Here is a 72,089-nt window from a genome sequence, read left to right as displayed (position 1 = left end):
TAATGTTTCTTATGAAGAGGTTTTGCAATTACATACTTCAATCTGTATCGAAAAATTACCTATGCCAGTGACGCAGAAGATACACCACTAACGACATACTTCTTAAGTTAGGACAGCTTTTCGAAATTCTGTTTGACATTTCATTAACACCACATGAGCTTTTGTTTTTCGAAATTTTATAATTTTGTTACTTTAGTACAGTATGTTGATGTTACTTCTAGTTTCTTCAAGTTTTATGGAATGAGGTTTGAAATATACCTATATTCTTTTCCTTCTTTCGCTGACCTACTTAATTCTTTTTTCCTGCTAAATTAGAAAGCGATTGTTAATAGCATTCACAACTTGTAAATTATCAGCCAAAGCATTGTCCTTTACTTTACTTGTAATACTCTAATTGTATCTTGTACTGACTGTCCTATATATATATATATATATATATATATATATATATATATATATATATATATAGTGTGATACAGGGTGTTACAAAAAGGTACGGCCAAAATTTCAGGAACCATTCCTCACACACAAATAAAGAAAAGATGTTATGTGGACATGTGTCCGGAAGCGCTTAATTTCCATGTTAGAGCTCATTTTAGTTTCGTCAGTATGTACTGTACTTCCTCGATTCACCGCCAGTTGGCCCAATTGAAGGAAGGTAATGTTGACTTCGGTGCTTGTGTTGACATGCGACTCATTGCTCTACAACACTAGCATCAAGCACATCAGTACGTAGCATCAACAGGTTAGTGTTCATCACGAACGTGGTTTTGCAGTCAGTACAATGTTTACAAATACGGAGTTGGCAGATGCCCATTTGATGTATGGATTAGCACGGGGCAATAGCCGTGGCGCGGTACGTTTGTATCGAGACAGATTTACAGAACGAAGGTGTCCCAACAGGAAGACGTTCGAAGCAATTGATCGGCGTCTTAGAGAGCACGGAACATTCCAGCCTATGACTCGCGACTGGGGAAGACCTAGAACGACGAGGACACCTGCAATGGACGAGGTAATTCTTCGTGCAGTTGACGATAACCCTAATGTCAGCGTCAGAGAAGTAGCTGCTGTACAAGGTAACGTTGACCACGTCACTGTATGGAGAGCGCTACGGGAGAAGCAGTTGTTTCCGTACCATGTACAGCGTGTGCAGGCACTATCAGCAGCTGATTGGCCTCCACGGGTACACTTCTGCGAATGGTTCATCCGACAATGTGTCAATCCTCATTTCGGTTCAAATGTTCTCTTTACGGATGAGGCTTCATTCCAACGTGATCAAATTGTAAATTTTCACAATCAACATGTGTGGGCTGACGAGAATCCGCACGCAATTGTGCAATCACGTCAACAACGCAGATTTTCTGTGAACGTTTGGGCAGACATTGTTGGTGATGTCTTGATTGGCCCCATGTTGTTCCACCTACGCTCAATGGAACACGTTATCATGATTTCATACGAGATACTCTACCTGTGCTGCTAGAACATGTGCCTTTACAAGTACGACACAACATGTGGTTCATGCACGATGGAGCTCCTGCACATTTCAGTCGAAGTGTTCGTACGCTTCTCAACAACAGATTCGGTGACCGATGGATTGGTAGAGGCGGACCAATTCCATGGCCTCCACGCTCTCCTGACCTCAACCCTCTTGACTTTCATTTATGGGGGCATTTGAAAGCTCTTGTCTACGCAACCGCGGTACCAAACGCAGAGGCTCTTCGTGCTCGTATTGTGGACGGCTGTGATACAATACGCCATTCTCCAGAGCTGCATCAGCGCATCAGGGATTCCATGGGAAGGAGGGTGGATGCATATATCCTCGCTAACGGAGGACATTTTGAACATTCCCTGTAACAAAGTGTTTGAAGTCACGCTGGTACGTTCTGTTGCTGTGTGTTTCCATTCTATGATTAATGTTATTTGAAGAGAAGTAATAAAATGAGCTCTAACATGGAAAGTAAGCATTTCCGGACACATGTCCACATAACATATTTTCTTTCTTTGTGTGTGAGGAATGTTTCCTGAAAGTTTGGCCGTACCTTTATGTAACACCCTGTATATATATATATATATATATATATATATATATATATATATATATATATATATATATAATTTTGGAGAGTCCCTGTTATGTTATACAGCTTCATGTGGTTGTTCCGTATCCCATATTCTCACATTATGACAGTTCACCTTTCCATTTAAATGGAATGTTGCCTCGTCACTAAACACTAAGTGTGGAAGAAAATCGTCATTCTCCATCCTGCCAAGAACGAAATTACAGAACTCCACTCGTTATTATTTGTCACCTTCACGAGGAGCTTGCAATAGCTGAATTTTGTATGGTTTGATGTGTAAGTGTCAACGCAACACACGCCAGACGGACATCGGGGGGCATGTTGAGCTGTCGAGCTGCGCGGCGAACGGATTTCTGTGGACTCCTTGTGAAACTATGGCGGATGCGTTCGACGTCTGTGTCAGACACTCGGGGACAGCCAGGCGATGTGCCTCTGCACAAACAACATGTTTCTCGGAGTTGTTCAAGCCATCGTCTAATGCTCTGTGCTGTAGGAGGATCCGCACCACACCTAGTACAAAAGTCACGCTGAGCAGTTTTACCGACCCGCACTGTCCAAAACGTAGAACACAAAACGCTTTCTGTTGTCCCGACACCATTTTTACTAGAACTGCAGTCGGCACACACTGCTGCTATCCTGCGGAAACCATGTGAAACTCGAGAGTTTGCTCTTTCCAACGGTACCCTGTTCAGGCATATATCTCAAATAATATAATGGGCATCATTTTTAAAAACTAGATGATTCTTTTTGGTGCACCCTGTATTTATCATACACTACTAGCCACTAAAATTGCTACACCAAGAAGAAATGCAGATGATAAACGGGTATTCATTGGACAAATATAATATACTACAACTGACATGTGATTACATTTTCGCGCAATTTGGGTGCATAGATCCTGAGAAAAAAATGGTGCAAATGGCTCTGAGCACTATGGGACTCAACTGCTGAGGTCATTAGTCCCCTAGAACTTAGAACTAGTTAAACCTAACTAGCCTAAGGACATCACAAACATCCATGCCCGAGGCAGGATTCGAACCTGCGACCGTAGCGGTCTTGCGATTCCAGACTGCAGCGCCTTTAACCGCACGGCCACTTCGGCCGGCGTATAGATCCTGAGAAATCAGTACCCAGAACAACAACCTCTGGCCGTAATAACGGCCTTGATACGCCTGGGCATTGAGTGAAACAAGGCTTGGATGGTATGTACAGGTACAGCTGTCCATGTAGCTTCAATACGATACCACAGTTCATCAAGAGTAGTGACTGGCGTACTGTGACGAGCCAGTTGCTCGGCTACCATTGACCAGTCGTTTTCAATTGGTGTGAGATCTGGAGAATGTGCTAGCCAGGGCAGCAGGCGAACATTTTCTGTATCCAGCAAGGCTCGTACAGGAACTGCAACTTGCGGTCGTGCATTATCCTGCTGAACTGTAGGGTTTCGCAGGAATCGAATGAAGGGTAGAGCCACGGGTCGTAACACATCTGCCTTGATACGCCTGGGCAGTGAGTCAATGTGCGTTCATTGCGATGTCGCCAAACACGGATGCGACCATCATGATGCTGTAAACAGAACCTGGATTCATCCGAAAAAGTGACTTTTGCCATTCGTGCACCCAGGTTCGTCGTTGAGTACACCATCGCAGTCGCTCCTGTCTGTGATACAGCGTCAAGGGTAACCGCAGCCATGGTCTCCGAGCTGATAGTCCGTGCTGCTGCAAATGTCGTCGAACTGTTCGTGCAAATCGTTATTGTCTTGCAAAGGTCCCATCTGTTGACTCAGGGATCGAGACGGGGCTGCACGATCCGTTACAGCCATGCGGAAAAGATGCCTGTCATCTCGACTGCTAGTGATACGAGGCCGTTTGGATACAGCACGGCGTTCCGTATTACCCTCCTCAACCCACCGACTCCATATTCTGCCAACAGTCATTGGATCTCGACCAACGCGAGCAGGAATGTCGCGGTACAATAAACCGCATTCGCGATAGGCTACAATCCGACCTTTATCATGATGGTACGCATTTCTGCTCCTTACACGAGGCATCATAACAACGTTTCACCAGGCAACGCAGGTCAACTGCTGTTTGTGTATGAGAAATCGGTTGGAAACTTTCCTCATGTCAGCACGTTGTAGATGTCGCCACCGGCGCCAACCTTGTGTGAATGCTCTGAAAAGCTAATCATATGGAGATCACAGAATCTTCTTCCTGTCGGTTAAATGTCGCGTCTGTAGCACGTCATCTTAGTGGCGTAGCAATTTTAAGGACCAGTAGTGTAGTATTCAAGTAATGTTGGATCGTGAGAGCTACGTGAAAATATTATATGGTCTGAAGACTACACAACGACAATAAATAAAACGTAATGACTATCGTCTACGTAGTTATGGACCAGTCGTAAAGTCGTAATCAGTTCATTACCAACAATGACTCATTCTGAAAAACGGATACATCTAAAGTAATGAGAGATGTGTGTCAGAGGTCAGCGCCCTAGGCTGCATAGGCTGACCTCGTGCCTTACATTCTGGTGGTGTGAGGGGACGTTTGGTCACATGGAGTAGAGCCCCCTCCTATCTGGGAACGTATACAGAACGAGTAGCAGATAGCCGAGTGGTAATTACGAACAGGCAGGCAGGATCTGTGAGCTCCCCCCTCCAGCACCCTCGCCGTTGCCCTCTGGAGCCCCCGGGCTGTCGTCGCGACGTCACGTCGCCATATTTAACCGCTGCCGTGCTCCCCGGCGCAGCTCACCCCAGGGGACGCATCAAGTTTTCACTAGGCGCACCATCTCGGCCGGCGTCTCCTTTCTGACGGGGATTTATCACTCTCGCAGAAGAAGAGAGGCGCCGCTTTTACGACCTCTTTCCTATTTTTGGCAGGGCAGGGCGGGTTTTTGGCGGCGCACAAGCGCAGCTGCGGTCTGCAGTGGTTTCTTCATCTCCCCCGCGGGCCCGCCCGCCAGCTCCATCACGCGGGACGGCGCGAGCCGCACGCAATACCGTGCGTACGTGCGCGGCTGCATGCGTCCGCGGGCCGCCGCTCTCTGAATAAAGAATGCGGCCGCGCCCGTCTCATTTCACACTGGCCGCGGGTCTGGCCGGACGAGGCCCGTTCCTGCTTACAGCGGGGCCTGCTCCTCGGGGCTGCGTGCACGCACTCGTGCTGTTGCAGATCCTTCTGGGTCAGTTGTTGTAAACCACTGGCGGATATAAATGATCTCATGGCGTAGAGGTAAACCAGTACCCATCTAATATGGTACAGGGCATCCTCTGCAATCCAAGGCCTTTAGAAATCTTCGAAATCGATGTCTACAGGGTGGTCCATTGACCGTGACCGGACCAAATATCTCACGAAATAAGCGTCAAACGAAAAAACTACAAAGAATGAAACTTGTCTAGCTTGAAGGGGGAAACCAGATGGCGCTATAGTTGGCCCGCTACATGGCGCTGCCATAGGTCAAACGGATATCAACTGCGTTTTTTGAAATAGGGGCCTCCATTTTTATTACATATTAGTGTAGTACGGAAAGAAATATGAATGTTTTAGTTGGACCACTTTTTTCGCTTTGTGACAGATGGCACTGTAATAGTCACAAACATATGGCTCACAATTTTAGACGAACAGTTGGTAACAGGTAGGTTTTCTAAATTAAAATACAGAACGTAGGTACAATTGAACATTTTATTTCGCTTGTTCCAATGTGATAGATGAACCTTTGTGAACTTATTTCTGAGAACGCATGCTGTTACAGCGTGATTATCTGTAAATACCAGATTAATGCAATAAATGCTCAAAATGATGTCCGTCATCCTCAATGCATTTGGCAATACGTGTAACGACATTCCTCTCAACAACGAGTAGTTCGTCTTCCGTAATGTTCGGACATGCATTGACAATGGGCTGACGCATGTTGTCAGGCGTTGTCGGTGGATCACGATAGCAAATATCCGTCAACTTTCCCCACAGAAAGAAATCCGGGGACGTCAGATCCGGTGAACGTGCGGGCCATGGTATGGTGCTTCGACGACCCACCCACCTGTCATGAAATATGCTATTCAATACCGCTTCAACCGCACGCGATCTATATGCCGGACATCCATCATGTTGGAAGTACATCGCTATTCTGTCATGCAGTGAAACATCTTGTAGTAACATTGGTAGAACATTACGTAGGAAATCAACATACATTGCACCATTTAGATTGCCATTGATAAAATGGAGGCCAATTATCCTTCCTCCCATAATGCCGCGCCATACATTAACCCGCCAAGGTCGATGATGTTCCACTTGTCGCAGCCACAGTGTATTTTCCGTTGCCCAATAGTGCATATTATGCCGGTTTACGTTACCACTGTTGGTGAATGACGCTTCGTCGCTGAATAGAACGCGTGCAAAAAATCTGTCATCGTCCCGTAATTTCTCTTGTGCCCAGTGGTAGAACTGTACACGACCTTCAAAGTCGTCGCCATGCAATTCCTAGTGCATAGAAATATGGTACGGGTGCAATCGATGTTGATGTAGCATTTTCAACACCGACGTTTTTGAGATTGCCGATTCTCGCGCAATTTGTCTGCTACAGATGTGCGGATTAGCTGTGCGCGAACGGTCCGGACACTTGAATGATGCCTTCCAGGATACCGAGCAGCTTACATAGCACACGCCCGTTGGTCATTTTGATCACGATAGCCATACATCAACACGATATCGGCGTTTTCCGCAATTGGTAAACGGTCCATTTTAACACGGGTAATGTATCACGAAGCAGATACCGTCCGCACTGGCGGAATGTTACGTGATACCACGTACTTATGCGTTTGTGACTATTACGGCGCCATCTATCGAAAATCGAAAAAAGTAGTCCAACTAAAACATTCGTATTTCTTTACGTACTACACGGATATGTGATAAAAATGGGGGTTCCTATTTTAAAAAACGCAGTTGATATCCATTTGACCTATGGCAGCGACATGTAGCGGGCCAACCAAAGCGCCATCTGGTTTCCCCCTTCAACCTTGAAAGGTGACTACACAGCGCCAGAGATCGCGCCAAAGAGTTTTATTCCTCCGCCTCCACTTCAGCGCTTGTTCAGAAGTTGTGGTGGTTAGTGCTTTGCTGAGAGGATGTTGATAGCTGTACTATTTGAGGCCATGTCGTGTGCAGTTGTTTTGATGGGCTAGACAGCAGATGTTGTTCGAATGGAGATGTTGTAATGATCAGAGTGTACGTTTAGTCAATATATATGAAGGTAAAAAACATTTTTTTATTTTTTTTTAATTTCCTAACTAACAATGCCTCTTGGTCACAGGTTCAGTTAACACAGCATCTGGCTTGTGTTCATGTATTAGACTGTAATTCGGGTTTCTATGTGCAATTATAGTATTTCAGTTTTATTTAATTAATTCAGTGTAAATGGTATTTAAAATATCTTGTCTTATTGAGGAAGAATCATGCCAGATGTGTACGTTGAATCACACTTCCACACACAGAACAGTTACACTTGTGCTTTGTTGTTCCGTAGTTTTTGTTTCGTAGCTTTTATAGTTGCTGGGGACTTAATTAATTAATTGTGGTAACGGAAATTTCCTTTTATTCTTTGTTGTTATTCTATGCAGTCAGATTGCGTACTAATACTAGTCAGGGCCAACCGGTTACGAGACAGCGTAACCGAACAGACAGCTACTAAATCTAAAAAATTAAAATTATTTGCATTATATTTATTTAAGCCCCCATGCAATCTAGACGAGTTTCGTTCTTTGTAGTTTTTTCGTTTGATGCTTATTTCGTGAGATATTTGGCCCCGTTGCTTTCAATGGACCACCCTGTATAAATGTCAAGTTCCTGTCACGTGCATCTAATACTCTTCGCTGCTGACAAATTGCTCCATTTACTTCTGCATATACGTCAAAAGGCGCCGGTCAAAACATTAGTCACCTACTACGTAACATTTGTTTTTGTGGGCCTACTGCCAGTCCCTGCACCATCTGTGGATACTCTCTACGTCTTCCAGCATTTCGCTTCAACATTATTGCCATGGGACTTTCACATCTACAACATCATCGTCCACGAGCAGCATCTCGCCGTGACCTATAGGAATGTCGCTGTAGCACTCCCTTGTGATGCTCCCGATGCTACTTTTACGTATTGTGTGGCGGCGGGTGGAAATAAATTATTTCTGTTATTTGTTTCTTTTGTATTGCCGTTCTCAACACAGGCTCTCCAACTACAATGTTGGCAACCAGAAAGTGATTAGCAAAAACGTGATGCCTGCAATTAAAGTTCACTGTGCCCACTCTGATGGAGAATAAAAGTTATTGATTATTGAAGTTCATTACTCTGAGGATTTAGGGTGAAGTTCATTACTCTGAGGATTTAGGATGATGTCTGGGATTCACAGAAAATGCAGTTTACTGTAACAATTATCACTATATTCTGAAAGCTACAAAGCGTAAAATTCCAGACCAATGATTACCCATATCAGCTGTTGTACTATCAGAGCTGTTAAGAGTCTATTGTGTGGATCCTATTATCCCTAGATAAGGTAGCTGTTCAATAATCATTATCGATGTAAATGTTCAAAGTGAATGCTCACCAAAATTTGATGGTAATACTCATCAAACGCCACGCTAGTAATGGTAGAAAGTCTGCCCTGCGGCGACACGTGAAAATACGGCATACGCAAACTGAGAATAAATCACTTAAGTCGTTCTGCAATTAATACTTTACCCCAATGCGACTCATTGTTAAGTGCATATCGAGTTACGTAATACGGCATCCAAGGCTGTTCCTTGCAAGTGCACAGCCGCGACGCGGGTTCCGACACGGAGTGCACGCTGATACGAATCTAGAAGAGAACTGGGGCCTTATTCAAGCTCGCACGCTCTTATATATATTCGCTGAAGGTAAATGAAGTTATAGATTTAATTGTGCAATCAGTACACAGGTAAATATGTATAATAAAATTCTAATGTGGCTAGGTTAAATACTTTTGGCGAGATAATTATTTTAGTAGTACTGCACGCAATAGATGAGCTCTGAACTTGCCCTTTGGAGAGACGCTACAGCTATAGTTTTATAGCTACCTTTTGGAAACTTCTCACATCTTTGTTTTATAGCGTATTTCCATTCTACCTGAATCTAAACATCCTAGCTTTATCTAATCACTTACTTAATCTATCTTGCTTCTGTACATTTAGGACACAAAAACAGAAAATCATGAATTTCAACCAAAATATTACTTTATGAGATCCAGCATGCTGTTTCCATTAAATACAATGAAAAAGGAATCCAAATATAAATTTTGAAGTTTCTAGCTCCTTCCTGTTGCACCCATGATTTTTACGTGAAACGTCCGAATTTCGAAAAGCTGTTAATGTTACCAAACTGAAACTTAACACATTATAATTTTAGCATCATTTCTGACATGCTATGAACTTTTCAGATTATTTAGTTTATTTTTAAGGTATTGCGCAACATTCGTGACGTCATAGCTAGTTACAGCGGACTAGACTGGCACACAATGGAAAGCATATGAATTTTATATGGCGTGAGTTGGCTGCTTCCCTACAATGTGGCGGTTTAGCTCCGTCGATGTGTAGAAAAATGGCTCTGAGCACCATGGGACTCAACTGCTGAGGTCATTAGTCCCCTAGAACTTAGAACTAGTTAAACCTAACTAACCTAAGGACATCACAAACATCCATGCCCGAGGCAGGATTCGAACCTGCGACCGTAGCGGTCTTGCGGTTCCAGACTGCAGCGCCTTTAACCGCACGGCCACTTCGGCCAGCTCGATGTGTAGAGTTTTATCTGTCAGGAAGTCCTGAATTTTGTCACAAAGCAGTCCCGAAACCCGTAACTTGAATCTGGACTGGCGGAAGGAAATCTAAACCAACATCCTCCAGAATGTGAGTTCTGCGTCTTACCACCGCTCTTCCTCCCTTGGTAAAAAGATGTAGAAAGATTTTGGGCAGAGATTCTTCCGGAATATCTACGGCTGGTGACAAATGGTTCAAATGGCTCTGAGCACTATGGGACTTAACATCTATGGTCCGGGTTCCCGGGTTCGATTCCCGGCGGGGTCAGGGATTTTCTCTGCCTCGTGATGGCTGGGTGTTGTGTGATGTCCTTAGGTTAGTTAGGTTTAATTAGTTCTAAGTTCTAGGCGACTGATGACCTCAGCAGTTGAGTCGCATAGTGCTCAGAGCCATTTGAACCATTTGCCATCTATGGTCATCAGTCCCCTAGAACTTAGAACTACTTCAACCTAACTAACCTAAGGACATCACACAACACCCAGCCATCACGAGGCAGAGAAAATCCCTGACCCCGCCGGGAATCGAACCCGGGAACCCGGGCGTGGGAAGTGAGAACGCTACCACACGACCACGAGCTGCGGGCAGCTGGTGACGCTTCTGCGGTTCGGTCCCCCTCTTCTTCTGTCTTGACTGACCTCAGTGATCATAGTCATTGCTTCCATTGTCTCTGCCACACAATTTTGCGTCGGTGAGCGGTCCCTTTTCTTTCGTCGGGATGGTATCTACATTAGTTTGGGTTTGGGGTTGTTTTGGGGGAAGAGACCAAACAACGAGGTCATCGGTCTCATCGGATTAGGGAAGGAATTCGGCCGTGCCCTTTGAAAGGAACCATCCCAGCATTTGCCTGGAGCGATTTAGGGAAATCACGGAAAACCTAAATCAGGATGGCCGGACGCGGGATTGAACCGTCGTCCTCCCGAATGCGAGTCCAGTGTGCTACCACTGCGCCACCTCACTCGGTATCTATATTAGTATCCCATCTGATATCCTGTCTTCATTCATCTTACTCATATGAACAAACCACACCAGTGGATTTTGTTGTACATTGTCACAGATATCCCTATCCATTTTCATCCTTTGTCGGACTGTGTGACTTTTTATCTTATCCATTCTAGCACAGCTTATGCATAGTCTTATGTAATTCATCTCAGTGGGAAGCAGTTTATTTATATATTTTGTTCTAACCTCTCAGGCTTCTGCTCCGTACAAAACTACGCTCTGCTCTATGGTCTTACGCAGCCTCTTCTTCGTTTTTCTTCTTATATTTTTGTTTCACATAACAAAATCCACGGCTGTTGTTACAGCTCGATCTTTATTAATCGTACAAGTAATTGATTGTTCCCTGTTTATTAAACAATACGCAAGGTATTTTACTTTTGCCACACCTACGATTACTTTTCCAGGTACTTCCAAATTATTTGTTTTTCCCGTTCCAACAGCCACGTACTCAGTCTTTCATATTTTATCCCTCTCTTTAGGCTTTCTTATCGTTTATCGTTTAAACCATCTTCATCTTTTGCTAATAAAATCTGGTTTTCAGCAAAATACAGGCTGAACATCTTGCTCTCCTCTACTGTTACTCCCACAAACTGGCATTTTCTATGCCATGTCTACAGCATTTCTGCCAAATACAGGTTAAGCCCTCATGCCTGCTGCAGATCCTTATTCAGCTCGAATTCGTCTGTCCAATTGTTCCCAATACTTGTTCTCGCTTTGTTATTTTCATATAATTTCATAACAGCCCTTAGAAATCTTTTATCCAAATCTATCTCCTTCGAATTTTCCCATAGTTTCTTCATGGGTACGTTATCATATGCTTTTCCTATTTTCGTAGCATCTCGAACAACTTCAGTGTCCCAAATTTCATCAGCTTGAGAGATATTGATGCAAAGCCCGGTGGCTTGTGAATCTTGCAGTTCCTCACAGCCCGTTGAAGAACTTTTATATCTAAACGCCATAGCTCCTCCTGTTGTGTTCTCGCCTCACATTGTGGGGCTGCGGGTAAATAATAAATCTGATCTTTACTTTCGTTTCGTTGTTATGTACGACACTTTTAAATAGTTTGCGTGTGCTTTCCACTTACCCTTGCTGTTTACAAGAGCCTGAAATCTATTTTTGCGGTGAGCCAGAAAATCATAGAGAACGTACTGACTATAATTTCCAGTCGGCAAATCCACACTACTCATTGTGCTCACTGAAAGAAAATGTATTTACTTGTTATTTATTCACTGCGACCAGTAACAACTACTATAAATAAAAGTTTTGAATTTTAACTCAGAAATATATTCAGAAAAATTTCACATGGGTAAAATATAATAATATTCCTGCTACTAATAATATTGTCCCTGTCCGAAACTGCACAGTTCAAAAGTGTGTGAATTCATATGGGACGAAACTGCCGAGGTCATCGGTCCCTAGACTTACACACTACTTAAACTGACTTGTGCGAAGAACAACACACACACCCATTCCCGAGGGAGGACTCGAACCTCCGACGGAAACTGCACTATTAGCAGTTCAGAGGTGACATCTAGAGGAAGTATCAGGTAAAATGGTCTATCGCCCTAACTTCTAATCACCGTATGTTAATTGCTCGCCTTGAAAGTAGAAAATAATTTCGCCACTTACCGTGTGGTTTTGTCAACATTACGGGCGGCACACAAACAGCTACGTCCATGAAATCTAAGCGGTCCAGGACGGTGTTCAGTTCTCGTGATTTCACTTCGTACTTTTACCGAAAACGCTCTTGGGAGGTGCTTAGTTCCGACGCCATCTGAGGCACAGCTCAAGCTGGCGTTTGACTGACGAGGACAGATTGATATCTTGTTGCGAAGTGCCTCTTCTTACTGCCTCGCTGGCTGTATTAATAAATAGCCTATATAGGCGCAGCGGACCGCCGAACGGAACATCTGCTATCAACCGCTCAAGGCACAGGTAGCACATCTAAATTGTCTCTTTCTCAGACACACATTAATTAATATTTCTGTCGTTTAAGAGTTTACACTCATCTTAATTTTTAGATAATTAGAGTTAATTTTGCTCTAGTTACTGAAAAAGTTTTAGTTCTACTACATTTAAACTTTGTCATGTAGAATTTGTAGAATGAAACTGACAGTAGAACATGACCTCTGAACTGCCTGTTGAGGATTACTTGTAATGATTGTTATTCATAATAATGTCCTGAAACTTGGTACAGCTGTATTATTTCATCAGTGTAATCAAGGGCTGTAATTAGAATTTTCCATAAAAAATACAAATGATACTTAATCTATTATGAACAAGGAATCTTACAGTCCAAATTTGGTTTTTAGTAAATAACTTGAAAACCAATACAGGTAGCTTATTTGTGTCACAAATGTTAGGGTATTACATGTAACGGAGGTTACGTACGGTTTTCATCTTTCTGAGTCTAATATTTAGTGCCTTCAATTTTTCATTGAAACGCCGATTTTGACCAAAATACTGCTCTGCTCAAGTTGACTCGCAACTTTAAATTTTGACAGAAATTTGCACATTCTGAACATTTTTAGATATCTTGCTTCATTATCTAGGGTCACTTACTTTTTCTTAAATGATTGTATTTAGTAAAACATATTAATTTGATCATACAGACACATCACAATGTTGACATTAATATACTGAATCACACACTGACAAAGTTTGGAAGAGTTATTTCAATATTTAATTTCATTCTTAGATTATGATGCAGTCATTTGTATGTTAAGCACAGGCATGCTATGACAATGTGGCGCTAGTAGTTGGGAACAGTGGTAGACCACGGCACACTCGCTCGCCTCTGTGCCTTTTACAACGATATGTTTCGCTATATCACTCCCAATTTACTTTTGTGACAAAAAATATTTTTGAACGAAATTTAATTCTGTTCAGAAAACATAAAACAGTCGATTTTTACAAATCATGAACATAAAATAACATAGGAAATGAAATGCAATTTTCAGTTATTACAAAATTAATTTTGTGATTTAGAATTTTCAGTCTTTACCTGAAAAGAGAAACATACAAAAATATTTCGCTTTTCAGTACTCTCTCATTTAATCACAATCGAAAGTACTGTGGTGCGTCCCCTTGCGAACCACTTTCGCTGAAACGTTTAATGTAGAGGGTAGTGAGTCACTATATATGGCGTCCTTCACGATACTCTGTTACAAAAAGGAAAAGGGAAGGAGGCACTGTCATTGGTGTCCATCTAGCTTTGTCCTCCAATACAGCTTGTAGCTGCCTTTCATGCAGCCTCCATGCCCCTGAGAAACAGATAGCATAGCCTAAGCTTGTCTTCTCAACGTACATCTAAGGGAGAACAAAACACGTTCTGTATTCTATTTTCCTTCTCTAATTGAAGTAACTCATTGAGAAGCTATCAGAAAGAATTTTTCTTTTTTTAAATTTATTTTTTGGCAAAATATTATTAACTTTTTCCAAATGATTATTGGCAATATGTCACTTCACAAAATCGTGACGCTACTCTGATTCATTTTTACAAGTTACATAATTATTAAGCTTGGGTCACTAACTTTGCAATTTCTTTTTATCTGTAAATCATAGCTGTGATTCTGTGTAAGTCAACGTAGGTTCTTAAATAGTCACATTTTGGGCTAGTCTGGAATTTGCTTCAATACTTTACATGTTGCTTTACTTAGAAAACCCAGTAACCTTTGTAAGTTCTATCTTCATATGGCTCAGTTATCGTATAGATTAGTATGCTAAAGAAGTCCTTTGTGCGACGGCAGTTATTTTGCTTTGTTACACACACCATTAAAAACCACTTTTTATTGTAACATACCAATACTCTACAAACTGCACTTCCTAACGCATTCAAAAAAGTGGTTCAAATGGCTCTGAGTACTATGGGACTCAACTGCTGAGGTCATTAGTCCCCTAGAACTTAGAACTAGTTAAACCTAACTAACCTAAGGACATCACAAACATCCATGCCCGAGGCAGGATTCGAACCTGCGACCGTAGCGGTCTTGCGGTTCCAGACTGCAGCGCCTTTAACCGCACGGCCACTTCGGCCGGCTTTAACACATTCATTTATCTTTATTGTTGTTTGTATGTGTCAATATTTATCTGTTAAATGACCGTCTGCCTTAAGCAAAATAACTCGTTTCTCAACCGTTTTACGAGACGTGAGGGAATCACACACCAATTTTCCACCGTTTTGTCACATATACATTAGCCTACTGATTTCATTTCTCCAATTTCTCCCTATTTTCATTTATCCACATATTTAACTTTCCTAAATATTTCGACGCTTCTTTCTGCCTTTTACCTTCGTCAGCCACCGGCCTCATTATTTACATTTATTTTTAGTGTGATCGTCACACCACTTCCACACATCTCCTTTAATTAATAATAAAACGTTTAGGATTGCCTCTGTTGCCTCCAATTTATGTCTCTCACTTACCTTCAGACAACCTTACTCCCAATATGAAAATTATTAATTTATGCAAAGTTTACTCTTTCAGATTTTAGGAATTTTCAGCTTCAGTTACTTCTCTTAACGCAAAGTAGCTGTATTTTGCTATTACTAATCTTTTTGAGGAACATATTTATTGTTTGTTACCTTTAGATATTATTTTTTATTATTGGTGCTGATAGTAGCCCACTGTTATTTCAACATTTAGAATTTACTGCTGCAAACTACATCTCATATTCTCTTATAATCATCATTTGGCTGTAGTCATTTCTGGGAATCATTCTTATTACGGAGGACGTTATTGCAGAGTAATAGCACATGTACAACATGAAGGTATGTATTCTTTACTTTGTACTATTATTGGATTTCAGATACTTTGCAAATGAGATATTTGTCATAAAAGAAAGGAACAGCTATCGGGCTGTAGTTCGTAAAGATTTTAAGCATCTCAGAGCATGTGTAAAGAGGCGAAATACTTTATAATGTGGGCCTATACCAAAACGCGCGTGCAGCGTTAAAATATTTCAAATAAACACTATAACCCGCTGGGCGCAGACATTTAAATCATTGCCACAGCACTCGATAGCAATAAGCTGCGAAACATTTGAAAGAACAATTCATTATTTGTTAAGAAATGTTCTAGAGACTTCATTACCGTTTTACGTTTGGTCGCCGACTTGTTAAGACGTGTTGTGTAGCACCGCTACAAGTTATATTTTATTTGGTGTCAAAAACCATGCAAATCACCAAGCAAAACGCTTCGGTAAACCGTGTGTCTATAAAAAGTACTTACGCGCACGTCAGAACATTTAATTTTTAAGAAATCTCGGACAGACAAAAGCAGCGATTGTTGAACTGCTCCATGTATGAGAGAAATATAAAAATGGAAGTTTTGTTTACGTTGTATATTTGTTAATGTCTATCAGTTTAACGCCTTTGTTAGTTTGAGAATATATTGATGCTTCATTTTACAGAAAATCTCTGCTTATTCTTTTCTTTAAACTCGCCATAATTTTTCAATATATGTAAGCTTTGTTACAGGTTCGCTGTTCTTCGCGATATGTCGATTGTATTCGGGAGGACATTAATGTGTTCAATTTCCAATCTGATAACTATTTACAAAATTTCACTGTTTTGCATTCATTTCCATTTTTTTATTATTCAAATAGGTTGAAACACGTATGTAACGTAGCAGCGATGGTGAGGCACGTTAAAAATCTTTGACCAGAGAGCCTATTATCGTGGTTAGTATGCGCTTGACCGCGCGAGTGTTACGAGCGGTCTGTTAGTAGTAGTCGTGCAGTGCAGTACGCTAGTAGTCGTCATGCAGAGCAGTCGGTCAGTAGTAGCAGCCCAGTGCAGTTGTGTGATGTAGTCTGTCGGCAACACTGGTCAAGATGCTGAATGAGGTATACTGTTACTTAAGATAATCATCGGATAATGTAAAATTTATTTATTGTAATTAATTTTCAACAAGTGCCCCCAATAATAATTTTGATTTCAAAGCAATTTTACATAAAAATTTTATTTAATTGAAGTAACTATTTCGTTCCACTTCCCTTAAAGTAAAGTTTCAGTTTTCAGTTAAATAATAAAAAAAAAAGGAATATTATTATTTGCAATGCAGTTCCTCCAAGCCGTGCGCAAGAGTAAGAGCAGAAATTTGACTAGCAGTTAAAATGAGGTAAGAATTTAATTCTGATTTTTGCACAGGGCCAAAGACCGATATTTCGGTGTAATTGAATTAACATTATCGGTGAGATTATGTTGTCACTGAATTGACTTTAATTTTTTTTGTGAAGAGCTTACACCAGAGTCAGATTGCGAATTTCACATTTTTGTTGCCTTTGTTAGTATATTTCATTGCAGGGAGGTTATGCTTCTTGGCTCCATTTCTATTAAATACTGTCTTTAAAATTTCAGTGGAGAGGTTACGCTTAGCGCAATGTCCATTAGCACTCTTAAATAATATTGTCATTCATACAAAATTTATGTGGGGAGGTTACACTTGGCGACACCCAGTCCAGGATCGAATTTCGTTGAGAGTCTTTTGAACAACAGTCAGATATCTGCTCTTATTTGCTTAGATATAATTAGGATTTAGCGCAACGCTTTTAATAATATTGTGACTTTCTTTCTACAGGTCAACGGCAATTTGTTGCTTTGTTGTATTTGTGTGTTGCTTTTGCATTGTGCTTATTTATTTTGTGAATAATTTTGACTATTGTTAAAATGCCGCGAAAGACTGTGAATAGTGTATCGCGAGGTATTATGAATGAAATTACCGACACAAACAACTTTACCGATAGGACATGTGACACGCAGTGTAATGATGACAATCCTGCGTTCACTAACAATCAGTGCATTCCAACCACTAACGATGACTTTTACCTTAATGATGAACAAACGAACTCAATTGTCTCGTCTGTTAACTTGACGACAATTGATGACGCGGAGCGGTCTATAGTAATGAGCGCTGCCGAGCTTAACACAGCCGATTTGGAAAACTCAAGTAACGTACAGACAAATTTGTCTAATGAAAATGAACAGGATACACAAAGTACGACGGATTTATTTAATTCCGAAATAGTGAGTGACAGTGTAGGTCCGAATGATAATCCTTTTTGTAAGTTGCAAAATGACCAAATGGTCACACAAAGCGCGACAACTGCAGGTACACCATTAAACAGTACTGAGAATAGAAATGCTAATTTTGGTTCGGATCAAATTATGACATTATTGCTGCAACGAATTAACCAAATGATGGAAAAACAAGACAACAGTAGTAAAGATTTCAAACAACAATTTAGTGAACAGAACGAAAATTTTAGACAACTTAATGAACAGGTCAAACAACAGAGTGTAGATAACAAACAAGATAATGAAAAACTCAAACAACACTTAAATGAAAAACTTGACAATAATGCCGAAGATCTCAAACAACTTAGGGAACAGAACAAACAGCTTAATGAGAAATTAGACGACAATTCCAGACAGCTTAGTGAACAAATTAGAGCCGTTGCCGCGCAGTGCCATGACACTAAGGAACAGTTGCGCGTGGAAATTGAGGCTTGTTCACAAAAAAATAGCGAAGAAATTAAGTCTGTTGCGCAAGAATTAAGGGAAATGCAGACAACCGCAACAGAAACACTCAGAGACGAAATTAGCGGAGTCGCTAAACAATGCTCTGAAAAAGCTGCACAATTACGGGACGAGTTTAAAGCAATGACGGTAGAACTTTCGCGTACAGTGGACGCAAAGATAGACGCGAAATTCGAACAACAGAATACTCAGATTGACGAACGTTTTAATCTTCACATACAAAACAGTGATACGCGTTTCCGTAAATTTATTCAGGATCAAAACAAAGTAAAACGACAAGTAATGGAAACAATCACAGCACAGAGACAAGAAGACAAACGTAAAATGTTCGCGAAAGCGAAGACGTATGTAGACAATAGTATTACTACAGTGTCCGACAAAATTAATACCATAGAACAGTTGAACGCGGAATTACGGGATGAAATTTCTGATCTTACATTAAAAACAGATACACACACAGTAAATATTCAAACAGTGACAGACAGATTCGAACAAATAGATCTAACACAGGATTGCGATGTCATCAAAGCTGATGTTAAAAGACTGAGCGAAACTACGCGTAAGTTGCAAAAACAGATTAATGCGTCTGATTCTAAAACCGATGATGTGGTTAAAATACTGACTGAAAAATGTGATGAATTGGCCAGTCGTATTGATGATATCGAAAATACTAATTACAATAAATCAGACGATACCGCACCGGTTTCATTTATCCAAACACCTGAATTTCAAAATTTACAGTTGACAATTAATGAGATCGATTCATCTAACAACACGTTACGTAGGAAGTTATCAAATTTACAACAAGAAGTAACAGAGATGAAAAACATTTCAGTTAATAACATGCCACAACAGACGCCACTTTATGAACATGTGTCAGACTCACGCAGCGCGTATAATTTGGGTAATCTACAGAGAGTACGGGACTTAGATTCCGATCAACCACAGTTCAATAGATTCTCTTACGATCCTGAACCTGTTCCATCACACAGAGATGATAATTTCGACTACAAACATTTTCTGTCAGTGAGAAAGTTTAAGGTTTTCAAAAACGATAGAACGCAGATTCACCCACTGGATTGGATTCAACAATTTAGCTTTGCTTTTCCACCGACTTGGCCTGTTACGCATAAACTTGAATTTATTTGCAGTTTTTTGGAAGGCGAACCGGCAACTCGTATGAGACCGATCGCGAGGCAATGCTATTCAGTAGAAGAGTTTCAGAATGCTTTTCTGTCAGCCTACTGGTCGAAGACGACACAGCGCGGAATTAAAGATCAGTTAATTAGTTTGCCGAATTACGAGAACTCAAATTTTCCCAGTGTGACGCAATTTTTTGAGCGTATGGTCCAACAAAACCAGTACCTAAGTGAGCCGTACAGTGAATCCGCACTTATACAATTATGCATTTCCAAATTACCACGGTCATTACGAGTATCACTTCTAACAGGTCAGCAAAAAGAAAATATTTCAGCGTTCAGAGATCTTTTACAGCTCTTGGAAGTACAGCAATCTGATTATTCTTTTGTAAACAAAAACTTTTCTTACAATAACCAAGGTCAACAAAAGTACAGCAATTATGATCAGACACGTAATTTCAACAGGAAAGATAACAGACGCTTTAGGAACGGCGACTACCAAAATTCTAATAACAGCCAAAATTTTAATTATCAATATCGTCAAAATTTTCAGCAACAGGAACCACACTTTAGTAACAATAGAGGTATTTCACAACAACAACATCAAAACCAGCCGGTTAGCATACCTAACCAACAATGGAATGCACAAGGTCAATCAGCCTTTAATGTTCCGCCGCGTGCACGTATAGTCCCTGATACAAGAAATAGTAACGTACGGCAGCAAGGAAATAACTACGTACAAAGAAGACAGTATTTCAATTCCTATCGTAATGCACCGTATGGGAATGACTATTACGACAGACGTAAAAACGATGAGCACAATTATCAGCGTACATATAATAACAGTCGGTCTCACCAACAGCAAAATTATCCGCAGGAACCTATTCTCATGAATGAACCGGACAGTAGGTATCATCCAGAGCGTAATACGTCTGGAAGAAGTAATAGGACAGTTCAAATAGTAGAAATGCCACAGAATCCTCCTAATAATAATAACACGTCAGATAGAATCTGACTAGATACTATACAGATCGCATCTTCCAATAATACAAGCACTACTTCAGACACGCAAAATGTTGTTCACGAAAATGTAATTACTTTTGACGATATCAGAGACACTCTCTTGCAGGAAAGACAAGTTATTCAGAAAACCATTTCACATCCTGTTATCGAAATTAAGATTGGTTCATCGAAATTCTCAGCAGTAATTGATTCCGGCTCACCTATATCAGTAATAAATGAGGTGACTTTCAACAAGTGCAACAAAGAGAATACATATCCGACATTACCATTAGGCAAAACAAAAGTGAAAGGAGCAGTACCGAGTAAAGGAGTAGACGTTAAATTACAGACGCATTTATCATTTTGTATTGCAGGTCATACCTTCCACTCAAATTTTTGGATTGTTCCTTTATTGACAACAGACGTAATTTTAGGTATGAATTTTCTGGTACAACACGACGCAGTCATTGATTTTCAGAATTCTTATTTAATGTTAAAGGATGAAAATGTACAATTGGCTTTAGAATTTCAGCACTGTTTATCTACGGAAGAGGAAACAATTAACCCCACAGAGGTCATTTCCGCAACGCGTAACATAGACTGTAATCCCACATTGTTCACGGATACGTACGTACACAACTATAATACTCCAGACGAAGCTGACTACGACGTAATACAGATGATTTCTGATAAGGTTAAAGAGAGCAGTGCAACTACACACAACGAACGAACGCAATTACACGAAATTCTTTTACAGCAAGCTCCAGTTTTCGACAACATTCCTGGTACTATGTCCGGCTTTGTGTATGAATTTCAAGTCAAACAGCACGATACATTTAAAGCAAAGCATTATCCCATTCCATATATTCACAGAGAACAAGTTAGAAAAGAATTGCAGGATATGCTCGACCAAGGAATTATTGAACCGGCAGTTAGTCCGTACATAAACCCGCTACATATTGTTAAGAAAAAAGATGGCTCACTTCGCCTTGTACTTGATTCACGTCACATTAATGACATCATTATTAACGAAACAGATCGACCACAGACATTAGAGGAACTTTTACAGAAATTGCACGGTACAGCTATTTATTCTACACTAGATTTGAAATCGGGATTTTGGCAAATTCAACTTCATCCGAATTGCAGAAAATATACAGCTTTTCTCTGTTTCGGCGACTGTTATCAATTTTGCAAATTACCGTTCGGCTTAACTATTTCTTCTGCAGCCTTTATTCGCGGTTTGAACACAATATTTCCGACAGAACTTAAGGACAGAATCACGACGTATGTAGACGACATTCTTATCGCAGAAGCTAACTGGTCTGAACACAATATGATTATTGAACAACTGTTACAAACTTTTCATGCACAAGGACTTACAGTTAATCTTAGTAAATCGCACTTTGGCAAAACTTCTATAAAATTTCTTGGACACGTAATTTCAGCAGAAGGCATTGCACCTGATCCGGAAAAACTTCAAGCTTTACGTGACATTACTGTTCCTACGACGAAGAAGCAATTACGCAGTTTTTTGGGCTTAATTAACTTTTTTCGTAAATTTATTCATCACTCTGCTTTAGACACGCCTAGATTATGCCAATTAACAGGTAAAAACAGTATTTGGTCTTGGGATAAGCAAGCACATTCTGAATTTGTGAACCTGAAACATGCTTTGTTGAATGCTCCACTTTTATCGCACCCAGATCTTACCAGAAATTTTTCCATTGCCACTGACAGTTCCAACACCGTCTTAGGCGTACACATTTTCCAGGAAATTGAAGAAGATGGTTCAATAGTAATTAAAAACATCGCATTTGCAAGCCGCATTTTGTCACCTGCTGAACGAAATTATTCCGTTACAGAACTGGAAACATTATGTGTTGTATGGGCTTTTACGAGATTTCGGCACTTTCTTTATGGCAGACATACCACCGTTTACACAGATCACAGAGCGATACAATTTTTACTTTCGGCTAAATTTACTCACGACAGGTTAAGTAGATGGAAACTTTATTTACAGGAATTTAATTTTACAATTGTCCACATTCCCGGCACACAAAATGTTATAGCAGACGCACTATCGCGTTCTCTCGGCAACAATCAGCAAGACGTAGCAACCAACTTCTGCAAAACAAATTCCAGTGTCATGTACATTCAGCAAGTTGCATTTGAAAACTTTATTTCATCGTCATTACAGGACATAGCAAGAGAACAAAATAAAGACAATGTGTGGAAAGAAATTAAACACCTTTGGGAAGATAAGAATAATGTTACGATTAGGAACCACTACACTGCACGCAATGACATTCTGTTTCGCCGCTCTCATCCTGACAGCAACAATTGGTTATTATGCATTCCTGACGAACTGGTTAACAAATTAATCTGGTACACTCATTTAAGTTACGCACATTACGGAGCACGAAAATGTTTTCTTATACTGAGACAGAACTGTTATTTTACCAACATGGAGAAACGTATACGACGAGTTTTAGCGTCTTGTAAAATTTGCCAGAAAGCTAAATCAGACACCACTTCACATATTCCTCCATTATATCCCATTATACCTGTTAAATTAAGACATATGGTCGCTGTAGATATTTTTGGTCCGATTCCGAGAACTAACAGAGGTTTTTGCTACATATTTGTCGCTGTTGAGCTCACTTCAAAATTTGTTACTTTCACTCCATTACGCAAAGCTACTGCTAAAACTGTTTCGAAAGCATTTGTAAAACATTTTCTATTTCATGTAGGGCATGTGATGAAAGTAATTTCTGACAATGGATCTCAATTTCGTAGTAGCGTATGGACACGCATGTTACAAACTAGAAACATTTCTCCGATTTATATATCCAAGTACCATGCTTCTTCGAACCCCTGTGAAAGATTAATGAAAGAAATTGGTAAGCTGTGCCGAATATACTGCCACAGAAGACATATTGATTGGGATACACACATACTCTCATTCCAAGATGTAATTAATTCCATTCCAAATGAATCCACTATGCTATCTCCGTCTGGTATACTGAAAAACGTTGAACCACCAAACAAAATTAAAGAATTAGTAAACTTCCCTAAATGTCGTCGACTAAGACACCACGAAATAATTGACATTGCGCTGAACAACATCAAACGTGCCGCAGAGCGCCGGAGAAGACAGCAAAAACAGGTTTGTAGACGCCGAGACTTTCACGTTGGACAGAAGATATTAATACGTACACACTATTTATCCAGCAAATTAAAAGGTAAGTGCAGTAAATTTGAACTTCTATACGCAGGTCCATATCGGATTCGCAGCATCCCTCCTCACCCCAATGTTGTACACGTCGAAACTTTGAGAACCAGAAAATCGAAAGGCAACCACCATATCTCAAACATTAAACCGTTTATTGAATGAAGACACTTTATGATTCAACACACTATGATGTCATTTACTTATGCAATTATATTCACCTGACTAACTACTGATGATTATCGTATTTTTTCTTGGCAAGTGCCGGGCAAGGTAAGGTTAGCAGGTCGCTTTTCTTGTCGTTACACATCAGACCGTGCACATTTTCCATTTTTTGTGTATATGATTGTATTCCAGTTTTGTTTGTATGCACTGTGAAATAGTTAAGATATAACACACACCAGTTGACTTTGACTTTTTTTTTTGCCCTACAACATCTCAAGATCGTGACTGTTTTACATTTTTTGCTGCTGCATTGTATTATTCTGTGTACATTTTTGCATCTGAACACTGTCAATGTCTTTGACATATTACGTTTTCTGTCATGTTATGCTGTATGGTTAATTGTGTCACCATAAACCAGTCATTATTTAGTGGGTATATGATTTAAATGCAGGACGTTAATCTCTGTTCATCAATTTCAGAAAGAAATGATGCGTGTAAGAAATAAATTCAACAGAAATGGGAATTTCACCTACGGAATGAACGAAAGAAGATGCAATAACTTTATGAGGAAGAGTAAATGGATCAGGATTAACAAGCATTAACAAGAGTATACTATACTCATCGTAGAATAGCAGTCTTAACTAATTTTTTCTTTCAGAATACAAGGTGATTGATGCAGGCTGTCAGAGAGAACTACACATCTTAGTTTTAGTGATGAAATATGCTAGAGATAAGGAATAGTTGTATAATGAGTAATGAAGTGATTTTTTGCAGATGATAATGAATGCTGATGAATAATGATGAAGAATATGCTATTATGAATAATGAAGTTTTTCTTTACAGGTGATGATGATAATGGTATTATGATGAGATGTATAATGAAGTTTTCTTTACAGATGAGAATAATGTTGAAGTTATGTATTTATGCTATGTTGTTATTTAAGTATTTGTTGCAGTTTGCTTTGACAGCAGGTGTTATATTGCATAGTAGGATGACGGAAAGTTTTGGAAAGGACAGCTATGGAACACATTTTTATACACATTTCACCACCTGTTAATTCGAAGTTCACTACTTTTCAGCATAGTGTGCGTTTCTTCTTTCAGGTCAGTAATCCATTTTGTATTTTTTCCAGGAGATGCTTGTCATGATACTTACTAAACCTGTTACCTATTATACCTGTTCTAGTACTTGCATTTTTATTTTTTACCCATTTGTGTTTATCATTTATAAATGTGATCACATATACTGCCTTATTACATAATCTTGCTACAGCTGACTCATGACGAATGACGTTACCTATCCTCATTTGCAGCAATAGGTCAAAAGCAAATAGTGTTATGCCTCAGCAATTAATTATCGATCCCAACGCAATGCATTGCTAACAAAAAAAAAAGGAAAAAAAATGTATTACCAGTCCCAAATAGTGATACCAATTTGAGAAAGTTCTGAGTAATACTGATTAGCTCTGAATAGTATGTCACTTCAGTAATGACTTCTTAATGATACAAAAAAATGTATGTATAAAATAATGCTTTGTAACTGGCTAATAACTGCCACTGTTTATTGTAATGAGACTACTTATAATGCCTGTGATTATTAATGCTATGACTCTAATTAACTGATTTTTAATAATGACTTCGTAATGATCTGAATAATACTGAATGAGGAACAATGTTTTATTCTATTCAATACTTGATGGCCACTGAGTGCCAATAATTAATATCACTCAATGAATTATGTTATTAATTATGCCATTAATTAGCTCTTGTTTTCAATGTTGATACTTTGTAACTGGAAAGGAATGCGATTGTTTCATAATGCTCTGTAATTAATACTATATTGGAATGACAAATAATTAATTGACTATGCTATACTTTGTAACTGGAAAAGAATATGATTCTTACTATATTGAAATGACAAATGATGCTATGCTTTGTAATTAGAAGAAGGCTAATGATTCTTAATTATGCTTTGTAACTGGAAGAGAATGCGACTGTTTAATAATGCTTTGTAATTAGGAGAAGGCTAATGATTCTTACTATATTGGAATGACAAATGGTTAATTAACTGTAATTAGAAGAAGGCTAATGATTCTTAATTATGCTTTGTAACTGGAAAAGAATGTGACTGTTTAATAATGCTTTGTAATTAGGAAAAGGCTAATGATTATTACTATTGAAATGACAAATGATTAATTAACTATGCCATACTTTGTAACTGGAATGGAATATGACTGTTTAATAATGCTTTGTAATTAGGAGAAGGCTAATGATTCTTACTATATTGGAATGACAAATAATTACTTAACTATGCCATACTGGAAAAGAATGCGATTGTTTCATACTGCTTTGTAATTAGGAAAAGGTTAATGATTAATACTATATTGAAATGACAAATGATTAATTAACTATGCTATACTTTGTAACTGGAAAAGAATGCAATTATTTAATAATGCTTTGTAACTAGGAAAAGAAGGCTACTGATTCTATGTAAAACAATTAATGAACATTTTTCTGTAATACTACATACTTGGTACAGAAATGTTCAATAACTGGGCTATGAATGCCGCAAACTACTAATGAAGACTGTAATTGTCAATATTATGTGACTTAATGTCCTTCACCTCATGAGCTAACTACCCTGAATTACTGCAATGTCCATTTGTCCTGTTTATCCTAGTGATCATGGAGCACTATATTTGGTTTTGCACAAATTCTACGTTGGTGTGCCTTGTAAGAGCGAGGTGTTGACACGACATGCTGTCCACCACCGTGAGCGATGAAGACGTTATTTTGGTCCCACTGTTTGGTGTACCTAGTGTACTGCCAAAATGAGAACATGGAACATTAGTACGACAGTTCAGTGTCTTGGCTACACTGATAAATTCTGATGGGAAAAGAACTTCAAATTGTGTCACTTGGTGTTGTACTTCTGTGGAAAGATATGGACTTTCAGAACAGCTGTGTGCAATCTAAAGTGCTACAACCATGATGCAATCCTTCCCTTTCCTATCCTAATTCTTGTCACATAGTGAAAATCATTTTTTGCTAACATTATTTATGTTCATGGGTTATACATTTTTTTCGATTCGCTGAACTCCAGTGCGAGTACACTTATGTCACTGGTCGACATGATTTTTTTGTCATTATGTTTATTTATTGCGAAAATGCTAAAGTCATTTTTTCGATTTGTTCTGAAGTACAGTATATGTACACTCTTGTCTTATATATTGTATATACATTTTTTATTTTGATGATATGTTCTGAACTACTTATGTTAGGTGTTAATATGTTTTCTACTGAACTTCAGTGCCTGTGCACTTTTCTCATTTTTCAATATGATTTGTACTCATTCTGTATATTCAATACTTCAGTGCGTATGCACTTATGTCATTTGTTACTCATTGTATATACATTTCATCATTTACTGATATGTTCTCAACTGCAGTGCATGTGCACTCATGTCACTTGTCAACATGATTTTTTTTTTTGCCAGTCTGTTTATTTGTTCTGAATATGCTAAAGAATTTTTTCAGTGCGTGTGCACTCTGTTATCTGTCAAATAATTTGTATATACAGTTTTCTGATTTGCTAATATGTTTTGTACTCATATTTTGTCTTTGTCTGATATATTTTGTACTCGGTACATGTGCACAACATTTAATTTATGTACTAAATTTGAATATTCTGTAAATTGTAAAAATTTCTTGTGATGGCAAGTCCAACTGACTCACCATCGCTGCCAAATTTTTGCCCCCCCAGTGGAGGGTTATGAAACACGTATGTAACGTAGCAGCGATGGTGAGGCACGTTAAAAATCTTTGACCAGAGAGCCTATTATCGTGGTTAGTATGCGCTTGACCGCGCGAGTGTTACGAGCGGTCTGTTAGTAGTAGTCGTGCAGTGCAGTACGCTAGTAGTCGTCATGCAGAGCAGTCGGTCAGTAGTAGCAGCCCAGTGCGGTTGTGTGATGTAGTCTGTCGGCAACACTGGTCAAGATGCTGAATGAGGTATACTGTTACTTAAGATAATCATCGGATAATGTAAAATTTATTTATTGTAATTAATTTTCAACAAGTGCCCCCAATAATAATTTTGATTTCAAAGCAATTTTACATAAAAATTTTATTTAATTGAAGTAACTATTTCGTTCCACTTCCCTTAAAGTAAAGTTTCAGTTTTCAGTTAAATAATAAAAAAAAAAGGAATATTATTATTTGCAATGCAGTTCCTCCAAGCCGTGCGCAAGAGTAAGAGCAGAAATTTGACTAGCAGTTAAAATGAGGTAAGAATTTAATTATGATTTTTGCACAGGGCCAAAGACCGATATTTCGGTGTAATTGAATTAACATTATCGGTGAGATTATGTTGTCACTGAATTGACTTTAATTTTTTTGTGAAGAGCTTACACCAGAGTCAGATTGCGAATTTCACATTTTTGTTGCCTTTGTTAGTATATTTCATTGCAGGGAGGTTATGCTTCTTGGCTCCATTTCTATTAAATACTGTCTTTAAAATTTCAGTGGAGAGGTTACGCTTAGCGCAATGTCCATTAGCACTCTTAAATAATATTGTCATTCATACAAAATTTATGTGGGGAGGTTACAAGGTCCTTTAGGTATTTTCGTCGAAGATTCTGATTGCGTAAAGGCAATCCTGGTCAAAGGTCAGCCACGAAACCACCTTCGCGTAATCAAACCTTACGTCTCCTGAACACAATCGAGAACCGACGCATCGGCGATCATTCATTAATTTCTCTCTCTTTCCAAGTCGTACCAAAAACGGCAAAGCAGAACTGCCATGAGTAAGCAATCTAGTGTTATAGGTTGCATTCTTTATCTTGTCGGCAAACACTGCCAGACATTATCATCATTACTGTTAAATTTTATTACATATGTGCGAATAGCAAAATCTGTAACACTAGAAGTGGCGCCCGAACAGGCACTTGACTAAAAACTAATCTGTTCTTTTTATTTTTCACGCAAGTCGCAGAAAAATCAGTAAAAGATAAAAAAATCGCAGTACGAAATCACATCAGCCGTAAATTGTAGGCTCAAGACAACGAAAGTGAGTACGACTTTTCATTATGTTTGAATCTTTGCGTACTAAGTATTCAATCGGCTAATGAGAATTCGTTCTCAACGCTTTATTCCTTTTCCTTTCGCTCTCTAAATTCCAAATTCCCGTTTCGTTTTTCCAGTTAGAACAGTCTCTTTCACATCATTTCACTTAAAATAGTTAGAAATAATTTTGGAAAAATTCTCATTGTTGTAAACTTTGGTGAATCATAATGGCTACTATTTGCACCAGTTTCAGTGCTGCATAAGATCTTTTCATTCATTTTGTCTCTCCGGTTGCCATATTGGCATCTTCGTGTGTTAGAGTTTCAACTGTTCACTACGTGGAAGCAATTTCTGAGAAATCAGGACGTGAAAACTTCGGCGCGCCTGACAAGAGAAAATCATAATCATAAAATATCTTCTCTGTCTCGTGTGGTGTAACTGCGCTAAATATAAGATGGCAGATGAGCAACACAGACAAATTAGATCGCGCACGGGTGTAAACAAACCTGAATCTCGTACTGATACTCTAACGGACGGTGAAGTGGTACACGAAGTGTCGGCGCCACAGACCGCGCCGCAATTGCGTGAATGCTCGCTAACAGATGTGTTAAAATTGTTCGCTGTCATGAAAACGAGTCTTGAAACATACATGAGTAACCTTGACACTCGAATGGGACAGTTAGCGAACAAAAGTGACAATCTTGAGGCTTACGTGGGTAAGCTTGGAGGTCAAATAGCGGATGTCGATGCCAGGTTGCAGAAGCAAAACAGGACAGTTGACACCAAATTAAACAATTTAGAATTGAGAATAGAAGGTACTCAAGTGCTCATGACTAACATAAATTCCGTTATTACCGACATCCAAGCCCGAATCAAAAGTTCGAATGACACCATGGATGAGAAAATTAAAGCCATTACCCCTGCGTACGCAAGCGAGCTTAGCGCAAGCGTGAATGCGAAAATTGACAGTGGTCTTTCCATGGTGGAATCCGCCGATGCCAACATTGGTAGAATGTTACTGAATTTGCAGACCCAGGTAGACGTATGTAAATCAACTCCGAGTGACTCTTTGAAGCACACAGCGATATTTCAAAGAGAGTAAGTCAACTGACAGAAGGTGTCACTAACATTGGCGAACGAGTTGAAAACCTTGCCCAGTGTATATCAGATGTCAATATTGACAAAAGGGTCGAAGATGTCACCACAGGCATGAGCACTACACTTTAAGGGAATTCCAAGAGTGGATACAATCTAAAGAACAGTACATAGAGAGTAAGGTACAATCCGAGCTGAAAGGAGCAGTTAAATCTGCCAACAGTAGAAATTTTGACTGCTCCCGGAACTTCTGGTGACACTCTTACCATTGAACAAGGCGAAATCAGACGAGCATTCATCCATGATCTTGCGGAATGGGAACAACAGCTGACTAATGACATCGATCAGCTTATGAAACAAGTTATGGAATTCCAAGGCGATAACCAAAGCGACTATTCGCTCCCGCCAGAACCAGATTCTCGGCAAAATTCCGTACATCATGTGCAATTCTCACTAACGGCAAATAATATGCGTGACAAAACTTCAACGTCACGTAGTCACACTGATCAGCTGACACTTGTCGAACTAATGCGAGATGAGAGTGTTTTGAAACAGAGTTTTCCAGCCATTTATACCTGAAAAACGGAATATACATCCCATGGTATTTCAAAAATCATTCTCAGGTGCCTTTCCCGAATCATGGAATGACAAACAGCGAATACAGTTCACATTAGGGTATGTACACGGAAAAAGATCAATCTGGGGTACAGAAATAATAGACAAATGTCGCACCTATGCAGATTTCGAAAGACATTTTTTGAATAAATCCTGGAGTTCAGGTATTCAACAAAGACTGGGAAAAGAGGTCTATAATGCCGAACCTTTCAACCACAAAGGAGAAGGTCTGAGGCGTTATTTCGAAAAATACCTACGTAAAATTCAGTATTGGGACACGCCAATTTCAGCCAAAGGTGTCATCACGATCTTAAAGTCAAAACTTCAGTTTCCCTAAGGGAAAAGTAAGTCAATGTATGCGAAGATGACCAATAAGCTTTCCTTTCCGTTCTTGACAACTTGGATATGATATATGAGGACGGGAGTGCGCGTGCGCGGAGTAACTACAATAATGGACCGCCCGCTCCGCGACAGCATGTCGTAAGCAGTGTCAACGGAATGTCGTACCAACGTAACACCGGACCACCAAACGTGCAGCCTTACAGTAATCATAACAATATCAATCGCCGCAACGATAAACCATATGCCAAGTACCCAAATCAAAATAGATACAATCCGATTTATCAAAACACACAGCGACAGGACGGTAATTCACCGTTAAATCACAACGGTAATTACCAGTATCAGAACAACAGGAAACACAATGGCAATCGCCACGGGGGAAGGAAATGGAACAATTATAACAGGCCACAACAGTTTAATCAGCAAAGTAACTTCACTCCCTCACATCAAATGAATTTTTCACAACCTCAAAATGCGACATTTCCTCACCAATCTAATCAACAGACGAGGAACAATAATCAAAACAATCCGTCACATGCTTTTCCGAACACCGCCAGTTACAATAACCAAGGAAGCTCGACCATTTTCTGCACACAGGCGAATCAAGCAACAGACGCATTGCCAAATGTCCCGCATATAAGTGACTATTTCTGTGGTGTCACCGCCAGACACCACACTTGCTAGGTGGTAGCTTAAATCGGCCGCGGTCCACTAGTATATGTCGGACCCGCGTGTCGCCACTGTGTGATCGCAGACCGAGCGCCACCACAAGGCAGGTCTCGAGATACGAGATAGCACTCGACCCAGTTGTACGACGACATTGCTAGCGACTACACTGACGAAGCCTTTCTCTCATTTGCCGAGAGACAGTTAGAATAGCCTCCAGCTAAGTCCATGGCTACGACCTAGCAAGGCGCCATTAGCCTTACATAGTTTGATAGTTATCGTATGAAATGTCTCAACAAGAAGAACGATGTACAACAAGGATAATTAAAAGTTAAGTATTCGAGGAGCTGCATACTTTTCTTATTAGCTTTCACTACTTATCCTGTTCCAGACTTGACGCCAGTCGGCGTGTGTGTACGCGTGCCTTTCGGCTCCCTTCTCAGTGTGGCGTAGCTAGCTTGTTACGCCACAACAACTTCCAGTCAAATATGGCACATAATACTAATCAGTTAAAAATAACTGAAAGTTCATTTCCACCCAAGATGGAAAACCAGTAGCAGCTTCTTTATGCCTCCATGGAGAAGCTGCGGAACATTTGGGGGGCAATTTCATTAAAGGGCATATCAACGTAATTAGATACGAAGAAGACAGCGACTTACGGAACGACCTATTAGACGAAAAGGACACATACGACATCGACGACCTGTGGGAGAACCAAGTCCAGGCGTCAACTCTGATTCACATCTCTGATATAACTACAACTACCATTATCGACACAGGTGCATACGTCAATGCTTTGTCTATGTGTGTATACAAAAACGTGTGCTCTGTAACAAAAATTTCTTCACTCCCTGTACAAGGATGGACTGTATCCCGAGCAGTGGGCTCCCTGGTACAAGAGGTTAGCCTGCAAGTACAAGCACCTATACAATTTGAATACGACTGTATACAGTGCACATTTTTAGTAGTTAAGAACTTGTCTGTTCCATGCTTGCTAAGAATGGACTTTCTAAGAAAAAATAGTGCCATTATCGATCTAGCTCAAGGTAAATGTACTCTAAGACTCAACGATAGAACATTAGTCATACATCTAACGAGAACAAAAGTTAGGATAACCAACATTGAGCGCAAAGTGAAAATACGCAGGCTCTCTGACAGGCAACATTACTGTCGTGCGATTCACGAGTCTAGCGACGTCAACAATGACCCTGACTTGTTACCAACTGCAGACGAGCTACGCACGAAAACTTTGGAAACAAACGGACTCAACGGCCTACAAAACATGAACTGTATGATTTACTATCAAAATTTGTGAACATTTTTTCCCGAAAACCAGGTATCATAGCTAACCATGAATTTGACATGAAGGTGAAACCTCATGATACATTTTGTAAGACTACCTATTCTGTTCCGCAGGCCCGTAAGGAAGCAGTCGAACAAGAAATTCGTAAAATGCTTAAATGGAAAATAATAGAACCATCCGACTCTCCGTACAGTAGTCATTTATTGTCTATTTTCAGACACGATGGAAGCGTCAGACTTGTCTTGGAAGCGAGGAATATCAATAAAATCATGATACCAGTATGACTTGAAGCCCTGGAGGAACAATTACAAAGATTCCATGGTGCAAAATTTCTATGCTCCGTTGACCTCCGCAGTGGCTATTGACAGGTGAAACTGTCATCATCATCCAGGAACTACACAGCGTTCATCTTTGTTGGTCGCTGTTATCATTTTCGAGTGGTACCTTTTAGTCTTAACATTAGTTCCAGTGTTTTCATTGCAGCCCTTGATCATGTGCTAGGTCCGGAGTTACTTGACCAAATAACCGTGTACGCTGATGATTCACTGATTTCTACGGCATCCTGGGAAGAACATTTAACTCTTCTACAACAGATCTTTCAAAAATTCTCTGATTTCTGAGTTACCGCCAATTTGCAAAAATCCAAATTCGCCAAGAGAGAAGTAAAGTTTTTAGGACACATAATTTTTTCGGAAGGAATCTCTCCTGAACCCAGCAAGTTAACAGCTATAAAAAAATTTCCTGTACCCTGCACTAAATGGCAATTAAAAGGTTTCATCGGATTAACCTCATTCTTTCGTCGCTTCATTCCAGATCAATCAATTAACCATCCACCTTTGTTGAATTTACTCAAAAAAAACGTCCATTGGATGTGGACTTCCGAATGTCCAAATGCCTTTCAGAAAATCAAAGAATCTCTCCTAACGAGTAACATTTTAAGTAATCCGAACATGAATTTAGATTTCTGCATTTCTTGCGATGCATCATTTCAAAGATTAGGGTCCTGTTTATTTCAAATAGAAAAACCTGGTGGCCAGGATGACATCAAAATAATCAGTTTTGCAAGTCGAGTCCTAACCGAGTATGAGGGACCATATTTGGTAACTGAATTAGAAGGATTAACTCTTGTGTGGGCTTTTCATCGTTTTAATTACTACATTTATGGACGTAAAATCAAGGTATACTCAGATCATCAAGCACTAAGCTTTTTACTCTCTTGCAAACTTCATTATCCTAGGCTTACCCGATGGTGCCTGTTTTTACAAGAGTATGATTTTGAAATTATTAACGTAAAAGGCAAGAATAACATTATTGCTGATGCATTGCCACGTATGCCGGAAGGACTGCCGGAGCCTACTGAATTAAAGGAACAGATTTCTAATCACAAGATACTTCCCATGAAGGATCCTCTGCGTCGAAGTTACTTTTTTCGTCTTTGCCGACAAATGAACACTCTTCAAGACACAGATCGCAATTGGTTAAAAATTAAACATCTTCGTCAAAATAATCCCGATCACTTGCTGTCGAAATTTTATAAAATACACAATGAAGTTTTGTTCCATCGAACTTCTCCTATGACAGGGAGGTGGTGTGTCTGTATTCTTAAAGATTATGTTGAACATCTCATCTCGTACACTCACCTTTCCTGGGTCATTATGGCCCGGAGAAATGTTAACGCAAAATTTCAGCATATTGTTACGTATCTAATCTTCACAAGAAAGTTCACAAGCTGTTAAGAAATTTCTCCATTTGTCAAATGGCGAAACCTTTCAACCTATAAAATGCCTTATCTTTAAATCTGATACGTACAGAAAGGCCAAACCAAATCGTCAATTTAGATTATGTAGGTCCGCTTCCTCTGGGAAGAGGTCGTGTGAAATATCTGGTCGTATTGTTAGATGTTTTTACCAAGCATGTAAGACTCTATGCAATGAAATCATCTAACGCACTTCCACTGATCAGACGAATTGGAAAGGACTATTTTCCTCGCTTTGGCAAACCTGAAGCCATGTTATCCGATGGCAAATCAACTTTTATAGGGAAACGGTGGAGTAATTTTCTTGCAACAAACAACATCAGGCAAGAATTTCTAGCATGTTGCAACCCTGTCAGCAACTGTGATAAACTAATATATTGAAAAATCCGCCACAGTTGCGAAAATTTTCCGCTCTTTACCCAAGTTTCGGCTAGAATAATCTAGCCTTCTTAAGAAGCATAAAACTACTATAACATGCCAGAGTAAGGGACAGTCAACATTAAAAATTAAAACCTATAGTACCGTGGTACCATGTCGAATTAAAGCTACTTAACTGAAGTCCAGCCCAGGCATCACTTCACCACGTGGTCGGTTGGCAGAGGCAACTACGTTGGCACTGACAGTTGCACGCGGAATTGCACTGAGCACATAGCAGCTCGTGCGCGTGCGCATACGGAAAGTCAAACCTGTATTTCATTGGCTGTCTGTATATCACGTGTTGGGAGCTGACAACCGTAATTCTAAGCAAACTAAGCATTATGTAGATGAAGTCCCTATGTATATTAGCTATACGCAAATTGTATTAAATGGTAGGGAATTTACTTGGTTGGGTATATAACGTTTAACGGTTACCTTTACGACTTCATGCACATATGGTCATTGTGTAAAGTATCCCCACCGAACATGACTAATAGCAAGCATCTTACTTGTCTCACTTATTTAAAACCATAATCTTTATCTATAATTTAACTAGGGTGTAACTGGGCGTACAACGCCCCTGTCATCACACTTAACTACTATTGACCAACATAGGTCAAGCATATTAATTAAAGTGTGGCGGAGGGTAAAACGTCTCCATCATCACGCTTACGTGCTATTGACCGTGATAGGTCGAGTATACTAAAATATAGTCTACGATGTACGTTAGACGGGAAATATTTTCTATAGGTAACATTGTTAAGTAACGCGAAACACGTGTAAAGTTATCGTTCTCATTAAAAGGGGAAATATTTAGAGCGGCTAAGTTCTACTTTACTTTGCTGCACAATTGTTAAATTCATCTATGCTATTGATCGACATAGGTCACGCATATTAATTAAAGTGTGGCGGAGGGTACAACATCTCCGTCATCACGCTTATGTGCTATTGCCCGACATCGGTCAAGTGTACTAACATATAATCTACAATGTTAAGTTCATCTATGCTACTGACCGACATAGGTCATGCATATTGATTAAAGTGTGGTGGAGGGTACAACATCTCCGTCATCACGCTTATGGGCTATTGAGCGACATAGGTCAAGTGTACTAACATATAATCTACGAGTACAATGTACCTTTGATGGGAATAATCTTCCACAGGTAACATTGTAATGCGATATGCGTGTAACGCCAGCGTTATCATTGAAAGGGGAAGTATTTAAAGCAGCTAAGTTTTACTTTAATGTGCTGCATAATTGTTAAATTCAACTATAATGGCCTCCTAACTCTCGTGAAAGAGTAGTGGGCCAAACTTAAATTTAAAGGGCAGCGCGAAGCTTGATGTCTGAACATGATATGCGGCGACCAAGAGAGAAATGTGGTGGTCGATGTAACAAGGATAAATTCAACCAAACGTAACAAAGATTGGAAACCTTCGAAAAAGCTTTTATTTCTCAGCAGCAGCTGATCGTTCAGAAGGTTTTCTTTATCGGATAGCAAGCGTTTAAAAATTTGCATCTCCTCTAGAATATCTAGCCTTGTTCATTTTACCTCACAGTGCAACATCTCAGTATTAGTTTGAGGATTGGGTGCATGGGTCTTTTGGACGAGGTGCTCAGCGGAAGTCGAACCCCGTGTGGCGTCACCACTTCTTGTTGGAATACGTTCTTTATGTCCTGCTGACAAAGCTCTCCCTGTTTGGCCGACGTGAAAGCTAGGGCACTCACCACATGTGATTTTATATACCCCGGAGAGTGACAGTTTGTCTATTTTTAAAGAGTGGATGAAATTTTTCTTAAAGCTGTTATTGGTAGAATATGTTGCCGTATAACCATGGTTCTTACCTCCTCTAAATATTTCCCTTTTTAATGAGAACGATAACTTTACATGTGTTTCGCGTTACTTACAATATCACCTATAGAAAATATTTGCCGTCTAACGTACATCGTAGATTACATTTTAGTATACTTGACCAATGTCGGTCAATAGCACGTAAGCGTGATGACGGAGACGTTTTACCCTCCGCCACACTTTAATTAATATGCTTGACCTATGTTGGTCAATAGTAGTTAAGTGTGATGACAGGGGCGTTGTACGCCCAGTTACGCCCTAGTTAAATTATAGATATTTATAAGGTTTTAAATAAGTGAGACAAGCAAGGTGCTCCCTATTAGTCATGTTCGGTGGGGATACTTTACAGGATGACCATATGTGCATAAAGTCGTAAAGGTAATTCTTAAACTTTACATACCCAATAAAGTAAATTCCCTACCATTTAATACAATTTGCGTATAGTTAATACGCATAGGGAGTTCATCTACATAATGCTTAGTTTGCTTAGAATTACGGTTATCAGCTACCAACACGTGATATACAGATAGCCAATGGTATACAGCTTTGACTCTCCGTATGCTCACGCGCACGAGTTGCTATGTCTTCAGAGCAATTCCGAGTGCGACGGTCAGTGCCAACGTAGTTGCGGCTGCCAACCGACGGCGTGGTGAAGAGATGGCGGGGCTGGACTTCAGTTAAGTAGTTTTAATTCGACATGGTACCACGGTACTATAGGTTTTAATTTTTAATGTTGACTGTGCCTTATTCTGGCATGTTATAGTAATTTAATGCTTCTGAAGAAGGCTAGATTATTCTAGCCGAAACCTGGGTAAAGACCAGAAAATTTTCGCAGCTGAGGCGGATTTTTCAATATATTAAAATCAGGCAGATTTTGATATCCCGATATAGACCGGAGAGTAATCCCACAGTGAGAATCTTCAAAGAGTTCAATCGTTTCATACGAAGTTATATTCCAAACCAGCAGACTCGCTGGATTGATTTCGTCACACCCTTTGAAGAGATTGTCAATAACCTACCTCACGCATCAACCGGTTTCACGCCATCTGAACTAGTTTCTAAACGACTAGAAAGAAATGAATGGGTAGACCCTATTCCGAAAGTACAACACCCTGAAGTAACATCAGACGACAAGCTAAGGCAGGCTCTCATATATTTAACCACTCATGCCAACCTAAGAAAAAAGGCGCATGACAAGCACATTAGCAAAGTTTGATAGTATCGTATAAATGAAGAGTGCTATTAAAGACCCACTTCAAACCATCTTTGATTCATCATAAGTATCGCAAGTGGCAGCACTTACATGAAGGACCATTTATCATCCTAAGAAAGCCGCACATTGGTTGCTATCTATTAGCTGATCCTGTATCTGGACGAATAAAAGGGTTATATCACCATGCAGACTTGAAGAAATACCGAGCTAATCCTTGAAGATACCTGCTAAATTAAGCTGCTAAATAAACTACCAGGATACATAATTAAGAATAGTGCACAGGATTAATACCCTGTCAACATGCGTAACGTCCCAATGAATTACTGTGCTGATAAACCGCTACATTATTTGGTTTTCAAACAGCTGAGCAAAACTGAACGTACTCAGACATTCACTAAAGCGACACACAATATTTTTACCGCAATGCAATCTGACTTTCGGTGATCCCTACAAAAGAATGGCCCTGACTAACAATAACCAATACCTTTCATGAATTCTTACCTCACAAAAATCTTCGTTACTCGAACTACTGCAACACAGCGAGCGCCAATACTGCCAGCTAAATAAAAGATTTTAACTACTGACGGCACTAGCTACTGATAGGCATAGTTAGGAAATGAAAGATTTTGATAGAGAGCAAACAATGTATTTACCTCAATAGTGTTCAAAAGTCATAATATATATATGTATCAGTTCATGACATCCAGTCTTACAAATTTCCTGTCTCTGTCCAGGTCATCCGCTCTCAAAACTCCGCCATCCCACTCCAGACATCCACCACCACTGGCGGCTCACCTCCAACTGCCCAACGCTACGCGCTGTTCACATCCAGCTGCCCAGCACTACAATGGCAGACAACAATGCAAACTAGCCACAGACTGCACACAGCACAGCCAGTGATTTTCATACAGAGCGCTACGTGGCGTTACCAATAAGAAAACCTAAACAGCCTACTTACACATGCCTTAACAAGAGAATTAACTTATTTGACCATATTTATTACAGGAGAGAAAGGTTTGCCTTAGATGTAAGTTAGTTTTTAGTTAATTGAGCCATGAACGGCCGCACCCAAAGAGCTGACAAATAAATAATACAATAAGGACGTGCTAAGTGCCACCTGATACAGCTAGTTTTAAGCATAGCAAAGCTCTTTCCTCATGAATGAGGTAAATTAATCATTCGGACCAGAATGACTGCTCATAGATGAAAATTGATTATAGTTGCTTACTCTAACGAGGTTAATGTTATGTTATGAATAAGGCGTGTTTGATAACAATTTCTGTAAGACCACCTGCGAAACGCAGCAAACAACGGCAGCAACTTAGTATGTAAAAATCAAGTTAAGTCAATAACGATCCTGGTAACAGGAAAGAAGTACGCAACTTAATTATTTTTGTTACCGCACGGAGAAAACCGTATGCGTTCATAATAATTTTCTACAGCGCGGCGCAGCTGACATACTTAGGAAGATCAGTTGCGAGTAATCTAATTTAGTACTAGAATTATCTATGTCATATCTTCGAAATACGACGAGTGTTTTAAGAAACCAATTTTACGAATACACAGAGCAGGAGGTAGCCAACAGACTCTGTTCACTGTTAGCGCATGCTTTAAGTAATTTTAGATATGTATAGAGAAATGTCTAGATAGCTGGATCATACGATACTGAAACTACTGTATCGATTTAATTATACTAATTATTTGTCATGAAAGACTAAGGTGGTAATGAATAATTTATGTTAAGCTCATCATTTCACGTGTCATTGACATTGTATCTTCAAATTTCTTCACTCTATTAAATTCTATTGTGTTTTCCTCCAATCAGCATCCCTACCTTCCTACCTTACCCAGTAGAGAAGCGAATTTTACGGGCTTACTGAGTGCTTGATACGTACAGACTGTACGTATGGATGGTCGTGACGCTGTTGTTGTTGACAGGCTACGCTTATTTTCCGCGAACCGCGAATTCAGTTAAGATTTGTTGTGTGCAATTGCACGATAGGCAACACCAAGCTTCCTAATTTCCCTGGTGGAAACTTGAACATAAACAGTTCATCACGTTAATAAAGCCACGTTGACTATGTCTTCAAACTAACGACGTAATTAACAGAGAGAAAATAAAAGAGCTGAACCTGAGAAAAGAGTAACTATTGTAAAAAGAAAAGAATAAAAAGATTTCGAACTAGGTGTAAACCTAAAGTTCCTTTGAAAGCACAAACTCTAAATAAGGACACGTTTCTTTTCCGTCAGGCCTTGTAGCCACACAGACTATTTTTCCTTTGTAAGTAATTTTCAGACATAATATATATAGCAAATGTTAACTGTACTCTGTAGGAATAATGCAGCCAGTAATTAATGGACACGTATGTACTGCTGCGTGTGTATCGACTATAGACAAGCAATTAAAGGACACGGATAAAAATGTAGCACGTGAACCTTAACAAGACGATCAAATACATGTGGACACGAATTAATAATAACGTGTGAACTGAAAAGGCGATAACTCCATGGACACGTGTGGAATTCTACGTGTGAAGTAATGTTATAAGTACTTGTACCACGAAACCACGATGTGAAAGCTGAACAGTGCAAGAATAAGTGTTGCATTTACCTCAACCGGTACTCTACACCCTTCTACGGAAATATTCTTCGACACAGATGCGGAAGTTGCCGTCTGGCTGCTCCCGTATTCCCGAGTCGATGAAAGTGTGTAAAACTTAGAGCACGGCTAGTAGTAACTAAATTCTCTGCTTCTCGCAGAACACTGCAGTCAGCGTTGTCGAACCGTCAAGTTATTATCACGTGACTATGACAAACTGGCCTAACACTGCGTACGCTGCGCGCTCAACAATCCACGCTCCTTTGCACAACGAGTGCGGGCGCCAAATGTGATTGAAATACTATCAAAATAAACTATGATAAAACAATGAGTTAAGCACTCTTATACTTTATGAAATATAAGGCACTAATCAGAAAAATCTTTAACTCGACTTTGACAATTGTTACCGAATTTATAGACCTGGCCAACTAACGACGCAACATGTCAAGAAAAAATAAAACAAGAAAGTTGAATCAATACGAAAGCTAAGCACTCATGAAGGATTGAGACTTTATGCATGTAAAAAAAGAGAAAAAAATTTGTTATCCTTACCTAATCTAATTTCCTTTAGACTAAGTTATTAGTAAGTAAGCACATTCTAATACAGATTTTCTCTGTATTTCTCATGTGCGGGAACATGAATGGAAACTCGGACATGTATCAAGTGAAATAGACCGCCACCAAACGGCTCAACACGTTGCAGAACCAGTCTTCCATTTCCTGATCCACGACGTATTCCCAACGGACCATCACGTCCAGACAACCACTTCAACCACCACAGTGAAAGTGATGCCCTAATTTTCCTCCCTTGAGAAAGTGCAGTCAATTTCCCTACTCATGTGCAGTAGTACCATTTTTACCCGAAATTCTGCCACTCCCAGTGCAAGTTATACCTACACAAGTGTAGTGATTTTTTTTTTTAATTGAGTAGGTCATGGAAGCCATAAATCAGTAAAGTGCTACGTGTTTACCGCAAGAAATCTTCGTCGAGTACCAAGACTTCCTGTGAAGTCAAATAATTTATTTCTTTACTATTTTTAATATTTGTTACGCCATGTATACTGTACCTATGTATGTGTACCTTTGTCCTAATTTCACTGTCTCTTATTGACAACAGGAACATTTGTTCTCTTAGTATAATACATTAGAAAGAGTACAAGTCAATCGTCATGTAATTACTCTGTGCACAAGTCAGAGTTAATTTCATGTGTACGAATATATATACGTTTTATTCCTTATGTCAACTACTTTGTTTAATGTCATATGTGAGATTTATTGTAAATAATTTCAACAAACAATCCTAGAATGTTTCACGAAAGTAATAATGTTACGACTACGCGTGAGTCGCGATGATCCTCGCGGAGTCACCGCTCCTCGCGCGGGAGGCAATGTAATATTATTGGATTTCAGATATTTTGCAAATGAGATATTTATCATAAAAGAAAGGAGCAGCTATCGGGCTGTAGTTCGTAAAGATATTAAGCATCTCAGCGCAGGTGTAAAGAGGCGAAAAACTTTATAATGTACGCCTACACCAAAACGAGGGTCCAGCGTTAAAATATTTCAAATAAACACTATGACCCGCTGGGCGCAGATATTTAAATCATTGCCACAGCGCTCGACAGCAATAATCTGCGAAACATTTGAAAGAACAATCCATCATTTGTTAAGAAATGTTCTAGAGACTTCATTACATTTTTATGTTTGATCGCCGACTTGATACGACGTGTTGTGTAGCATCGCTACAAGTTATATTTTATTTAGCGTCAAAAACCATGTAAAGCACCAAGCAAAACGCGTCGGTAAACCGTGTGACGCTAAAAAGTACTTACGCGCAAGCCAGAACATTTCATTTTTAAGAAATCTCGGACAGACAAAAGCAGCGATTGTTGAACTGCTCCATGTATGAGAGAAACATAAAAATGTAAGTTTTGTATTCGTTGTATATTTGTTAATGTCTATTAGTTTAACGCCTTTGTTCTTTGAGAACATATTGATGCTTCAGTTTACAGAAAATGTCTTCTTATTCTTTTTTTTAAACTCGCCATAAATTTCAATGTATGTAAACCTTGTTACAGGTTCGCTCTTCATCGCGATATGTCGATTGTATTCGGGAGGACATTAATGTGTTCAATTTCCAATCTGATAACTTTTTACAAAATTTCACTGTTTTGCATTCATTTCCATTTTTTAGTATTCAAATAGGTCCCTTAGGTATTTTCATTGAAGATTCTGATTGCGTGAAGGCAATCCGGGTCAAAGGTCAGTCACGAAACCACCTTCGCGTAATCAAACTTTACGTCTCCTGAACACAATCGAGAACCGACGCATCTGCGATCATCCATTAATTACCAAAAACGGCAAAGCGCAACTGCCGTGAGTGCGCAATCTAGTGTTATAGGTTGCATTCTTTATCTTGTCGGCAAACATTGCCAGTCATTATCATCATTACTGTTATATTTGATTAAATGTGTGTGAATAGGAAAATGTATAATTCTAGAATTTATTATTGATGGAATAGAAGGAGAGAATGAAACCTGAAAGAGAAATGAAATTTCATCCGGCTGTACAGTACGCCAAACTGTGCATCTACCAAAGAGTGGCAGACTCCCTACAGAATCTAAATACTGTCAGTTTTTAAAGGCTTCAGATCTACAATGTTTTGTAGACCAAGTTCTCTTTTCCTTTTGGGGTATTACAAACGGTATGTGTTTGCGTGAGGGTGATCTATTATCCTGAATCGTCCTTGATAAACATGCATAAACTTCTTTGTTTGCACTGAAATTTTCTTAGTTTTTCTTTAACCTCACAAGACGTACTTGAGAATACATAGTGAAGGGGGGTAAATATCTGCCTTATTTCTGCCCTCTGTTTATCAGAAATTTGATTTGTTGACTGTCCCTTAGCTTCTATCTCTTCCAGTATGCAGTTCGTTTCCCCATTAGCGTGTTGCACATTATATTCAGTATCTCCCTGTAAGTATCCGTTTTTCCTCATTACTCTGATAGACGGTTCCCATGCTTCATTATTACTGCCTACATGATTTCCAATCAACGGCTCCGTAATCACTCGAGAATCTGGTAAAGTTAGTACTAAGTGGTTTCGGTCAAAGTTAATCTTCCTTGATATTTCGTTAAAAGATCTGTACCAATCAACATGCCGACACTTAAGCCAAGCATGATCAAACAAGGATGATCTCTTATTATGTTAACTACATCAGTTGGTGTCCAAGCTTCATGCTGTACCGCTCTAGCAACATTCCCAGTAGCACCTATTACTCTTAAGCCACTTACTTTCATGAGAGTTTACTCATTATTATTTGGAATAGAATCAAAGACTGTTTGGGACAGAGCATTTGCTTCACTGCCACTATCGAGAAGACAATGCACTGTTACTCCTGAGATGTTATTTTTTATGACAGAGTTAGTTACTCCAGTTTGAACAGGTCCCTCATGGAAGTCTTCTAATAAATCCTTTTCATTCTGTTTCCATACTAAAGTAAAGCAATTTTGTTCAGGTGAAAATACATTTTCACTTAGATTCGCGGCGTCATCAACCTCTACATCCGAAGCTGCATTTTCCAAACCCTCCACCAATTTTAAATCAGAACACTTGACGACTTCCTTTACGTTCTTTTTTTGCACATCAGCTAAGCTACTCTCTACCTCTGAGCAACTGCGTCGCTGCGCAACATTGCTGTCTGTAATAATGTTGTCTGCTTTTACAGTTTGTGGCAAGCCAATACAGCTAATAGCTTCCCTGACATTATTATTGCTATCCTCTTCATCTAACAATTCCTTCTCTAAACCTTGCAAGACTGGCTCTACTTCCTCTACCGAAACTTTATCCTTTAGATTGTCTTTGTTGTCGAAGATGTAAGACTATATTTCGTCTTTGTCCTCATCTGATTTAACCCAGTTAGTTCGTCTAAAATGCTGTTAGCTAGATAATGAGAGTGGGTTAGCATATTACTGTTACTGTCTGTTCCTATCTCATCTTCCCTGTTATCAGTTTGCGTGTGCTGACAGATTGTGGTCTGTGTTTTTGTTACTGGCTACCTTATTGTTTTCGCCTGGTTTGCATCAGTTCCCTCTTAGGCGGGACTTAATTTTCCACACACTGCCTATTTTGTCCATTCGATTCAGAATCAGATCGGATAAAATTCTGCTCTCCGTCTTGTGTCTACGGTACATTATGTATATTTCTGCCTTCGACATAATAACTATTCCGAATGCTCGGTATCTGTATCTGTATCTGTATCTTCTTGCGCCACGGCTTTGACCATGATAATTAGGTCGTGTATTCTGGTGCTCCATACTTCTAACATTCGCGTTCCAACTGTCATCATTTCGGTTGTTTGTAAGACGTTTATAGCACCTATTATTATTCTGCAGCTACTCCTCAACAACAGCTACTCTTTTCACTCTCTCCGGATACTCAATGTATCTACCCACATTATCTCTATGTGTAGAATATTTCTTTTCTACCAGTATCAAGACACCTTACTTTCTAGTCCTTCTAGTTTCCAGTTTCATTTTTTCTGTCAGCTGTGAAAGTGAAACCCACTTTCTAGAAAAGCTTTTAACAGATTCACGTTCTGGAGTAAGCTTTTTAACACTTCAAAATTCTCTCAAAACATCGTTTTGTTTGTTGTGAGACCAGTATTCATTAAGAAATGGAGTTTTAAATACAGAAAGAGTTTTGCATCTAATCATTATGTCAGATGACCATCGCAGAGCGTCTCTTGACAAATGACTTCTTATCAAACAATTTTCTCACGTTGTGACCAAGCATTTCGTAAAATTTCCTCAAAATAATTCCACAACTCTCTAATGGGTGAATTTGCTTGTTTGGATCAAAACATAAAAATTGACGACATCTGACAATAGCTGCATCAACTGAAGCAACATGCTGTACTGTAGTATTGCAAGAGCTACCAGACTTTGCCCCATTTTCTATGTCGATAATATTAGTATTTAGTTCTTCCACCTGTAGTTCTACTGCCTCCACACTGTCAGAAATTTTTTTATCAACATTCTTACATAATTTCACACAGTCAGGTTTTGGTCTCTTGATATCTTTCTGACAGGCATTTGCTTTGATAATTACTTTCTCAAACCGATGAGAGCAAAGTTCTGACAACCTCCGTTCCATAATATCACCTGCGTTTTTGAAATCTTTACAAACTTCATTAATATCTGTTTTGAAAATACTATGCAATTTAGTTAGTTGTTAAACTACTTTGACTTGCAGGTCATGGTGGTTCGAATCAATTTTATAAATTAAGTTATTCAGTTTTCAGGTCATTTCATTCCTTTAGTTTTTTTACTACTAGATTCAGTCTTACTGTTCAGTTCTTTGTCACAACCTTTAGTTCTTTCCGAACACTGGACTCGCATTCGGGAGGACGACGGTTCAATCCCGTCTCCAGCCATCCTGATTTAGGTTTTCCGTGATTTCCCTAAAACGTTTCAGGCGAATGCCGGGATGGTTCCTTTGAAAGGGCACGGCCGATTTCCTTTCCAATCCTTCCCTAACACGAGCTTGCACTCCGTCTCTAATGACCTCTTTGTCGACGGGACGTTAAACACTCACCGAAACTAACCTAAATTCTTTCTGACGTGATTCACGTTTAGAAAATGGTAACTGCAACCAATTCGGTGCCTCTACCTTGCCACTTGGTATTTCCACCGGCTTTAAGTCCGCCCCCGTTAGCTGAGTGGTCAGCGGGACGGAATGTCAATCCTAAGGGCCCGGGTTCGATTCCCGGCTGGGTCGGAGTTTTTCTCCGCACAGGGACTGGGTGTTGTGTTGTCCTACTCATCATCATTTCATACCCATCGACGCGCAAGTCGCCGAAGTGGCGTCAAATCGAAAGACTTGCACCAGGTGAGCGGTCTACCCGACGGGAGGCCCTCGTCACACGCCATTATTATTATTACCGGTTTTAAAGGAGTTTCTACCATTCCATAAGTTTGAATTTCAGAAATACTGAACTCAGTTTCATAATCTGAAAACTATATTAATTCTACTTTTTCTTTTTTGATTTCGACTTCAGTTACATCATCGTCAGAAATTGGTTCTCACTTCGTAGTAATATTGAATTTCATCTCCGATTCTACTTTTAACTAATCACCTCCAGATTTTTGATTTATTACTTTGACAGAACCATCCTTGTTAATTTCAATTTCGAGTTTTGAGGATTCATCATCAGAGATTGGTTCAATCTTAACTTTCGATTCATCTTAATCAATATTTCATTTTTAATAGCCTGCTGAAGCAATTAACTAACACTTTAAATATTCTTGACTTAACTTATTTGCTTGACATCGACAAGCGATGCCAGCGTGGCGTACCAGCAAACGTGATACGACGCGTTTCAACGTAATGCAGGCAGCAGGCTGCAGCAGTTACGGCGGTCCGTCACGCTCAAGATTACTGTGGATGACATTCACAGTTCAGTTTCCACACTCGCTAGCGAATCTTAACACTGTTCTGGCATTGGTTTCTGCATACTTCCCTTTGGTATCCCGTTAGTGTCTACTGAATTTCTGTTCTCCAATCACTACAACAGTGCAGTTTCCCAGCGTGTGCGCATAATGTGGGGGGGTATATAATCTGGCAAGTCTTTACTTTATTTCGTCGTTGTGCAAAACACTTAAATTGTCTGTGCGTGCCTTACACCTACCTTCGCCGTTTACAAGTGCCGGAAAACTATTTTTGCGGTCGGCCATAATACGACGGAGAACTTGCTGACCATAATTTCCAATCTGCAAGTGCACATTACTCATTATGCTCATTGAAAGAAAATGTTTCTACTTGTTTACTCACTGGGATCAGGAACAATGACTATAAGTTTTAACGCAGAAATATATTTAGTAAAATTTCACTTGCGCAAAATATAGTTATATTCCTTCTAATAAGAATGATGTTCCTATCGGAAATAGCACTCTTAACCCTCTTGGGTAAAATATTCCGGAGGTACAATAGTCACCCATTCGGATCTCCGGGCGGGGACTACTCAAGAGGACGTCGTTATCAAGAGAAAGAAAACTGGCGTTCTACGGATCGCAGCGTGGAATGTCAGATCCCTTAATTGGGCAGGTAGGTTAGAAAATTTAAAAAGGGAAATGGATAGGTCAAATTTAGATATGGTGGGAATTAGTGAAGTTCGATGGCAGGAGGAACAAGACTTTTGGTCAGGTGAATACAGGGTTATAAATACAAAATCAAATAGGGGTAATGCAGGAGTAGGTTTAATAATGAATAAAAAAATAGGAGTGCGGTTCAAATGGCTCTGAGCACTATGGGACTTAACATCTATGGTCATCAGTCCCCTAGAACTTAGAACTACTTAAAACTAACTAACCTAAGGACATCACACAACACCCAGTCCTCACGAGGCAGAGAAAGTCCATGACCCCTCGGGGAATCGAACCCGGGAAACCGGGCGTGGGAAGCGAGAACGCTACCGCACGACCACGAGCTGCGGACTAGGAGTGCGGGTAAACTACTACAAACAGCATAGTGAACGCATTATTGTGGCCAAGATAGACACGAAGCCCACGCCTACTATAGTAGTACAAGTTTATATGCCAACTAGCTCTGCAGATGACGAAGAAATTGATGAAATGTATGATGAGATAAAAGAAATTATGCAGGTAGTGAAGGGAGACGAAAATTTAATAGTCATAGGTGACTGGAATTCGACAGTAGGAAAAGGAAGAGAAGGAAACGTAGTAGGTGAATATGAATTGGGGCTAAGAAATGAAAGAAGAAGCCGCCTGGTAGAATTTTGCACAGAGTAACACTTAATCATAGCTAACACTTGGGTCAAGAATCTTGAAAGAAGGTTGTATACATAGAAGAACCCTGGAGATACTAAAAGGTTTCAGATAGATTATATAATGGTAAGACAGAGATTTAGGAACCAGGTTTTAAAGTGTAAGACATTTCCAGGGGCAGATGTGGACTCTGACCACAATCTATTGGTTATGAACTGTAGATGAAAATTGAAGAAACTGCGAAAAGGTGGGAACTTAAGGAGATGGGACCTGGATAAACTGAAAGAACCAGAGGTTGTACAGAGTTTCAGGGAGAGCATAAGGGAACAATTGACAGGAATGGGGGAAAGAAATACAGTAGAAGAAGAATGGGTAGCTTTAAGGAACGAAACAGTGAAGGCAGCAGAGGATCACGTAGGTAAAAAGGCGAGAGCTAGTAGAAATCCTTGGGTAGCAGAAGAAATACTGAATTTAATTGATGGAAGGAGAAAATACAAAAATGTAGTAAGTGAAGCAGGGAAAAAGGAATACAAACGTCTCAAAAATGAGATCGACAGGAAGTGCAAAATGGCTAAGCAGGGATGGCTAGAGGACAAACGTAAGGATGTAGAGCCTTATCTCACTAGGGGTCAGATATATACTGCCTACAGGAAAATTAAAGAGACCTTTGGAGAAAAGAGAACCACTTGCATGAATATCAAGAGCTTTGATGGCAACCCAGTTCTAAGCAAAGAAGGGAAAGCAGAAAGGTGGAAGGAGTATATAGAGGGTCTATACAAGGGCGATGTACTTGAGGACAATATTATGGAAATGGAAGCGGATGAAGATGAAATGGGAGATATGATGCTGCGTGAAGAGTTTGACAGAGCAATGAAAGACCTGAGTCGAAACGAGGCCCCAGGAGTATACAACATTCCATTAGAACTACTGACAGCCTTGGGAGAGTCAGTCCTGACAAAACTCTACCATCTGGTGAGCAAGATGTATGAGACAAGCGAAATTCCCTCAGACTTCAAGAAGAATATAGTAATTCCAATCCCAAAGGAAGCAAGTGTTGACAGATGTGAAAATACCGAACTGTCAGTTTAATAAGTCACGGCTGCAAAATACAAACATTAATTGATTACAGACGAATAGAAAAACTGATAGAAGCCGACCTCGGGGAAGGTCAGTTTGGATTCCGTAGAAATGTTGGAACACGTGAGGCAATACCGACCCTACGACTTATCTTTGAAGAAAGATTAAGGAAAGGCAAACCTACATTTCTAGCATTTGTAGACTTAGAGAAAGCTTTTGACAACGTTGACTGGAGTACTCTCTTTCAAATTCTGAAGGTGGCAGGGGTAAAATATAGGGAGCGAAAGGCTATTTACAATTTGTACAGAAACCAGATGGCATTTATAAGAGTCGAGGAACATGAAAGGGAACTAGTGGTTGGGAAGGGAGTGAGAGATGGTTGTAGCCTCTCCCCGAAGTTATTCAATCTGTATATTGAGCAAGCAGTAAAGGAAACAAAATGAACATTCGGTGCAGGTATTAAAATCCATTGAGAAGAAATAAAAACGTTGAGGTTTGCCGATGACATTGTAATTCAGTCAGATACAGCAAAGGACTTGGAAGAGCAGTTGAACGGAATGGACAGTGTCTTGAAAGGAGGGTATAAGATGAACATCAACAAAAGCAAAACGAGGATAATGGAATGTAGTCGAATTAAATCAGGTGATGCTGAGGGAATTGAATTAGGAAATGAGACACTTAAAGTAGTAAAGGAGTATTGCTATTTTGGGAGCAAAATAACTGATGATGGCCGAAGTAGAGAGGATATTAAATGTAGACTGGCAATGCCAAGGAAAGCGTTTCTGAATAAGAGAAATTTGTTAACGTCGAGTGTTGATTTAAGTGTCAGGAAGTCGTTTCTGAAAGTATTTGAATGGAGTGTAGTCATGTATGGAAGTGAAACATGGACGATAAATAGTTTAGACAAGAAGAGAATAGAAGCTTTCGAAATGTGGTGCTACAGAAGAATGCTGAAGATTAGATGTGTAGATCAGATAACTAATGAGGAGGTATTGAATAGAATCAAAAGATCACCAATTTGGTACTGGAGGGCAGCGTGGAGGGTAAAAATCGTAGAGGGAGACCAAGAGATGAATATACTATGCAGATTCAGAAGGATGTAGGCTGCAGTAGGTACTGGGAGAGGAAGAAGCTTGCACAGGATAGAGTAGCATGGAGAGCTGCATCAACTGAAGACCACAACAACAACATCGACATTATCAACAGTTCAGAGGCGATCTCTAATGGAAGTATCATGTAAAATCGTCTGTCACCCTGACTTCTAATAACCAAATGTTAATTGCTCGCCGTAAATGTGGAAAATAATCTCACCAATTCCCACGCGGTTTTGTCAACATTATGGGCGGCACACAAACAGTTACTTCTGCTCTTTTACCGAAAACGGTTTTGGTAGGTGCTTACCTCTAATGTCATCTGAGGCACAGCGCAGGCAGTCGTTTGACTGACGTGGACAGACTAATATGCCATTGCAAAGTGTCTCATCTTACTGCCTCGATGGCTGTGTTTATATATAGGCGCAGCGGATCGCCGAACGGAACATCTGCTATCAACCACTCTAGGCACAGGTAGTACATCTAAATTCTCTTTCTCGGGCATTCGTTAATTAATATCTATGTCATAAAAAATTTACAATCTTCTTAATTTTTATGTAATTGTAATTGAGTTTGCTTAAGTTACTGAAAACGTTTTAATTCTATTACTTTTATACTTTGCCAGCTAGAATTTTCAGTATGAAACAGACAGTAGAAGATGACCCCCGAACTGCCTGCTTGAGATTACTTGTAATGAATGTTATTTATAATGAAGTCTTGAAACTTGGTACAGCTTTACTATTTCATCAATGAAATCAAGTGTCTTCATTAGAATTTTCGAGAACTAATAAGAATTAGACTTAATTTATTATGAATAAGAATGTTTTCAGTCCAAATTTGGTTTTTTGTAAGTAAATTGAAAACTAATAGATATAGGTTATTGGTGTCACAAATATAAGGTTATTACATGTAACTGAGGTTACATACGGATCTTCATCTCTATGAGTCTAACATCTAGTGCCTTCAATTTTTCCTAAGAATGCCGATTTTGACCCAAATATTGTTCTGATCAAGTTGAGACTTATAAATTTTAGTTGTGACGTACACTAGCATATTCTGAACAATTTTTAGCTTTCTAGCTTCATTTTTAGTGCCTCTTATTTTTTCTGAAAATAACATATTTATCGAAACATATTCATTTGATCATTCTGAGATCTCAAAGTTTAACATTAATATTTTGAAGCAACACTAAGTTTGGGAGAATTATTTCAATATGTAATTTCACTCTTGGATTATGGTGCAGTCCTTTGTATGCTAACCACAGGCGCTATGACGACGTGGCGCTAGTAGTGGTTAGTGGTGAACTGAGGTAAGCCCCAGCACACTCGCTCACCTGTGTAACTCTTACAATAATACAACGATTCTTTCACCACAACATCTCTGCCAAAATTCAGGCCGATTTTCCAGGAATAAATCCTTTAAATATTTTGTACATAGACTTTTATTACGATGTAACCTGTCAAAATATTTGAAGCTCGCATTGGCTTTATTGTTCTCCATACCTCGGCTCTCTGACACCTATCCTTCTCCTCTCTACATACATTCTCTTCCAGCATCCTGTTTTTCTTTTTTAACACTTCCCTTTTTACTTTTCTCTTTAGGTTCGATACCCATCTTAAATTTCAGTATCATTCGCATCCAAGAACGTCAAGTAAGCTTCTTTTGTGTCTTCAATCAGCTCTGCTATTTATACATTACACCAAACTGGTTCTTACTTCTTATCATATTTTCTAAAGGTTTCTCTTGTTGCTTTATCTATATTATTCTTTATATGTTCAAATCCGCTTTCTGTTTTTTTTCTCTATACTGTCCAATTTTTTTGACAGTCGATGTTGGTATAGGTACTTAGTACTATCTTCCCATAGACTGCACAAGTTATATACTTCATGATATCAGGCTGATCAGCATGTTGTGTCACTTCCGTTCAGCTCTACTCCTGAAACTATAAGGGACATAAATTTTACATTCCACAAGATTATTATCACTTACCCAATCTTCCCTTCTTTTAACTGTGACATAATGAATTTTTAAATTATCCTTTTCCTCAAGAATAGATATCACTAATTGATTTCGGCCATTTTGTACGTTTATAAAATGTAAATTTATGTATTTCCTTGTGAGCAACGAATGTCTTTTTCACTCTTAAATCACATTGCTCCAGTAAATGCACCAACCTTTTCCATTTTCATTCCTAACATCCTTCCCACGTATCCATGCTTCGATGTTCCTCTCTTTCTCTACTCTGCCTAAAAAATCTGCCAGTGTCAGTTCCTGGACACTTGGAACGGCTTCTGTAGTCTTTATAAGCATCTGTTCAAAATCTTCTTTTACCTTCAAAGCCACAACTGCTTTTGGGGTACACACTCCCACTGTCACTATATTAATGGCTCTAACTATCAGACTGAGCTTTACCAGTTTTTCATTAATTGCATCCCACGAGGTTACATATTTTGAGCACCGTTTATTTAGAATGATGGGAACTCATGCTCTCGCTCTACTTCTTTTGTCCACTCTTCTAAAATAATGCGCGAACTCCGGCAGATGCTCACAAACGGTACATCTCACTCTTGTTTTCCGAAGCACAGCCACATCAGTGTTGTGCTGTCCTGAATCAATCAAAACTTCTAGTTGTTCATCAGGATGTCCTGTACATTCCCGATGCCAAAACGCAAAGTCCATTCTTGTTTCTGTTGACGAATTTCATCGAAAACGATCCAAAAACTAAGGAATATTGAGGGGTGTTTTAGCTGGCTGCCTTTTTTGTGGATGAGTAGTTGATCCATCGCACAGTCCCCAATCTGGATGGCCAGGATTTTCATGAGGATGCTCTTCCCAAGGGAGACTGGTTCACCATGCCTCAGAGTACTTCCTTGTCAATAATGAAGAAGATGGGAAAGGAATAACTAAGCATAGGAAGAGAATCTGATGTTCATAGATCATCCATAGGCTGTTACGGGTAATTAAAGGAAAGGGATGATATGTCGATGCAGGACACACTTCGTCTGGCTCCTCAGCCAGTAGAAACAGTTTGGGAAGGTAAGTGGAAACTGGCGTGGCTCAACTATTGTGAAAGGGCTGCTACTCTTTCTATGTACACACTGCTGGAAAAAGAATTAGTACGCCTGGAAAGACGACGTCGGTTTTGATTCGATGATGGCGTACGACACCCGAGGGATAATAGATGTACTGATAATGGTTTAAATGTCGTCCGCCAGCAGATAGCGTAGCGGTGCAGCAACAAAGAACATATAGCGAGCTGTGAGATACAGTGAAGATAAAACAGTCGCAGGAACAGAGAAACTTCTTGTTACTCATGCCAGTGACTGTATAGCTATAGTGCTGCGCTGTAGAGAAATGAAACCACTATTCCAGACCTGCCACAGGATCCGAGATGTATTGAGGCTCACGACGTATCCGGTACATGCTTTCCATGCTGCAGGCTTTTAAGAACATCGACGTAAATGTGGTGAAGATTATGTTTCTGAAACCGGTAAAACGATTATTACACGGATGTAAGACCATGAACGCTTTGTACGACCAGGGCAACGCAACAAATCAGCCCTGCCCGAAAACCATTAATTTTCAAGAAACGTGTGTTTGCTCGGCAGCGATGGATACAGAGAGTCTATCGAAATAATAAAACACCCTAACAGCATGAAAAGGGACGACAGATACAGTTACGGACAGCCTGACAAATTCATTGCGCCGCTTGTGTTCACCTGCCAGCAGCACCACACGACCCTGATTCAACAGTATAAACAAACGATCATAACGGAACTTCCGTGCTGCATGAATATATTGCTTCTGAGAAACACTATCACTGAGTACAAGCCGCCGATTCGCTAGTGCCTGCATATTATGCGCCCATCGTACAGCCACACCTCCATAGCAACCTTTACTGCGAATTGTCCAGTTTCATTCCAGATCCTAATAGCCGAAATAAGACACTCTATAGGGGAAGACCTTCACCAGAATTCGGCATTTAGTCGCCCTGAAGTGGACCTTTGCAAAGACGATAGAAACGTCGGTATTTTACTTTTTTTAGAGTTTCAGAATGACGCGGCCTAACACCCAAAATAATTTTATCCAAAACGTGTGACTTACTTTCTGGAGTCCGTACGTAGGTCGTTCTCTGTGGATGCAGTTGTGTACAGCCGAAATGTCATTCCTAAAATTATGCTTCGAAATGCAGAGGGACATATAGATAACCAGTGCGTGGTACAAAGATTGGCAGCTGGTAGCTAACCATCAATGAATGCCGTATCACGCAAGTAAATTCACCAAAATATCCTAGAACATTTGAAAATACCAGCGAGATTGAGCCACTGAAATCAGTCACAATCTTTCGCATGGAGTTTCTGTCCGAAGTGATTCAAGATGGAACGAACACATTAATCTAGAATTGTTGGAGTCGAACGCCAGCCTCACATTTACTGGGAGACTGCGGAAGATTTGTAATTCACACACGGACGAAATCGCTTATGAACATTCTTTTGATCAAATATTGAATATTATTCTTCGGTATGGAACAGATACCTCATTGGTTTAGCTGACTTTCAAAGAAGAGCTGTACGAATAGTTACGGGTTTGCTTAGTTAGCGTGAGAGTGTCAAAGAGATTCTCAATGATGACTCTGGCCGTGGCAGAGAGCCCTACACACACGATTTTGTTCTAATTTGCAGGCGCCTTTCATACGCTGCACAAGCGCATCGCATACGGCATCAGTCACGTGAATAACACGAAGGAAGGATTGGGTTTAACGTCTCGTCGACATCGACGTCATTAGAGTCGGAGCACAAGTTCGGATTGTGTCAAGGATGAGGAAGGGTATCGACCGTGACCTTTGAGGGGAACCATCCTGGCATTAGCCTGTAGCGATTTAGGGAAATCATGAAAAACCTAAATCTGGATGGGTGGACGTGAGTTTGAACCTGTCGTCCTCCCGAATACGGGTCCAGCAGCGTCCTAATTACTGAGCCACCTCGCTCGGTTGGTAAGTCACAGATACTCGCCTCAGTCCACGATGGCGACCCATCTTTCGTAAAACAAGGAAGTGCTGGTTTCTCTTAATGCAGCCCCCAAAATTTGACTGGAGCCGATCAATGAGAACACATGGCACACAGCGTTCATTTAGTTCTGCCTTGCGCTTGAAATACAGAAGCACTCTCCTCTCATGCTTCGGCAAGGCCAGCATGCAGTATCAAGCTGTATTCAGACATCTGTCTTAGATTTGATATTGGAACAATTGAGGTCCATGATAACATTCAAGCTAGGCAAAGTCCCGTCCCTTTCGCGTTATCCTTTGTGTGTGTTCTTCATACGCAAAATGGTGGGTATTTGCTGTCATTTTGAATTGCTTCAGAACACGTTGTGATCGGAAACCGTCCTGTGCTAAATTACGTTAATCATCTGCAAATTCAAGTGACTTATAAACAGCTGTTCTCATAACGATTATGATTCTTTTTGCTTTTATTTTTCATACGACATTCGGAACGTATGTTATATGTGCTGACTCTATGTTTATTCATAGCCAACATCGCTAACCTGTACATCTAATATGCCTGTTTATTACACTGAATTTCTTGTGGGTTTCAACATTTCAGTCTCGCGAGTTCATTATTATACATCTCTTTCCTTGATCTACCAATTGTGCAATGTGCATTTTGCCTCCATGTTTGAATATTTAAGCTTGATTTCATGGTAAATGGGTTCCATACACTTACGGTGCGTTTTGCTCAAATTAACATTGCGAATGAGTGCTCCTCTTGCGTTTTTTGGTAGAGACTTCGTCGTATGTTACATAAACTGCCTCCTAATCTCAAAACATATGGCTTGTGTGATAAATACGACGATCTGCAATTATCTCGGCTCAGGCGCAGGTTCATCTCGGAGAACTACGATATTGCTTATTGCTTGCCGAGGAAGCAGAGCTATCGCTCTATCGGATCAAAGGAGAATTTCTCAAATGACGGTAAGCAAAGGTTGGTAGAGATTCGAGCGTCTGTAGACGATCTATGTGCGAAGCATACAATAACTTCCACCTTCGTACTTTAGCAAAAGATCTGGCCAAGAATCCGGGAAAACTCAGGTCCTACGTAAAATCTCTAAGCGGGTTTAAGGCTTCCGTCCATTCAATCGTTGAGCATTGTAGTGTGGCAGTTGAAGATAGTGAAGCGAAAGACGAAGTTTTAACTTCCGCGTTTAAGAAATCGTTCACGCAAGAGAATCTTAGAAACACATCGTCGTTTGACCACTGCACAGGGCCTCGTATGGACGACACAGTAATAAGCTTTCCTGGGGTAGCGAAATAAGCGAGAGAGTTGGAAACATGTAAGTCACCAGGTCGGAGGTAATCCTAATTCGGTTTTACAAAGAGAACTCTACGGCACTAACCCCTTGCACAGCTTGCATGTATCGAGAATCTCTAGCCAGCGCAAAGCGCGAAGTGATTGAAAAAAAAGCTCGGGTCACTATTACATATAAGAAGGGTAAACAGACCTGCAAAATTACAGACCAATACCTTTAACATCGGTTTGCTGCAGAATTCTTGAACATATTTTGAGTTTTTTGAGTTCGCATACAACAAATTTCCTAGAGACCGAAAAGGTTATGTCGACGAATCAGAATACCCAGCTTGTTCTTTGCTCACATGATACATTGCGAACTATGGATAAAGGGCAACTGGCAGATTTCATATTTCTAGTTTTCCGAAAAGCGTTTGACACGGAGCCCACAGCGGACTATTAACGGAGGTACTAGCAGATGGTATATATTTCCAGATACGTGAGAGGCTCTAAGGCTTCTTAAGTAATAGAATTCATTATGTTGTCCTCAACGGCGAGTGGTCATCAGTGATGAGGGTATCGTCAGGAGTTCCCCAGGGGAGTGTGATGGGACCGCTGTTGTATTCTATGCACGTAAATGATCTGCCGGACATGGTGGGCAGCGAACTGCGGTTGTCTGCTGGTGGTACTGTGGTGTATGGGAAGGTGTCGAAGTTGAGTGGCTGTACAAGGATACAAGATGACTTAGACAAAATTTATAGTTGGTGTGAAGAATGGCAGCTAGCTCTAAACGAAGAAAAATTTAAGTTTAATGCGGATAAGTAGGAGGAAGAACCCCGTCACGTTCGAATAAAGCATTGGCAGTGTCCTGCTTGACATTGTCATGTCATTTAATATCTGAGCGTAACGTTGCGAAGCGATATGAAATTGAACGAGCGTGTGAGGATTATGGTAGGGAATGCGAATGGTAGACTTCGGCTTACTGGGACAATTTTAGGAAAGTGTGGTTAATCTGTGAAGGAGACCTCAGATAGAACACTAGTGCAGCCTGTTCTCGAGTACTGTTCGAGTGTTTGGGATCTACACCAGGTCGGATTAAAGGACGACTTCGAAGAGATTTGGAGGTGGGCTGCTAGATTTGTCACTGGCAGGTTCGAACGACGAGAAGGTATTATGGTGGTTCTTCGGAAACTCAGATTAGATTAGATTAGTACTTGTTCCATAGATCATGAATACGACACTTCGTAATGATGTGGAACGTGTCAGCTTAATAAAAGGTGTCTATACAAGATATTACATTACACAAAATATTACATAACACTTAATATTTTTTTTTGGTGGGTGTAGGGCAAATTACCCAAAAAATCATCTAATGAGTAGAAGGAGTTGTCTTTACGAAATTCTTTTAATTTCCTTTTAAATGCTATATGGCTATCTGTCAGACTTTTGATGCTATTAGGTAAGTGACCAAAGACTTTTGTGGCAGCATAATTTACCCCCTTCTGAGCTTAAGTTAGATTTAACCTTAAGCAGTGAAGATCAGCCTTTCTCCTAGTGTTGTAGCCATGTACACTGCTATTACTTTTGAATTCTTACGTATTGTTAATAACAAATTTCATAAGCGAATATATATATATATATTGTGAGGCTACAGTGAAGATTTCCAGCTCTTTAAATAAGTGTCTGCAGGATGATCTTGGATGAGTTCCAGCAATTATTCTGATTACACGCTTTTGTGCAATGAACACTCTTTTACTCAGTGATGAGTTACCCCAGAATATGATGCAATACGAAAGCAGAAAATGAAGATAGGATTGGTAAGCTGATTTACTGAGAGGTACATCGCCAAATGACCCTAATAGCATAAGTAGCTGAACTCAAACGTTTCAGCAGATCCTCAGTGTGTTTTTTCCAGTTCAACCTCTCATCAATGCATACACCTAGAAATTTTGAATATTCTACCTTAGCTACCGATTTCTGATCGAAGTCTGTATTTGTTAATGTTGTCATTCCATTTACTGTGTGGAACTGTATGTACTGTGTTCTGTCAAAGTTTAATGAGAGCCCAATTGCAGAGAACCACTTAATGATTTTCTGAAAATCATTGTTTACAATTTCACCAGTTAATTCTTTTCTGTTGGGTGTGATAGCTATACTTGTATCATCGGCAAAAAGTACTAACTTTGCACCTTCGTGAATTTCGAATGGCCAGTCATTAATATATATTAAGAACAGCAGAGGACCCAAGACCGAACCTTGCGGCACCCCATTCTTGATTGTTCCCCAGTTTGCGAAATCACCAGTTTTTTGCATATTGTGTGAACTGCTTATTTGAACTTTCTGCACTCTTCCAGTTAGGTATGATTTAAACCATCTGAGCGCTGTCCCATTCATACCACAGTACTTGAGCTTATCTAGAAGTATTCCATGATTTACTCAGATGGGGGTCCATAGAGGGAAGGCGAAGTTCTTTTCAAGTAATGATGCCGAGAAAATTTAGAGAACCGGCGTTTGAAGATGACTACAGAACGATTCTTCTCATTCCAACATACATTTTGCATAAGGATCACGGAAATAATATACGAGAAAATAGGGCTCATACAGAGGCACATAGACAGTCGTTTTTGCCTAGTTCTACTTGCGACTTGATCAGGAAAGGAAATGACTACTAGTGGTATGGGGTACCCCCCACCACGCATCGTTCTTTGGTTTGTGGAGTATGTATACTGATGAGCCAAACATTATGACCACTACGTGACACAGTAATGACAGAATGTAAGCGGAAGGGAGACGATTGTGCAATCATTATGCCGAAGATACGCGTTGCAAGCGCGGAAATCCAGTGATATAACCGGTTTTGACAATGGGCACATCGTTGTGACGCTGCGACAGGAATCGAAAATCTCTGAAATGGCAGAGCTGGTCGCCTGTTGGTTTACTACTGGACTGAGAAGGTATGGAAAGTGGTTGACGGATGTGAAATAACGAGTTGGCCATGTGGTAATGGAGGACCAACTCTCATCATAAAACCCTGAGACAGGAAGATCCCCCACTGCACAATCCAGTATTGGCACCAATCTGTGGCAGATCTGACGGCAGAGTACAGTGCTGGTGCAGGCACAAGTGTTTCGGAACACACCGTTCAAAGGCCATTGTTGAGCATTCAGAGTGCGTGTTCCTGAACTGATTGAACGAGATCGTCAGTTATGACTGCAGTGGGCACAGCGTCACTGAGTTTTCACCGTGGATCAATACAAACGTGTCGCCTGTCGAATGAATAGCATTTTTTGTTACACCAGGTCGATGGTTAGGTCATCACATGCCGTTATCGAGGCAAACGTCTGCACCGAACCGTACACCGAATCACAGATGCAGGCTGGTGAGGGCAGAACTATGCTGTGGGATACACTGAGCTGAGCTTCCATGAGATCGGAAGCATCATGACAGCAATGGACCACGTCAATATTATCGCAGACGTACTGCATCGTTTCATGCCTGAAGTCTCCCTCTATTCCTACGACATCTTCCAGCATGACAACTGTCCGTGTTGCAAGGTCAGAATTGTGCTGCAGTGGTTTTATGGTCATTATAGTGCTCTCAGGCCAACGGCCTTGCCGCAGTGGTAACACCGGTTCCCATCGGATCACCGAAGTTAAACGCTGTCGTGTTGGGCTAGCACTTGGATGGGTGACCATCCGGCGTGCAGGCCGGAGTGGCCGAGCGGTTCTAGACGCTACAGTCTGGAACCGCGTGACCGCTACGGACGCAGGTTCGAATCCTGCCTCGGGCAGGGATGTGTGTGATGTCGTTAGACTATTTAGGTTTAAGTAGTTCTAAGTTCTAGGGGACTGATGCCTCAGATGTTAAGTCCCATAGAGCTCAGATCCATTTGAACCATTTTGAACCAGCCGGTGTGCCGAGAGCTGTTGGCAAGTGGGGTGCACTTATCCCTCGTGGGGTAAACTGAGGAGCTACTTGATTGAGAATAGCGGCTCCGATCTCGCAAACTGACGTACGGCAGGGAGAGCGGTGTGCTGACCACATGCCCCTCCATATCCGTATCCAGTGGCGCCTGTTGTCTGAGGATGACACGGTGGCTGGTCGGTATCGTTGGGCCCTTCAAGGCCTGTTCAGACGGAGTTTAGTTTAGTATCATAGTGCTCTCACACTGATGTATTAGCCACAAAATGTGCCTGATCTGTACCCACTGGAACACAAATCGGGCTCCAGCTGCGTGCCCGTATTCCACCAGCCCGTAATTTGCAGGGATTACGTGACCAGTGCGCAGATATCTGGTGCTACATACTTCATGAATTCTATCAAGGACTTGTAGAATCCATGCCAAGCAGAATCTTCGTTGCACTGTCTTTGAAAAATGGAATAAGACGCTTTTAAACAAGCGCTCATAACGTTTTGGATCATCTGTGTGATGTAGATCTGTCTTTTAAATAGGAGATGGCTAAGCTCATGCAAAACGCAATGAAATGGGGCAAAGTTACTCGGAAGTGATGCAACTGAACATAGAACTTGCACGGACCTCCGAGATATCCTGCGTAACTGCAAATCGCATTCACTACAAAAGCTGCATGTTTTCAGGTGACTGGACACTGTTGGTAATACAGTACAGAAACATTTGTCCTTGAACAAACTGGACATGTAACGTATGATTTCTTACGCTTTGAGACTGTGTAGTACGTAGATCCTAGTTCCTGCACACGTTCAATGTTCAGCCGCGTTACTTCTGAGTAATTTTACTTCCTTTCATTGAGCTTTGTATAAGCTTTGGCATCTCCTACTGTTATTCAGAAAGCGTATTCGATAGGCCGTATTCACTCTGTAGGGGATGTATTTCAGCGCATAAATAGCTTTCATAATTTTGTACGAACACTGGAAAATGTTTTTGAAAGGAGTTTCAGCTTACAGAATATACACATTGTATAATGACCATATAGCTACAATTAGAGCAGCGTTGAATGCTTGGTGGTGCTGTCTGAGGTTAAAAAATTGTTAGCACTCCAACCCTATGATAACCGTGTTGGCTAGTCGTTAATCCTCTTGAAAGGGAGTAGAACAATGTAACACTGGAAACCCATTAACACTGGTATAACGGATAAACCAGGTTTGCTCCTTCCCGGAGCACACTCGAACGGAAGGTTCGGCCATCACGAAAAGTGGGAATGACTTTAATTTTATGGCACTTATTTCAGCCGGCGAGCAGGACTTCCGCTGCGGTGCGACAAACGGGTTTCCCGGTAAATTGCAGGCGTGTGACTTTTAATCAAACGCGCAATGGCGGACCTGCCTGGGCACCGCTGTACTAAAGTTGCAATAAAGGACTCTGTGCGGCCATAAAGAGGGGAAACCTATTAAAAGCGCTCCGCAGTTATTGAAAGAAATAAAATCGCGCTATTGGCTCGCCTTTACGCACGGCGATCGATCGGGTGGGATCGCCGGACTTGGCGCGTAAATCACGAATGAATGCTAATGCGATCGCACCCCACTCACTCCTACATGTGCTGCAAAAATTAATTTGCACTTCGTAGCGGTGCAAATATAACTCCAGGGCCAGGAAATGTGAAGCGAAACGCACTTCGAATGGCTGTAATTAACCGAAAGTCCCACTGTTTCCAAGTTCTTTCGCTGCCGGCTTACTCGTGCAATTTCTCACGCTTCGCGGCGGACCTGGAGGATCTTTATTGCACGTTTTTACGACGAGAACTTGTTTCTGAAAAACTCGCTTCGATGGAAATTTTTTATCTGGCTGCGTGTGTCGTGTTAAAGTCCGCGCATAACAATTTACGTAAACGTCCTCCACTGTTTGCGAAACTCGGCGAAGCGCCGGCGGTGCCGCGTCGCAGCCGAAGCAGTTACGTTTGATAGAATCGTTAAAATAGATGCTGCTTTGCGCTGCTGTTCAATTAGGAAGGCGGGCGATGAGTCCGTGTTTAATGCGTTTTACGCTAGCGTAATAAAGGTGTACTGCAATGCGCTAATATTTTGGAATGCGGGAAAAGAAAAAAACGTTGATGGCAACTTGGAGACGGCAAATGTGGAGTGATCTTTACGGTTTGGAAAGCGGTGCCATTACTGCTTACGACGCTTTTAAGATAATGTAGGTTACAAGGTGTCTCTGGTAATGCTGAAATTGCAAATATTTGAAGTATACGAGATATCGAATCGAGGTTATCGACAAGTGACAGTACGTAACGGGACAAGTTTACAACATGAGTAATACCAGTAACTTTTTTTGGGATTCGATACATCTACATCTACATTTACACTCCGCAAGCCACATAACGGTGTGCGGCGGAGGGCACTTTACGTGCCACTGTCATTACCTCCCTTTCCTGTTCCAGCGCGTATAGTTCGCGGGAAGAACGCCTGCCGGAAAGCCTCCTTACGCGCTCGAATCTCTCTAATTTTACATTCGTAATCTCCTTGGGAGGTATAATCAGGGGGAAGCAATATATTCGATACCTCATCCAGAAACGCACCCTCTCGAAACCTGGACAGCAAGCTACACTGCGATGCAGAGAGCCTCTCTTGCAGAGTCTGCCACTTGAGTTTGGTAACATCTCCGTAACGCTATCACGCTTACCAATAACCCTGTGACGAATCGCGCCGCTCTTCTTTGGATCTTCTCTATCTCCTCTGTCAACCCGACTTGGTACGGATCCCACACTGATGAGCGATACTCAAGTATAGGTCGAACGAGTGTTTTGTAAGCCACCTTCTTTGTTGATGGACTACATTTTCTAAGGACTCTCCCAATTAATCTCAACCTGGCACCCGTTCCGTACGCATACTCCCAGATATTTTACAGAAGTAACGGCTACCAGTGTTTGTTCCGCTATCATATAATCATACAATAAAGGATCCTTGTTGTGAAGATCGTTATAGTGACATAGCGCAAATATTCCCAAAAAATTTTCAGTTGTTTTAGTCGAAGTTTACCTGCTTCTTTAACCACTATCCTTCCGCTACTGAAAACAGTCTGTGCCACATTCTATCACATTAATCGCTGTTGTGCCATCAGGTACCAACGTTTTCCAACAGTCTTCTTCAAATCATCGAACCATCTTGTTGGGTTCTCCTAGTGCTTCATTTCTGTCACCAATCCTTCAATGAATAACCTTACGACTCAGTCTGTTGGGACTCAGCATGGCTATGTGCCGAGCACTCTGCCATTTCAGCCAGGTAGCCTCCTCGAAGACGCCTGCTGGATTACATTACTGTTTTGTTCTATAAAGCCAAAGCGAGGAGATCGATGTGGATGTCATAAAAAAGAATTCATAATACGTTTAACAAAAAGAAATGTTAATGTTCCGTTCACAGTCCGTAATTGAAAGTGTCATCATGGACGTGAAATAACTCAAAAAATCTTAAACATTTTTTAAAGAGGTAACAACAAACTCCTCACAAACCATGTAAAGCTGCTCTGCAATGCGCTAATATTTTGAAATGCGGGAAAATAAAAAACGTTGATTGCGACTTGGAGCAGGTAAATATACATATGATAATTTTTAGAATATTGAAGCCACATTTTATCAAAAAGAAAATTAGCTAACAACACTTATTTATAATGATCAGATTACTGCATGGAAAGTGTGCAGAAGTCAGATTTCACGTAACACTCAGGTTATTTGACATTATTAATATTATAAATTTATAAATCAGTTTTCCTAAGAAATTTATCGATGGAGTAATACTTTTCCAGCAATAAGTCCCTTACGCCACTGTTAGACTGGACTTTATTAGTAGTTAAACTTTATATGGCTTCCGGCAAATTATTGAAAATGTATGGTTTTGAATAATGAGAAACTTTCTGGAGCAAACTAAGTCATTCATGAAGATTATTCTTATTTCTACTTTTTATTCAATGAATTGAGTTCAACCAGTCCGAATAGGGGCATCCGTTAGCACGCCGCTTCAGGATTCTGGGAAATGCTCTGGTCCCGGATCCAATTCGTTACTTCCGTGCTGTTGACTTCTTTCCATTCTTTGAGCGCGCTTTGAAAGTCCACATATGTTTGCGCTAGTTGTAAGGTCTGCCTGAGAAGTGTGTAATGTATTAAGACGTGCTCTGTGGAAGCTTTCTCCTCACAAGTACATTCTTCTCGTTCATTGAGATGCATGGGGTGTAAATGCATTGTGTAAAGGTCATGTCCAATCAGGAAATGGACCATGTCTCTGCTTCGAAAGATATGTCTCATTCCTAACCATTCCCTGACGCTGGGGAATAAGGTATAATCTCTCCAGCCCTTATCACTGCTATACCATTTTAGTTTCCAACTATCTGGTCGCCGCCTTTTAAAGTGGCGTTTGTCTCTCATTTCTACGCCAGTTATGGTAGTTATCATGTCAGATCATCCCATCTTGAGCCAATATGCTGCGGCCCGATATTTGATGGTATAGTCTATCGGGTAGATTTCCAATACCACACAACGAGCTTCAAGTGATGTGGTCCGGATAGCTCCCGATCACCTTGTAACAACAACGGCTCTGTACTATTGTACATACAAGTAATTCTTTTCATCTGATTTTACGATAAACTTGTGTAATTGATGTTCTGATTTAATTTTTTTTGTTTCATGCCATTATGTTGAGAAAACTGTAAATAAGTTTCAATGTGAATATTAATGTTTATGTCAAATGTCAAGTACTATTGAAATAGAATGAAATGTAACAAATGTTGAAACTGTTGTGAGATGTTTAAAATTGTAACTGTGCGTCTGGTCCATACGTAGGCAGTGTGTTAGGATATGTAGAATGCAAATTCTCGGGTGAATAGCCGGTCTGTCAGGGAGCGGTAAAAGGTGAATGGCAGGCGAGCGCGGCAAAATGCGCGCGGGCACTGCACGGCACAACGGGCTCAGTAGTAGTTGGAGTTTGGCACTGGTTTGAGCAACACCTTCTGGAGCGAGGAGGCTCTCCTGAAAGACATAGCTTCACTGAGCCTCGGGTATGCCGTTCCAACGCCCACACAGCATGGCAAAATTCTATAGGCACTAAATGGAAAAGTATTGCGACGCTAAGAAGAATTAAAGTGCCGATACGTCATGAGCCATAGCTGTGGTTGTATGTGTGTTCTGTGCCTCGTCGTCTTGCCGCCCGCCAACCGCCGCATCGATACTAGCAGGCTGAAACTTTTAGTACTGTATTCGTATGGATCAGAGAGTGAATTGTGTTTGTTTGGTGCAATAATAACCTAAATTTTACCAGAACTTTTCCATCATTTAATTATCCTCACAACTAACCTAGACAGGGTCCTTTCCAAACGTTGTGCAATCCGAGTGTCCCGAAATGAAAATTAAAATTTGTGTTAATAATAATTATTTGCAGAACTAGCTATATTGGAATGGTGTTTAAAGAAATGTTTTGTTAATGAACCAGTAAATGAATACCGAAGGTCTAACGAAGTCGAAAGATAACTTTACTATTGATATAGTAATGAAGTTTATTATTTCGAGACGGATTTAAAGGCATTTAAATGAGCAGTAAATAAGATGAAAAGAGTAGTAACTTATATACTGGAAATCTTGAATGAATAATAAATTCAGTAATCATTTTTTTTAAATACAGCGATCATAACAGTTTCAGGGTCCCCTTTTCATTCATTTGAATTCTGAAGTGTGCTAAATTGGTTTGACCAGAAAAAGTTAATACAAAAGTCAAAATTTATCAGTGTTTTATCTTTATCAAAATTGACATTTAGTGTATGGCATCAAAGTACAATTTCTAGGGTAACCTATGCCCGATTTTAATCAGATTAATAGACAGTATAAAGTTTTGTAGTAAACATTATAGTGTAGTGTTATGTATTCATGATTTTCCATATCAGTACAGAACGTGAAACTATCAGTTCAATACATTTTCTGGTTCTAAATTTCTACTATATTATGCAGTGTTACAACTTGTTGTTTTGCATGAATATATACCAACTTGTACAGGGAAGAAACTCAGTTAATTAGACTGGCGACCGTATTATTGTCACGTTGGTAGCATCTCCTGGTTTGCTTTTGATCCATCCTGACGTGTGATTGCATTTCGAACTTACTTGACGGATCATTGTTATTACAGAGTGAATGTAAGGCTGATTTACCACCATTCAGGTACACACGGTCGATGTCTATGCGAAAATCCTTTCTCATAAGGCGAATCCCGCTCACTTATCATAGCACAGGCTTTAATGAGTACTGTGTCAGGGATTACAACCTGAGCAGCATACTTCTTTCGCTTCGCCTAAATATATATATATATATATATATATATAAACGCAGGCGGCCTGCCTATGTACCCCTACGAAGCATACCATCAACTCAAAGATGGCACAGTGATATATACACTACCTAGTGTGACAAGTGGAAATCTAAAGTCGCCAGTGTTTACTCTAGCTAGATTTTATAAGCACTGGAAGCAGTTATACGCATTAAATATCTGGGAGCATAGGAAACAATTTAATGCGGAACGACCACAAATAAACTGATCGTAACTGAGGCAGATACCAGACTGAATTGACTGAATATGTCCTGAGGTGGTATAGTCCACCGACGAACGAGTTTACAATCATTCGGGAGATACTGGAGATTTCCTCATCAGTCTGTGACCCACATCAGAATTGATAAAGGAAAGGCCGGCCGGTTTGGCCGAGCGGTTCTCGGCGGTTCAGTCTGGAACCGCGCTACAGCTACAGTCGCAGGTTCGAATCCTGCCTCGGGCGTGGATATGTGTGATGTCCTTAGGTTAGTTAGGTTTAAGTAGTTCTAAGTTTTAGGGGACTGATGACCTCAAATGTTGAGTCCCATAGTGCTCAGAGCAATTTGAGCCATTTGAACCATTTTGATAAAGGAAATAGAGATGATCCAAAGAAGAACAGTGAGTTTTGTTATAGGTAGAGGCTACAAGAGATGCATTTTGCATCAGGATGTGGTTAACTATTAAAGTTCCGACAATGTTCTTGATTAGATGAGTCGACCAGTATATTGTTCCCTGCTACGTATATCTCTCAAAAAACTTGAAACGTCCCCTTAGAAAAATTTATGAATGATTGTGCTGGTAAACCTCAACGTCATTTGATTTTCAAACAGCTTAGCAGAACTGAACGTACTCAGACATTTCTCACTTTACTTATTCTGATCATCACTAAAATGAAGCACAATATTTTTAGCGCAACGCAATCTGACTTTCAAAAATCCCTACAAAAGAATGGCCCTGACTAACAATAACCTATACCTTTCATGAATCACTTACCTCACAAAAATCTTCGTTACTCAGACTACTGCAACACAGCGTGCGCTAATACTGCCAGCTGAATAAAAGATTCTAACTACTGAAGGCACTAACTACTGATAGGCATAGTTAGCAAATGAAAGATTTTGGTAGAGAGCAACCAATATATTTACCTTAATAGTGTTCAAAAGTCATGATGTATATATATATATATATATATCAGTTCATGAGATCCAGTCTTACAAATTTACTGTCTCTGTCCAGATCATCCGCTCTCAAAGTTCCGCCATCTCTCTCCCCACATCCACCATTGCTGGCGGCTCACCTCCAACTGCGCAACGCTACGCGCTGTTAACAGCCAACTGCCAAACACTACAATAGCAAATTTCAACAATGCAAACCAACCACAGACTGCACACAGCACAGTCAACTATTTTCATATAGAGCGCTACATGGCGTTACCAACATAAAAACCTAAACAGCATACTTACAAATTTTAAAGGCAAAAATAGAAATATTCCAGCTTTATGGAGACATACCAACAATCGTTCTTACTGTGTACTACTGGTGATAGGGAGAGGAAAAGTAGGAAACGGTAGTGATACAAAAAATGCTCTCGACCACAAAGAATAGTTGAGGGCAGACGTGTATGGAGACCCTTACCACAAAGAACGAACAGGTTAGTGAAACATCTGCTGTAGTATCCTTAGTAGTTAACACGGAGCGGGATGGAGAAACTGATACCATACAAATATTTGAATATAGAAAGTAGATTATCGGGAACGTTGCGAAAAGTATTAACGACAGATGAAAGGTTGAGGGAAGCGTGTCACTGTTGAAAGGCTGATGGCTAAAAAATCTTTGTTACTAATTGGGTCTCATTTCTTGCACTGAGTATGCGCTTAAATTAGTTACCTCCGCGAGTGACCACAGCTAGGATCGTGGCCCTAAAAACGTGATTATGAAGAATAAATGCTTAATTATGCGCGCTTGGAAACCTGCGCTGTTTGCGTTTTTGTTTTGAGCGCGCCTTTTTGCAGGCAGCGCCGGCTAAGCGCGCTATAATCGCCACTCGGCCTCTGCCTTCTGTTTGGATTGCGCACGCAGCGCTTTTTGCGCCGCCCAGTCATCTTCTGGCCGCGGTCGCGTGTGTCGCCTCCCCTGCGCGTTAGAGTGTCCCGCAGCACACAGCGCAGGCCGGGAACAAAGTTATTTTCCGGCAGGCAGCCGGCGCCGCGTTATTAAAGCCGACCGAGCGCCGCGCTGGTGTACACGCGCGTGGAGGTGCACGAGCGCGCACACACGTACCTACCCACACACACCAACTCCCACCCACCTACAGACACACCCCTATCACCCGCCCCCACTCTCACATTTCATCTCGGCCCAGCCGCCGGCCGCCGTCCAAAATGAAATTTACATTCTAATGACGGGAGCGCGTCTACTGACGTTCCCCGACTACTTCCTGCTACCTCTCCCAGCCCTATCCCTCTCCATCCCTCTCCATCCCAGCCCTTTCTCTCTCTCGCTCTCTCTTTCTTCCACTTCTTTTTTTTTTATTTCAGCAAAAATTCGAAATTAAGTTGGCAGCCGTGCCTAGCTGTTTCCTGTGCAGCTAACCTAAGCGGCCAGTAAGCTCAGTGAAACCCAGAGATGTTCCGGTCTTGGAAAAGAGTTACGAAAATAATTTATCTGTGTCCACGCCGCCTGGTTGTTGTTGTTGTTATTGTCAGTCCGAAGACTGGTTTGGTACAGCTCCTGATGCGAAGTCTGTAGCAAAAGGTAAAGCTGTTATCAACTTGAAAGCGGATTTGAACACCACAGTTATACACATCTCATATGAAGGTATCTTTGCACATACATGAATGCTAAAAGCTGTTTCTCTTTTGATATATTTTAATTATTCAAATCGACCCAATCAACTTAAATGACCTAAAAACAAATTTACAATAAATATAATACCGTTATGTTTCAGGTTTAATGTAAACGAAATGTTTGTGCTTTTTAAAATTTTTTTCTAATTTTACTTTCAATAATGAAATCGATTCTATAAAATAGCAAGAAGTTACTATTTTCCATATGATTGCGCAAATGTGCAATCTGTGTTATTAATCACTACGCATATAGATCATTATGTAAATAATTATGTTGAGAAAACAATATGTAAACTAAATCTGAAATACAGCTTCAATTAAGACATTAAATGAAACAACAAGTTTACTGTTACCAGTCACCGTTTTATTTATTTCCACGACGCGTTTCAAAGATTCAACCCTCCATCATCGGGTGGATTTACATTATTTAGTACGACATTTGTGTGTGTGTTGTGTTACGATTTTTGGAGGAACTTCTGGCACTTCCTGAAGATAGGGGATTTTCTCTGCCTCGTGATGGCTGGGTGTTGTGTGATGTCCTTAGGTTAGTTAGGTTTAAGTAGTTCTAAGTTCTAGGGGACTGATGACCATAGATGTTAAGTCCCATAGTGCTCAGAGCCATTTTTCCTGAAGATAGACTTCTGTCTTCAGGAGTTCCGGGAACCGTGGTGATGCAAAACTTTTTTGATGCAGTGCCACAAGTTCCTCCAAAAATCGTAACACAACACACACACAAATGTCATACTAAATAATGTAAATCCACCCGATGATGGAGGTTTAAACCTTTGAAACGCGTCGTGGAAATAAATGAAACGATGAATGGTAACAGTAAACTTGTTGTTTCATTTAATGTCAATAACATTCACAGTAAAGCCTAACCTAAGATGTTCGCATTTAAAGTTCAATTAATACAGTCATGTTAATACTAATTTGGACTATATAATCTTCCAGAAGGTACTGGAATATGGAAGTATGTATAATCTACTTTTGGTGCCAAGTGTTTCAGAGTAGCGTCAAGTTTAGCGTTGAGTCACATAGCGAAATAGTTGGTTTAGCATGTACTGAGTTCCGTAGCTGTTCCTCTGTGATCGATTGTGTTCTTTATATGGCTCTAGCAAGTTGAACAATGTGTATTTGAAAAAGTGTCAGATATGTGATGGTAAACTGCGTTTCAAGAAAAGGCAAAGAAAAGTAGAAAATGATTAAAAGGAACACAATGTTCCAGCTACTTGTCATTTAAACGACCTTGGGCAGAGTCTTTTCACTAGGCTATATATGAACAAAGGAACCAGCCCTGAAACTCAGACCAACTTTGCGAGATATGTGCTGTTTATCAGTAAACACAATGCATTTGCTCTTACAATATATTTTAGAGTTGTTTAAGCTATGAGCTATTTATTACAACGTAAAAATTGTGCTTCGTAATATATGGAGAATACGTAAGAAAGTGCATTGTTCTGGGCCGTGTTTAATTAGATGTAGTGGTGACATGGAGTTAAGAGTGGTCTTTAAACAATGGAGAATCTCGACATTTTACACCCCAACAAACACTTCCACTGGTGAAAAATGACGACAAAAATATTAGGACTTCTCAATCCGTAATCTATTACTGAAACACTGGTACCGAGCAACACTGATCTGTCTTATGCAGATCTTTTCATATCTGCGAAACAACGGCACCTTGCATCCATTTGAATCTGATTACTGCGTTAAAGCCTTTGTCTATCTCTACAATACTTACGACGTACACATTCTTCCATTCCAAAATAACTACTTCTTGATGGTTCAGGATGTGTCCAATTAATCTATTCCTCATTTAAGAAATACTGTGTCATAAGGCTCTTTCCTCCTCAGTTGGCC

Source organism: Schistocerca americana, chromosome 6, assembly GCF_021461395.2.
Source record: "Schistocerca americana isolate TAMUIC-IGC-003095 chromosome 6, iqSchAmer2.1, whole genome shotgun sequence".
Classification (NCBI taxonomy): Eukaryota; Metazoa; Arthropoda; class Insecta; order Orthoptera; family Acrididae; genus Schistocerca; species Schistocerca americana.
The sequence above is the reverse complement of the archived record's forward strand: the minus strand, read 5'-3'. Positions refer to the sequence as shown.